The sequence below is a fragment of the Equus przewalskii genome, chromosome 10 (genome assembly GCF_037783145.1).
Source record: "Equus przewalskii isolate Varuska chromosome 10, EquPr2, whole genome shotgun sequence".
In the NCBI taxonomy this organism is placed as follows: Eukaryota; Metazoa; Chordata; class Mammalia; order Perissodactyla; family Equidae; genus Equus; species Equus przewalskii.
The window spans coordinates 22,148,544-22,199,170 of NC_091840.1; the positions used below are offsets into that span (position 1 = coordinate 22,148,544).

Genomic DNA, 50,627 nt, shown 5'->3' on the forward strand with positions numbered 1-50,627 from the left:
CTCTTCCAAGCCGACAAGGTCCACAGGTGAGAAGAGGCCATCCATCCCAGCATTTTATTCCTCTATCCCAAGCCCTCCCGAAACCTCCCTAACATCCTTTTTTTTGAGGAAGATTAGCCCTGAGCTAACATCTGCTGCCAATTCTCCTCTTTTTGCTGAGGAAGACTGGCCCTGAGCTAACATCCGTGCCCATCTTCCTCTATTTTATATGTGGGATGCCTACCACAGCATGGCTTGCCAAGCGGTGCCATGTCCGCACCCAGGATCCGAACCAGCAAATCCCAGGCCGCCAAAGCGGAATGTGCAAACTTAACTGCTGCACCACTGGGCAGGCCCCTCCTAACACCCTTTTTAACTTCTTTCTGGGGACCGCTCTTTATCACTGAGCCTTTTAGCCATCCTTTCTCTGGTACTCCCACTGCCACAGCTAGAATGTGAGTTACTGGATTCTACAACTGAGCCTTTCTTTCCTCCTCTTTTCCTTATTTCTTTACTCTCTCCCTCACTCCTTGTCTTTAGTGCCTTCATCCCCACCCCACCCCCCATCCTTCCCTACACCCTTTCCTACAACAAATGCTGCTCACATGTAAGGCACTGTGTCCCACACATCCCAGCATGGTCTTCCACTGTCACATGATAGATGCTCAGTAATACTTGTTGGTTCACTGACCCTCTACCTCACCTCCCATGGTATCTCCTTCCTCTTGGGGAATCTTGCCCCAGGGCTAGAGAGCCTGTCATCCTGTGTCCTACCTCCTTTCCCAGTACAGGGCCAGAAAGGAGAGAAAGGCTCCAAGGGTGTCCCAGGTTCATCCCAGAGGCTTGGCGGGGCCTCCTGGAGCCCCAGGTCCATCTGGAAAGGTTATCTATACTCAGATGGATCTCCCTGAGAGAACAGGCTAGAGTGCCCCTCCCTCTTTCTCTTCTGCCTCCTCTTCCTCCCTGAAGCAACTCTCTCAATTATGTCTCTCAAACCTTACCTTGCACCATTAAAGATTAATTCCCTTGGCTTTGAGGAGGTAGTGTGTATACTAGAACATCAATAAGCTGGGAATTGTGTCATCTTGGACATGTCACTCCTTATATGTTAGTGAAGCCTATGAAAATATCTTTCTTTTCTCTAGATAAATGATTCCAGATGCCTCCCTAACTCTCTTCTCTCTTCTGTTTGCTCAAAATTTAAGTCATTGGCAATATACTGCCATTTTCCTCATTCCTTCATCTGTTCCACCTCTCTCAAAGTGCTCTGGGATAAGTGGATGCCCTCCTCACTATTGCCTCCAATACCACCATCACCGCCCCCCAACACACACCTTCTGCCTCCAGGTAGCCCCAAGTAAGAGAAGTAGGAGGGTGTCTATAGAGACACTCTGTGACTGCCCTGTCTCTACTTCCAGAGGACAGAGTTAACCTGGTTCCCATCTCCCTGCCAAGCTCAAGTGAGGCATGTGGATGAAGGAGCACCTCACCCATCAAACCCCCATCTCACCCCATCCTTAGAAGTGATCTAGGAAGAGCAGAACCTCTGAGAGAAGGGTAGGAAAAAGGGGACTTGTGAATGAGATTGCTTGAGATGCTGACTCTTTGTCCACTTTCCAGTTAGGAGCAGGGTGCGTTCACCCTAGAGAATTCTCCTCCAACCCCTTTCACCTCTTGGTGATGCAGCCTTACTCAGGAAAAGTCTCCCCTGGGACTCTTGCAGCTGACCCCTTCTGCCCCTTCTGGGTTTTCATTCCTACAGCTTCCTCACTAGATCTTTGAGTTCAAGGTGCAGATGCTCCAGGACAGCCCCAGTGTCCCCAAGGACAGCCTAGCCAACGTCAGAAATGGTTACTGAGCCTTCCACTGCATCCCCAGAGGATGGAGCAAACCTCTGGTACAGTGCGCCCCAGCTTCCAGGGGGCACAAGCAGAGGCATGTGTGGACCTTCCCCAAACTTTGAGGTTTGACTTTGCCCAGCCATCCCTCCAGAGTTCCCGTGCTCCTGCACAAAGTGGTCTGCCATTGGGTTGCTGCCCCCAGGTGGACAATGATAGTACTGATAGGACCATCTACAGAGGGCCTCCCGGGGAGTGAGCATTGCACTGGGTGATGAGGGTTCCAAAGGCGCAGGCAAATCCCTGTCTTCAGAAGAGCTTGTGGTCTAAAGAGGTAGACCTGCGGGTAAACACACCATGATCAGTGCTGTGTAATAGAGAGAAATGCACTGAATGCCAAGAAAACAGAGAGGAGCCCAGAGTGGTTAGGGAGAGCTTCAAAGGGAGGTGACATTTGGGGCTGGCCCCTTGGCCGAGTTGTTAAGTTCACGCACTCTGCTTTGGCGGCCCAGGGTTTCACTAGTTGGGGTCCTAAGCGCATAACTGCCACCGCTCATCAAGCCATGCTGAGGCGGCATCCCACATGCCACAACTAGAAGGACCCACAACTAAAATATATAACCATGTACTGGGGGGCTTTGGGGAGAAGAAGGAAAAATTTTTAAAAATTTGTTTTAGTTAAAAAAAATTTTTAAAAGGGAGATGACATTGGATCTGAGTCTTGAAAGAAAAGAAATTTGCAGCATTAAGGAAATTACCTAACCCCTCCAAGCCTCAGTTTCCTCAGTTTAGAGGGTTATTGTAAAGATTAGGGGGGATATTATGTAAAGTACTTATTACAGTGTCTAGTACATTATTGGCACTCAAAAAATTTATGTATAATTATTTACTTTAAGGAAATGGCTCTGATTGTAGGGGCTGGGAAGTCTGCAGTCTATAGGGCAGATCAGCAGGCTGTAGATTCTTGCATGATTTCTATGTTACAGTCCTGAGGTAGAATTCTTTCTTTCCTGGGAAACCTCCGTTTTTTGCTCTTAAGGCCTTCCTCTGATTGGATGACACCTACCGCCGTTATGGAGGATAATCCTTTTACTCAAAGCCAGCTGATTGTAGATGCTAATTACATCTACAAAATAATTTCACAGCAACATCTAGACTAGTGTTTGACCAAACAACTGGACACCATAGCCTAGCCAAGTTGATACAGAAAATTAACCATCAAAGAAGTCATTCCACGCAGAGGCTATTCCAGACAGGAACTATAATACATTTTCCCATTTGATTACACTTTTTGAAAAATCACTCTTTGTTAAACTAGTAAAATAAAAATGTTAAAGAAGATTAGGTTTGATTATGACAAACAATTTATAGCATGGTATATAGAAGTATGAACACCTAGGTAAAATCACCATAACATCTTAAAGTTAGAAGGCATCTCATAGCTCTTTGAATCCAACTCTCACTCTGGAGAGATCTCTCTTGCAATATACCTGGAAAATGGTCACCTCTAGATTCTTCTTGAACATTCTAGTGGTGGAAGAAGCCCCAATCTCCTAAGAATGTCCATTCTTGGACAGTTCTAATTGGAAATTTTTTCTTTACGTGGTACTTTCTTAGATCAGCACCTCTCTTATTAATAGTTCCTTCTTACCTATCAAAGACTAAACTTATTCTGGTTTTTTGCCCAATGTCAAATAGAATACTTGCTTATACTTGCCCTAAATGTTCATCTATTAGGTCAAAACTTCCTTCTTAGACATTCAGAGAGCTTCAAGACAGCTTGATTTCAAAAGCCCATGCAGGCTTTCTCCTATTGCAGCTTCTAGTTTGTCTAATAAGAAAAGGTCTACCTGCCTGCTCCAACTGACAGTCTTCCCTATACTTTGTAAAATTCCCGCCTTTATGCTCCTGTAGCTTCTTTCCTTTCATGATCAAGAGGGAAGAGAGAGAAATATGTAAGCAGCATTTAGCTGCAGGCCTTTGGGAAATATGATTTTCTTCAATCCCAAACAGAAGGGTAAAGCTTTCTATTTTCTTGAGGTGAATAACTTGCTCCTAGCTCCATTTCACCCCTTTCCAACCTGCCTGGTCTCTCAGATAATCTGTGAATGGGGCCCTGTAGACCTAAACCTGGCCCTGGTGGCTGTGAACATATCAGCAGAAGGGACAGCTGTCAGATTAGTCTCAGACAGAAGACAACTCAGAGATGTACTTTTTTATTCCTCTTCCTAGGTGGAGGATTCTGACACAGAGTTCCTCAATGATGACCTTCCATGCTCCAGAGTGATCAGGTAAACTGTACCAGGAGTGAGAATTCAGGTAGCCTGACCATCAAGATACTCAATTCAGCTTTGCCTCCCCTTCTTGGTTTGAGAAGCTGAGTGAGAAGAGAGGCCCAGCCCTGGCCTCTGCTGTCAAATGGGACGGCCTCCCTGACCCACTCCCTTTACCACTTTCACTCTGTGGGGTATAGAGGAAGGATGTGGGGAGCTGCATAGTCTCGGGGTGAGGGAACAGGGAGGGGTTCATGACAGTGTTTGCCCAGGTTGTGCTGACCAAGCCTCCAGCAGGCACAGAAGCCAAGACCAAATTCCAGTTCCAGCAGTTGCCATCAGCAGCCGCTGGTGCTAGAAAGGGGCAGCTGGGGAGTCTTGGGGTCCTGGCAGACATCTAAGTTCAGATCAGCCATGCCACTAGTCCAGGAGGTGGGGGAAGGGGTGTCACATAAGGAGTGGAAAGAATCAGAGACCATTCTCCCCCGTAGACACCATGGGCTTGAGCTCCTATGCAGCTCTGGGCTGAGCACTGTGGGGGAAGAGGAAGACAAAGATGCAGGCATACCCTGATTTAAACCAACTCAATGCACAAAAAATCACAGTTGGAATTACACTATTAGAACTAGAAGGGCTCTGAGAGTGATGTCAGCATCATGGCAGAGTGAGCTTTCTCAGTAATCTCTCCCCTCCACCATACAACAAAAAAGACATTCAGGGGCCAGGCCCATGGCCAAGCGGTTAAGTTCGTGCACTCTGCTTTGGTGGCCCAGGGTCTTGCTAGTTCAGATCCTGGGTGCAGACATGGCACCACTTGTTAGGCCACATTGAGGTGGCGTCCCACGTGCCACAACTAGAAGGATCCACAACTAGAATATACAACTACGTACTGGGGGAATTTGGAGAGAAAAAGCAGGAAAAAAAAAAAGAAGAAGATTGGCAATAGTTGTTAGCTCAGGTGCCAATCTTTAAAAAAAGAAAAAAAACAGACATTCATACTCCAACAGAGGACATCCAGACACAACACAAAAGATGTCTGAGAGACCCATGCAGCCATATAACAGAGGGCGGAGAGGTTGGAGCCCCTCTCAGAGGATGTGGAATGAAGTAACAGAAAACTTCGCTCCCTCCCCAAAAGACTGCAAACTGGGCCCATGGGCAGCCACTGAGAGGGAAGGAAGGGGGGAGGGGATGTTCATTCATGGGAATGTGAAAGATCCCCAGGGCTCTTGCAGGCCAGAGGGATACCCTCTACCAGGGTGAAAGCTATCACAGGGGGTGACCTCATCAAGCCAACACCCAGGAGAGCAGATAGTAAGAGCAGAGCAAGAAAACCCCAAGAGCAACCAGAAGAAAGAACCCCTCCCCCTCACCCGCCCAGTGCCAGCTCCAGTTCCTGGGATCTCAGCTGAAGGCAGCGGGCTCAGAATACACAGCTCTTGACCCCCACCCAGTGGTGACAGGCAGTTACTGTGACCAAATACTACCATGATGCGCAAAAACAGAGCCACATCCTATAGCAGTACCAAAAATTATATTAAATCTCCAGACCAGAGAGAAAATGACAAGTACCCAGAAATCAGTCTTGAGGACACAGAAATATGTGATCTAAATGACAGAGAATTCAAAATAGCTATCATCAAAAAACTCAATGAGTTAAAAGAGAATGTAGAGAAACAATTCAACAAGTTCAGGAGCTACTTCACAAAAGAGACTGAAACTATAAAGAAGAATCAATCAGAAATATTGGACATTAAAGACACAATGGAAGAGATAAAACAAAATGTGGATTCCCTGAATGCTCGAGCAGACATCATTGAGGAGCAAATTAGCATAATCGAGGATAGGCATGTTGAAATGCTCCAGATAGAGGAGGAAAGAGAACTAAGACTAAAAAGAAATGAAGAAAGTCTCTGAGAAATATCTGACTCAATTAGGAAATGCAACATAAGAATTATAGGTAGTCAAGAAGGAGAAGAGAAGGAGAATGGAGCAAAAAGCTTGTTCAAAGAAATAATAGCAGAGAATTTCCCAAACCTAGGGAAGGAGATGGAAATCCATGTGAAAGAGGTTACCAGATCTCCTAAATAGGTCAATGTAAAAAGACCTAACGCAAGGTATATAGTAGTGAAACTGGCAAAAGTGAATGACAAAGAAAAAAATACTAAGGGCAGCAAGGAAGAAGAAAATATCTACAAAGGAACCCCTATCATGCTTTCAGTGGATTTCTCTGCAAAAGCCTTACAGGCTAGGAGAGACTGGAATGACATATTCAAATCTTTGAAGGACAAAAACTTTCAGCCAAGAATACTCTATCCAGCAAAAATATCCTTCAGAGGGGCTGGCCCCGTGGCCGAGTGGTTGGGTTCGCGCGCTCCGCTGCAGGCGGCCCAGTGTTTCGTTGGTTCGAGTCCTGGGCGCGGACGTGGCACTGCTCATCGGACCACGCTGAGGCAGCGTCCCGCGTGCCACAACTAGAGGAACCCACACCGAAGGATACGCAACTGTGTACTGGGGGGCTTTGGGGAGAAAAAGGAAAAAAATAAAATCTTTAAAAAAAAAAAAAAAAAAAAAAAAAAAAAAAAAAAATATCCTTCAGATATGATGGAGAAATAAAAACTTTCCCAGATAAACAAGAGCTAAGGGAGTTCATAACCACAAGATCACCCCCACACACACACAAGAAATCCTCAAGAAGGCCCTCATACCTGAAAAAAAAAGTGGAGAAAAGGGTTACAAAACACAAAGTAATGAGACAAATAGGTAGACAAAATCAGAAAATCGTAGCTTTACATCAGAACAGTTTAGCAAATACTCAAATATAGCATTAAAGATAAAGAGAAGGAAAACACCAAAACCAAAGATAATCTTGTCATTTTAACCACAAACTCACAACACAAGATGGAATAAGAAGTGAGAAAAACAACTTAGGAGGGTAAGAGGAAAGGGACTGAATTGATTTAGTCTAAGGAAATAAGAGGCCATCAGAAAATGGACTATCTTATCTATGAGATTTTGAATACAAACCTCACGGTAACCACTAAACAAAAAAGCAGAACAGAGAGACAAATAATAAATAAGGATAAAACAAAGAAATACAACATTAAAAACTACATAAATCAAGTGGTAGACCAAAACACATGGGACGAGAAACAAAGGAAGTGCAGGAGAATCCGAAAATGGCAGCATTAAGCCCTCATATATCAATAATCACCCTAAATGTAAATGGATTGAATTCTCCAATAAAAAGACACAGAGTGATGAGATGGATTAAAGAACAAGACCCAACAACATGCTGCCTCTGGGAAACACATCTCAGTTCAAATGACAAACACAGGCTCAGAGGGAAGGGATGGAAAATGATACTCCAAGCTAATGGCAAACAAAAGAAAGCAGGTGTTTCAATGCTTATATCAGACAAAGCAGACTTCAAGAGAAGACAGGTAGGGGCTGTCCCTGTGGCCGAGTCATTAAGTTCACACGGTCTGCTTCGGCAGCCCGGGGTTTCACTGGTTTGGATCCTAGGCATGGACATGGCACCCTTTGTCAGGCCACAATGAGGCGGCATCCCACATACCACAACAAGAAGGATCTACAATTAAGATATACAACTATGTATTGGGACTTGGAGAGAAAAAGCAGAAAAAAAGAAGAACATTGGCAACAGTTGTTAGCTCAGGTGCCAATCTTTAAAACAAAAATAAGATAAGACAGGTAAAGAGAGACATAGAGGGGCAGTAACCAAAGGGACACTCCACTAAGAAGACAGAACACATAAATATCTATTCACCCAACACAGAAGCACCAAAGTACATAAAGCAACTATTAACAAACCTAAAAGAAGGTATTAATAATAAAACAATAACAGTAGGGGACCTCAACACTCCACTCACATCAATGGATAGATCATCCAGACAGAAAATCGACAAGGAAACAGTGGAATTAAATGAAAAGCTAGACCAGTAGGACTTAATAGACATATATAGAACACTTCATCCAAAAACAGCAGAATACATATTCTTCTCAAGTGTGCACAGAACATTCTCAAGGATAGACTGTATGTTGGGAAACAAGGTAAGTCTCAATAAATTTAAGAAGATTGAAATAATAACAAGCATCTTTTCTGATCACAATGCTATGAAGCTAGAAATTAATTACAAGAAAAAAGCTGAGAAAGGGATAAAGATGTGGAGACTAAACAACACGCCATTGAACAACCAATAGATCATTGAAGAAATTAAAGGGGAAATCAAAAAATATCTGGAGACAAAGGAAAATGAAAACACATCATACCAACTCATATCGGATGCAGCAAAAGCTGTATTAAGAGGGAAATTCATCACAATACAGGCAGACCTTAACAAACAAGAAAAATCCCAAATAAGCAATCTAAAATTACACCTAACTGAGTTAGAAAAAGAAGAACAAATAAAGCCCAAATTCAGCAGAAGAGAGAAATAATAAAAATCAGAGCAGAAATCAATGCTATTGAAACAAAAAAGGCAGTAGAAAGAATCAATGAAACAAAGAGCTGGTTCTTTGAGAAGATAAAGAAAATTGACAAACCCCTAGCCAGACTTACAGAGAAAAAAAGAGAGAAAGCTCAGATAAATAAAATTAGAAATGAAAGAGGAGAAATAACAACGGATACCGCAGAAATACAATGGATTATATGAGAATACTACGAAAAGCTATATGCTAACAAAATGGACAATCTAGAGGAAATGGATAAATTCTTAGATTCTTACAACCTCCCAAAGCTGAATCAAGAAAAAAATAGATAGTCTGGGGGCTGGCCCCGTGGCCAAGTGGTTAAGTTCACGTGCTCCGCTGTGGCGGCCCAGGGTTTCGCCGGTTCGGATCCTGGGCTCGGACATAGCACCACTCGTCAGGCCACATTGAGGTGGCGTCCCACATGCCATAACTATAAGGACCTGCAACTAAGATATAAACTATGTTTGGGGGGGATTTGGGGAGATAAAGCAGAAAAAAAAAAAGAAGAAGATTGGCAAGAGTTGTTAGCTCAGGTGCCAATCTTTAAGAAAAAAAAATCAGCTTCCTTCTAAAAAAAAAATAGTCTGAATAGACCAATCACAAGCAAAGAGATTGAAACAGTAATCAAAAGCATTCCAAAAAATAAAAGCCCAGGACCAGAGAGCTTCCCTGGAGAATTCTACCAAACTTTCAGGGAGGATTTAATACCTATCCTTCTGAAGTTATTCCAAAAAATTAGGGAAGATGGAATGCTTCCCAATACATTCTACAGGCCAACATCACTCTGATACCAAAGCCTGACAAGGACAACACAAAAAAGGAAAACTACAGGCCAATATTGCTGATGAACATAGATGCAAAAATCCTCAACAAAATATTGGCAACCCAAATACAGCAATACATCAAAAATGTCATACATCATGATAAAGTGGGATTTATACCAGGGACACAGGGATGGTTCAACATCTGCAAATCAATCACTGTGATACACCACATTAACAAAGTGAGGAATAAAAACCACATGATCATCTCAATAGATGCAGAGAAAGCATTTGACAAGATCCAACAGCCATTTATGATTTAAAAAAAAACACTCTTAACAAAATGGGGATAGAATGAAATTATCTCAACATAATAAAGGCCATATATGACAAACCCACAGCCAGCATCATACTCAATGGGGAAAAACTGAACGCCATCCCTCTAAGAACAAGAAATAGACAAGGATGCCCACTATCACCACTCTTATTCAACATAGTACTGGAGGTTTTGGCCAGAGCAATTAGGCAAGGGAAGGGAATAAAAGGAATCCAAATAGGGAGTGAAGAAGTGAAACTCTCACTGTTTGCAGACAACATGATCTTATATATAGAAAACCCTAAAGAATCCATTGGAAAACTATTAGAAATAATTAACAGCTACAGTAAAGTTGCAGGGTACAAAACTAAAAATAGAAATAACATATGACCCAGCTATCCCACTACTGGGTATCTACCCAAACAACTTGAAATCAATAATCCAAAGTAACGTATGTACCCCTATGTTCATTGCAGCACTATTCACAATAGCCTAGATGTGGAAATAATCGAACTGCCCATCAACTGATGATTGGATAAAGAAGACGACAATGGAATACTACTCAGCCATAAAAAAGACAAAATTATCCCATTTGCAACAAGATGGATGGACCTGGAAGGAATTATGCTAAGTGAAATAAGCCAGACTGAGAAAGACAAACACCCTATGATTTCACTCATATGTGGAATATAAACAAACACATGGTCAAAGAAAACAGTTCAGTGGTTGCCAGGGGAAGGGGGGTGGGGGGTGGGCATAGGGGGTGAAGGGGAGCACTTATGTGATGACAGACAAGAAATAATGTACAATTGAAATTTCACAATGACGTAAACTATTATGAACTCAATTTTTTTTTTTGAGGAAGATTAGCCCTGAGCTAATATCTGCTGCCAATCCTCCTCTTTTTCCTGAGGAAGACTGGCCCTGAGCTAACATCCGTGCCATCTTCCTCTCCGTTACACATGGGACGCCTACCACAGCATGGCTTTTGCCAAGCAGTGCCATGTCCGCACCCGAGATCCGAACCAGTGAACCCCGGGCTGCTGAGAAGCAGAACCTGTGCACTTAACCACTGTGCCACCAGGCTGGCCCTATGAACTCAATTTAAAAAATGCAAAAAAAAGCAGAACTAGAAGGGCTCTTAACAATTATTCGCCAGGGTATTTGAAAGAAAAATAATAAGTGATGAATCCTCATTTTCAAATGAAATCTTACACAAAACAGAAATCTTACACAGGATCTAAAAAGATGAACGTGGAGGCTGCTCTGGGTTAGGGAACCTGGGCCTCACTTCCTCTAACTGCCCTCTCCACCTCCACCATTACCTCTCTATGACTCAACGGAAAGCATTTTGCTGGGCTACCAAGACTTCAGTTTAGAGGTGGGGAAACTGAGACCTAGAGAGGAGATGAACTCAAGATCATGCAACCAGTAACAGTAGAGCTAGGCTAGGACTTCCCACCACAGCACACTGTCCTTCAATTCAGTGCAAAAATTGAGTTTTTCTATAGAGTCCTCACCCCTGGGTTCACTTAAACTGCAAGTTCCCCCAGTATATGGAAAATCTATCTCTATCCACAAAACATATTCTCACACTAACTTGTTCAGACAGGTCTGCCTTGCCTTCAGTGAGGTGGGGAAAAGAGATGTGGCTGAGAAGGGTACAGGGTATATAGGTGAAAAGCAACACTTAGAAAGTCACATACTGGGGCCAGTCCAGTGGCATAGTGGTTAAGTTGGCACACTGTGCTTTAGCAGCCTGAGGTTCACAAGTTCAGATCCCCTGCATGGACCTATGCAGGTGTCATGCTTATCAAGTCATGCTGTGGTAGGCGTCCCACATATAAAATAGAGGAAGATGGACACAGCTGTTAGCTCAGGGCTACTCTTCCTCAGCAAAAAGAGGAGGATTGGTGGCAGATGTTAGCTCAGGACTAATCTTCTTCACATACACCAGAAAAAAGTCACATACTGCCGAAAGGTAATAAACACAGAGAATTATCAAGATCCACAATTACTGAGAGAAATCTTTTGTGTTTATTTAAGCTAACTTTTTACATTATAAAAATAATATGTCTATAATTTTAAATTTTTCAAATAGAATAGAAGGGAAAATATGAATAATTTTCCTCCACCTCCAACTATTTACAGTTCCTTCCAGAAGTTTTCAATGCATCCATAAACATTTACCCAAATGCAATTATGCTCTCCATACCATTCTTCATCTCACTTTTTTTAAACTTAACAAGATATCTTAGTGATACTTCCATATCGGTACATCCAGATCAACTTCATTCTCTTTAATAGCTGCAAATCATTCCATTCCATTAGATTGCTGCCAATTCTTTTTTTTTTCTGAGGAATATTAGCCCTGAGCTAACTACTGCCAATCCTCCTCTTTTTGCTGAGGAAGACTGGCCCTGAGCTAACATCCATGCCCATCTTCCTCTACTTTATATGTGGGATGCCTGCCACAGCATGGCTTGCCAAGCGGTGCCATGTCCGCACCCGAGATCCCAACTGGTGAACCCCGGGCCACTGAAGCAGAACGTGGACACTTAACTGCTGCGCCACTGGGCCGGCCCCCAATTCTTTGCTAATAAAAAGCAGTGTTGCAATAAATAACCTTGTGTGTGTGTGTGTGTGTGTGTGTGTATATTTCTTTGCACAATTGTGGGAGTGTATCAGTATTCCTAGAAGTTAAATTGCTGAGTCAGAAAGTGTATACACTTTTCAAATTTTGATGGATACTGGACTGCCAGACTGCCGAGGGAAACCCCTGACTGGACTTGTTGGGGACGAATCTCTGGTCCTGAGCTGCTCCCCACTGGAACTTCCTTTGCTCTCCTCCCAGCTCTGTTTGGTGACCCTCAATGTCCCTTTGTCTGGGGCCACTAACGGTCTAAGGAGCAGACCTACAGTGCCACCAGCAGGGAGAGGCTGAGCTGTATAGGACATTTTGGGTTTTCCTTGCCTCCTCCAACCTGAGGCCGGTATCCCTAGTAAAGAGAACTGATCGAATCCTTCCAGCTGTTAACGTCAAGGTAAACAGGGCCTGTTGGCCAAGCCCTAACCACCCCAGTACCCTGACACTGGCCCAGCCTCATTCAGGAATTCCCAGTATGCTCCAGCCTAGCAGCTCCATCCCCCAAATCCAGAGCCACGCTTTCAGCCCAGCCCCCATCACTTAGTCCTCCCGCTAGAGAGAAGAAACACTGCCCCTTCAAGGGGAGCTCCCAGGTGGAGGATGGAGACACAGTTCCTTCAGGATCCCTTCCTCTGCCAGACGGGAGAGACAGGAAACACAACACTTATCAAAGGAACTCATCCGCATATGCAAATATACTCCAAACGACTTGAGGGAGCCTCAATAAAAGTGAGGAGCTGAGAAGACTCTTGGACCAGGGGAATTCTGAAGTGGTTTTGGAGGAAGAACTTGGAGAACTGATAGGGGAGTGGGAGGAGGGTCTTGAAAAGTAGAGGTAACAACTGCTAACATGTTTTGAGCATTTACTATTTGCCAAGCAATGCACTAAGCACTTTACATGTATTGTCTCACCCTATGCAGCGGTACTCTCATTATCCCCATTTTAGATGAAGAAACGGAGGCACAGAGAGACTCAGTGTCTTGCCCAAGGTCATACACCCAGCAAGTACTGTAGTCAGGAGTCTGACCCAAGTACTACTCACTTGGCCCCTACGGGTGGGGGTAGGGATGGGGACAAGGTCCCAATGTCCAGAGTAGCTAGTTTGCACCCCTGCAGAGTTGGTGGAAGGCGGAAGGGGGAGGGGATAATGAGGATGATGGCTGCCCCCTCTCCCCACCACAGCCCCTGGAACTGACTCCCAACCCCTTCTCGCCTTCCAGGACTAATGACTGGCAAGTGCCTGGAATTCCTTCTTTGTAAAAATGTTTCCCAGCCTCTCCCACCCCAGACTTCCTTCAGTGGCCCCCGACAAGTCCTGCAGGACCTCCTGTGACAGGATCTGGAAGGGAGAAGGAGCTGACAAACAGCTTGCGTCGGGAAGAGAGGCTCCGCCCCCCCAGTCGTCCCTCCCCCCAACCCCAACCCCCACACACACCAAGGCCATCCCGTGCTAGAGGGCTGGAAGATCGTCCAGGGTGCTTCCACATCTCATTTAGCCCTCTGTACCTTTGATAAAGGATAGTGACATGGGGAAACTGAGGCTCAGGGAGATTTCTGACTCAGGCATATGAGACTCCAAAGTCCTTTTGACTTCACAGTTCTGCATCTGCGTTTTGGAACAGAGACTCATACAGTCAGGATCAGGCTAAACTGCAGGGGACTTTTAAAGTTGGGTCCCAGAAAATGGGCTAGAGCTGCTTATTAAATTCCTGTTGCCTCATCTCCAGATGGGTCTTGCAGGGTAATTATCACATTTAAACGAGTAATGGTAGTTAGGATGAGTTGTATTAGTACGTCGGATTGTTAGCAAGAAAAACTATCTGAAACACTCTTGTAGTTCCTGCAGGCTAGGATGAGCTACAGAGTAGAAGCTGAGAGAGGCAGAGGCTGGACTGCCGTCGTTGGGGAATCATGCCCACCCTCCCCTACCACCTGGGGCCTCTGTGTTCCAGGAGGTAGAAGGTGGTATGGCTGGTCTCTGACTGTCAGGGTCATCCTCTGTCCTGGGGAACCTGCAGAGACTGACAGGCTGGCCCTGGAGCCCAGGGCCTGGTCAGCCTTCTGATGGGCAGCAGCTACTGGAAGGGCCTCCCCACAACTGCTCTGAGACCCTGGTGGTCCTGCGCATTGAGACTGCCTTCCCGTATCAACACGCGTGGTGAGCAGAGAGGAGCTGAAGACACTCAGGAATTACTGGAGGCCAGGCGACGAGAGGACCTGGACCACAGCAATGCCATGGCTTTCCCAACCATCCTAGCCCTGGGCTACTTCCATCCTTGACTTCCTGTCACAACACACCCCGTCCTCACTGGCCCTCCCTGGGGCTCTGCAGGCGGAGTGGGCATTGGATCTGCTCGTGGGATTTAACAATTGATTGCCCTCTGATTTCTTTTAGAAGAAAAAAAAGAATGAAGTCCACAAATTGTCAGGGCAGCGGAAGGAAAAATTCCTGCTTCCAGATTCCGATACTGTCAGCCTACTATTCTAAATGCCTTACATTTACTTCGTGTAATCCTCACACAACTCTGAGGTAAGGCTTATTTTTATTCCTTTTTTTTAAGCAGAGGAAAGGAAAGCACCGGGAAGCTGCCTCCATCGAAACCCCACGACTGGCACACGGCGAGGCCAGGATTAAAACCGAGGGAATAATAATTGGAAGGTGGTTCCGATGGTCAAATGTGCAGTTATTTTTTCTAGCATCTAGTAAGGGCAACATTTTTTTGTCTTTTCACCATTGTGGATTGACCAGGACAGAATAAACCCCCTCAAAATGTATATGCTAGAGTAATAAAAAAAAAACTTCCGTCTTTGGCATCTCCTTGTCAAATCTGAACCGCTGCTCTGGACCGCGGAATTCAGGGACTTGAACACAGGGGAGGGCAAAAGGAACGCGTAGTAGGGCATGCTATCGGGAGTCTGAGGAAAAAGTTCCAGTCCTAGAGTGGCCCCTAACCCATGCTCAGCTCCTGAGGCGGGGACTCTGAATCATTCCTTTTTATTGACCAGTTGCAGCCCAACGCCCCTCCACTGTGAGACCTGAATGCTGCTATTTTGCGCGGCTTCTCTAGACCCTTCTTTACACGAAAACTAAAAACCACAACTGTAGCGCTTTTGTTTCTCTGAAAATATGTAAATTCTCGGGGGGGGAGGGGAGGCTGAGGAAAAGGCCAGGACCTGTTCGCTTGACCAAATCGCCAGGAGGCCGGCACTCGGCTTCCTCAGGAAAATCGAGCTAGCGCTCCCGTTCCTCTCACGAAAAACCTCAGGCCAGAGGACGGTTTTTAGACTTCAGGGATCTGAAATTAGTTAGCTACTTCTGAGGAATAAGTAGCCTTCTTCCTCGTTTTACCCGAGCCTGCACCTCCGAAAACTCCTTCCCGCTTCCCCAGCAAGTCTCTTCAGAGCTTTCTGCCCTGAGAGAACAAACGAGCTCTCCTCATTGGCCGGATTCCCTGTCGGTCTCTCAGCTAGGACTCCGAGTGGTGCGTTTTGAAAACCATCTAGTCCCGCCTCCCCCGCCTCATTGGTTCATTCGACCGGGGCCAACTCAGCCGTTCATTGGTAGATATAAAAGACTAGCTACGATTGGTTCTTCGGGACACAACCGGTGAGAGCGAGTCAGGGATTGGCTTATCTGGTTTGGGCGGGCTAGAGGAAGGTTCAAATGGGACTGGAGGAACTCGCCTAACCGACGCGCGTCTGTGGAGAAGTCGCTTGCTCCGCGATCGTCTCGTGCGTCCCGCCGGTTTAGTCCCTCGCAGGGTTCTCGAGCCCCTTCACGACCGTCATCATGGACGTGTCACCGCTGCAGGTACAGCTCGCGGGAGAGGCGGGTCGTGGAGCGGTATCTCTGGCTGCCCGCGAGGGGTGAGGCTCCTGGGCTGTGGCCTGGCCGCGGCGGGCTGGGAGCCGGTATTCCGGGGCGACCCTGGTCTCCCGGGCTCGGCGTGATCGTGAGGGGGGTGAAACCCCCTTATGGTGCTGATAGTGAAGTATTCGCGGCTAAAGCGGCCTCGAGGGTGTTGTTTTCGTTTGACTGTTTCTAGGGACGGGCTTCGCCTGGTCCTGTAGTAAATGTGTGTTACCGTGGTCCGCGCGTGACTTGAAGCACCGCACACGGATGCTTCCCTCTCCTCCCCTCCGCTCGGAAACGGCGTTGAACGTCCCTGAGCTTGGGAGGGGCAGGGCACGGCACAGGGTTCCCATTAAGGAGCCGGCGTGTTGCTCAAAATCTGTCCTTCCTGTTCGGAACGTTAACACGGCCGGAGCATTGATCGATAGCCTCCCAAACGGCTGCTGAACAGGAATCTGTTACGTGTCTGGGACAGAGCAGGCGCTCAGTGAATGTTTGCGGAGTAGATGAAAGAACTGGGTGTATTTTGTTGCTAAACAAAACATTGGAGGAAAATATTTCCATGTCAGACAGACCTGGTGAGACCACACGTCTACTCACACTGCCACCCGGGAACCTGGCCTCAGTTGCCTTAAAATGCCGTATTTGCACAAAACGACGTAAACTTCACCAGCACCTACTAAAAGAGGACGATTTGTTATAGTGTGTATAAGCATATCATCATGGTAGACGTTTATCGTTTCTGATAAACCTATGGTTAAAAATCCCTTTTCTTCCTTTTTCTTAAATTGCTAGCCCATAAATGAAAATATGCAAATCAACAAAGCAAAGAAAAATGAAGATGCGAAGAAAAGACTCTCCGTTGAAAGAATCTATCAAAAGAAAACGCAGTTGGAACATATTTTGCTCCGCCCAGACACCTACATTGGTTCCGTGGAATTAGTGACCCAGGTAAAGCCAAGCTAATTACATGCAGTTAATTTTCCAGATTAATTTTCTATACTTCATGTACTTTGAGTGTCACTGGAAGTGGCTTAAGCTATCGTATCTATATTGTTGTATTTACTCCAGAAGACATTACAGTAATCATGATGATAAAACAGAGTCAATATAGGGTAAAAATAACTATGTTCCTTTGCCTTATTTCTAGCAAATGTGGGTTTACGATGAAGACGTTGGCATTAACTATAGGGAAGTCACTTTTGTTCCTGGTTTATACAAAATCTTTGATGAGATTCTAGGTGAGTAAATTCTTTCAGATAAAGATCTACTAGTCCAAATCCTTCATAAAAAGCATCATTCCTAGCAAACCCTCTGTAGCCAGAGCTGTGTCATTTCAAACAATACCTGGCAAAGGTGAGGCAGTTTACTGGAGTCAGGAAGTTGAATTGTTTTCTAGGAACAGTACTCTGAATAAAAATTGCTAAATTAACATCTCATTAATGCTACTCCTGTGCTGTTTGAGATTTTTTTCTTTCTATATCGTAGAGTTATAGAATGTTTTTTTAAATACTTCACTTACAAATGTGTTTTATTTTCAGTTAATGCTGCAGACAACAAACAAAGGGACCCAAAAATGTCTTGTATTAGAGTCACAATTGACCCGTGAGTCTCTTGGTCTTTTGTTGTTATAGCTCATTGTTACTGTTAGTTGCATTTACTTGATTTATAAGGAGGTTGGCTTTTTTTAAATGAAAGTTTGCAAAAGCACAGAAAGGCAGAATGCTAAAATGAATAATCGATGATACCTATCACCTAGATTCAACAGTTATCAACACTTTGCTATATTTGCCCCATCTATATTTTTTCTGAAGCATTTTAAAATAAATTACAGACATTATCACACTTCATCACTAAATACTTCAGTAAGCATCTCCAATAATTACTGTCAGTATTCTGGGGTCTAGAGCTTTAACTTTTTCTTCTGATGCTATTCAAATAGTAAACCAGCAGGTGGTGATAGAGAATAATTTGATCTAACATTTCTGGTTATAAATGCTGAGTGTCCTTTTGTGGGTGGCGAGCATCATTATTTCACCTTTGTATTAGCCTGATCAGTTATGACATAAACTATACTTTAGGTTCTTTTTGGGAAATGTAGGTGTTAATGATGTACTTGAATGCTCTTAAGGACTTGGTATCATTGTCTTTTAAAAAATATGGAGTTAGTTTTAATTAGTCTTTTTTTTTGGATAATACTAAGTACTATTTGAAATAAGAACCATAGTGTGTATCCAGATAAAATATATTATCTTCTGAAAATTAACTTCAATTAAGAGATAAATAGTCCAAATAAATTTTTAGCATTTTATTGGCAAGGAGGGCAGTTTACAGTTGATAATGTCTTTGCCTTTCATATTTGTTTTGCAATGTGCTTTGTTGGATGGAAAAGCTAAGGGAGCTGGGATAGTACAGATGATCCTCTTAAAAGTGGTATAATAATACTGTTTCCAAATTTTGTCCTTTTCTTTCCATTGGGCATAAATCATTTCCCTCTGTTCCCTAACGTTTTAAAATTTCGTGTTTTTTCAGCATTATCAGTGTCTGCCCAGGTGTTGGAAAAGATTTAAATTTTTTTCCTCTTGGCTCCTATTTTAGGAGTGTCAGGAACTAAGCATGATAGGAAAGGTATTTCTTGCTGAATTTCAGAAGGTATATATGAAAACGAGTCATAAAGAAATTGAGACTTGTGAATTTATGTATTTTAGAAATGATGATATTAAAATATTAAGCACAAGTTTAACTTTTGTTTTACAATAAAAATGTCAATCTTTTCTTAGGGAAAACAATTTAATTAGCATATGGAATAATGGAAAAGGTATTCCTGTTGTTGAACACAAAGTTGAGAAGATGTATGTCCCAGCTCTCATCTTTGGACAGCTCCTAACTTCTAGTAACTATGATGATGATGAAAAGAAAGTAACAGGTAGAGTATTGAGAAAAATAAAGGAAATATTTGTTGCTGAAAAAATGCATTTTTTCAATGACTATGTGTGGCATAAAGTTTAAAAATATGAGAGTAAATCTATAATTGAATACCTTTGCCAGTGATTAAGAAATAAAGCTGTTAATGAGATAATAACAATTAAGTAGTATTTTTTATTTATTTGCCCAGGTGGTCGAAATGGCTATGGAGCCAAATTGTGTAACATATTTAGTACCAAATTTACTGTGGAAACAGCCAGTAGAGAATACAAGAAAATGTTCAAACAGGCAAGTAACTTGGTATCTTGTGCCTTGATTATAAATTATATTATAGCAATTTATAATCGCGTTAATGGTTGGTTTAATTTAACATAATTTGTAAGCTAATAAATTATGGAAAGTTATTCTTGAACATATATTATGTTATTTTTTAGGATTTATAAATTTGTATTATTTAGTTGTAGTTTGTGAGATGACTTAAATTTTTCGTCTTTCCTATTCTTTACTTCTCTAGACATGGATGGATAATATGGGGAGAGCTGGTGAGATGGAACTCAAGCCCTTTAACGGAGAAGATTATACGTGTATTACCTTCCACCCTGATTTGTCTAAGTTTAAAATGCAAAGCCTAGACAAAGATATTGTTGCACTAATGGTTAGACGAGCATATGATATTGCTGGATCCACTAAAGATGTCAAAGTCTTTCTTAACGGAAATAAGCTGCCAGTAAGTATTTTCCTGAGTGTTAAGGATAATGAGGGACTTGTGAACACTGTCAAAAGCACAATTGATTTGTTTCCCTCCATATGTTTTTCCTACCACTTCTCAGATATGTTTCTGATAAGAAAACAGTATTCCATATTTTTCAGTCAGCTCATTTTAAACTTACTGAAGGAAATTTCTTTCTCAAAAAAACATCTAAATTCGTTTGTGACCTTTAATGACCATTCTCTTATGCCCATCAGTGAACACTATTTCATTAGTTTTGAAAAGTCCTCATAGCCCGTTATTGAATCTACTTTTTATAACTTTTTTTTATACCATTATTTTTAATTCCTGTACAGGTAAAAGGATTCCGTAGCTATGTGGACATGTATTTGAAGGATAAGGTAGATGAAACTGGCAATCCATTGAAAATTATACATGAACAAGTAAACCACAGGTGGGAAGTGTGTTTAACAATGAGTGAAAAAGGCTTTCAGCAAATTAGCTTTGTCAACAGCATTGCTACTTCAAAGGTAATTTTACTGCCAAATTATTAATCATGATTTATCTTTACATATAAGTGTTCTTACTGTTTTTAATATGTAAGATGAATTTGAGTATTTGGCTACTTTGTTATAAAGGAAGGTAAGTTAGATTTTTTTATGCTGAGGAAGATTCGCCCTGAGCTAACATGTATGTCAGTGTTCCTCTGTTATTTGTGTGTCACTGCTGCAGCATGGCTGCCAGCGAGTGGGACCTGAGCCTGGGCCGCTGAAGCAAAGCATGCTGAATTTAACCACTAGGCCACAGGACCAGCCCTAGATTTTTTTTTTAAATGTTTGATTATTATAATTTTAAGGATTCTGAGCTTTGCAATTTGGTATTTTTCCTCATTTAGGGTGGCAGGCATGTTGATTACGTAGCTGATCAGATTGTCACTAAGCTTGTCGATGTTGTGAAGAAGAAGAACAAGGGTGGTGTTGCAGTAAAAGCACATCAGGTATGGTGTTTTAGAACAGTTTTCTTTTTCTAAAGTCAAGGAAGAAGAGAAAGGCTATAAGTAAAGCATGAGTAAGTTTTTAGTGATTTAATACCAACTTTTACTGCAGGTGAAAAATCACATGTGGATTTTTGTGAATGCCTTAATTGAAAACCCAACCTTTGACTCTCAGACAAAAGAAAACATGACTTTACAAGCCAAGAACTTTGGATCAACATGCCAATTAAGTGAAAAATTCATCAAAGCTGTGAGTACTTAGAGGGTAATAAAAAATAGAAGTACCTTACTTTATTTTCCATTGCCCTTCTTGGTTCTGCAGAAACAAAGATTCCTCCCACATGCACTGCTCCAAGTCTTCTCACTCTGAAAAGGAAATTAAAAAAACAGCTTTTATCTCACTGGTCTTACCCAGGGCCTTAATTACCATCTATATGCCTATATTTCCCCATTACATATCACCGTTCAGTTTAGATCAGTTCTGAATTCAGCCCATTTAACTGCATTGAATGCAAGCATTGAATGCCTAAGGTTGCTCTCAGTTGACACATCCACAACTGAATTAATTATCTCCATGCTTAATGATCTCCACACAAGGAGCCCCCCACTTCCCCAGAATAAAACTATTTCCTGTCTTAGTAAAAGGCCCCGGTCAACCACTAGACTGCATAAACAAGAAAGCTGGGAGCCTTCTTTTCATCCTCCTTACTCTCTAATCCAACCAGTAAGAATCACCTCTTGAATACCCTGGTAGCCTCCTACTATCATCTCTTTTCTGTGTTACTATAATAGGTTCTTAAACGTTCTTACTGTTTCAGTCCTTTTTTTTGCAATGCTCTTAAGTAATCTTTTTGTGTTAAAGCACACATTTTTGTCTTCACTCTTGACGTCTTTCAGTGACTTCTTCTCTTAGAAAAAGTCCAAGTTCCTTATTTGGCCTGTAAGACAGTGCCATGTCCAACCTCATCTCAGTGCCATTTTTTCCTATGTGTAAGTTTCAGTCCTACTTGCTTTAAATTACTCAAAAGCATAGTACTCTTCCCCTCCTTAGAGCTTTTTCACATGCTAATCCCTCTGCTTGAAATGCTTTTCACCTGGCTAACTACTTTAGGTCCTAAATGTCATTTCCTCAGGAAAGCCTTTACTTTCTACCCCTCTTCCCAACTAAGTTGATTCCAATATAGTACTGGGCATATATTATTATATATAGCACACTTTCCACTTATCCATAACATCACACTTGTAATTTCTTGTTTCTGTCTTCCATGTTGTATCTTAAATTCCATGAGGACAAGGACCATGTCTAATTTGTTTTAACCATTAGATCTCCAACATGTGTCTCAGTGCCTGGCACAATATAAGTACATAGTCAGTAAATATTGAATAAATGAACCCAAAGGAACCAACTCCCTCAGTAGTGATAACCTGAGACAGAAAGATGTGCCACCCTCTATCCAGAAATTATTGTTCCACCTCTTTTCAATCTTTGAAATATTTTTATTTTTATAGGAGCTGATTTGTATTCTGGATTTCCAATAGAACTCTTCTTTCCTAACATGAGTCTTCTCCTTTTCAGGCAATTGGCTGTGGTATCGTAGAAAGCATACTAAACTGGGTGAAGTTTAAGGCCCAAGTACAGTTAAACAAGAAGTGTTCAGCTGTAAAACATAACAGAATCAAGGGAATTCCCAAACTTGATGATGCCAATGATGCAGGTACTACACATTTAATAATGTTCCAAACTTTAAATCTTGTAGTTAATGTTTTATTCCTTAACAGCATACCACTGATATTTTTCCCTTGACACTTAATATGCAACAGAATTTGTTTTAACTTTGTTAAAAATCAACCAATTCCTTGTTATAGAACATTTAGGTTATTTCCAACTTTTGGCTGTTATAAATAATGTTGAAATGATTATTTTGGAGTATAAAACAAGGATATTTATGCAGTGATCTTTTACCTAAAGTACAGAAGGAAAAAGTTTTCCTTGACCCTCTTATATCCCTGGCTAGATCTGAGAATTAAATTGAGAAAGACAAACGGGAGAAAAGCATACAAATTTATTTAATGTAAGTTTTATGTGATACTGGAACCTTCATAAGGAAATGAAGATACAAAGAAATGGTTAAACCTGAGTGGTTTTATGCCAGGTTTGATGAAGAATGGAAAGTTGTGGAAAGATATGTTAAGGCAAAGGTTGGGCCAGCCCAGTGGTGCAGCGGTTAAGTTCTCACATTCCGCATTGGTGGCCCAGGGTTCCCTAGTTCGGATCCCAGGTGCAGACATGGCACCGCTTGGCAAGTCATGCTGTGGTAGACATCCCACATATAAAGCAGAGGAAGATGGGCACGGATGTTAGCTCAGGGCCGGTCATCCTCAGCAAAAAAGAGGAGGATTGGTGACAGATGTTAGCTCAGGGCTAATCTTCCTCAAAAAAAAAGAAAAAAAGGCAAAGGTTATGAGCTAAGTACAGTAAATGCGGGGAAACTTAGCAAGGCCTGTTCATTCAGATTCTTTTTGGTGTCCCTCTGTTTTGGAGATAAGAATGTTCCTTTCCTCTGGGTATAGGTAAGGCACCTCTCACGTAAGGGTCTTATGGCCTGCTTCACGAGAGAAAGTTTAGGGAGGAGGTCAGAGAGATTCCTGCTTCTATCATTTTCTCAAACTTCAGTTTAAAATAGTCAATAGGCCAAGGTGCCGTATTTTGGGGTACCATGTCCTGAACTCCATCACCAAGAAATATGTTTAATAGATGATCAAATGAATCTTTAGCAGCAATATAATTATTAGCTCCATTTTATTCCTAAACCAATGTGTTAGGAATTGTAAATTATTTGTGTTTCATCACATGTCTGAGTTAGTATATTTGAGAGTGAACTAAAACTAATATTAATTTGTGTGTTTTTATTTTAGGGGGCCGAAACTCAACTGAGTGTACACTTATTCTGACTGAGGGAGACTCAGCTAAAACTTTGGCTGTTTCAGGCCTTGGTGTGGTTGGAAGAGACAAATATGGGGTTTTCCCTCTTAGAGGAAAAATACTCAATGTTCGAGAAGCTTCTCATAAACAGGTAGAATATAAAAACCATCTTTAGAATGTAAATCTAGTTTTGTAATGCAGGACTTCATGCCTATTTTTCGTTCCCTCACTGGGCATTTTGAAATATATCTTGGACAGCTTGTTCTTGTTATTTTAGGAAATTGGATACGTTATATCATAACTTAACAGATCTTTCTGCCTTATAAATTAGCCTAATACAGAAGCTCAAGAAAATCCAAGCAACATATACTGTTGTATTTCGTTGTTCTTTTCAAATTTGTAAACAAAACATTACTTTTTTGGTGGATGTTCATTTCAGATAATGGAAAATGCCGAAATTAACAATATCATCAAGATTGTGGGTCTTCAATACAAGAAAAACTATGAAGATGAAGATTCATTGAAGACTCTTCGTTATGGGAAGATAATGATTATGACAGATCAGGTCAGATTTGTTGTCAAATACTTTATAGATTGTTAAAGTAAATTAAACGTGTCTTATTGTTTCATTGCTTTCCTGCCATGAGAGGAAATTATTTAACTTAAGAGTTTTATTCATTATCTCTAGTCCATATTTAATCAGATATTTTACTTATATAATGTATATTGCATATACAGGTTAAGTCAGTCTGAATTTGAAAAGCCTTTTCTTTTAATCCCCATAGAAAGTTTTTTGAGAAATTACCTGTGTCAATCATAATTTTTTTAGTTTCTAAAAGAATTTTTAGTGTTTTGGCTTTCCAAATATTTCTAGGACCAAGATGGTTCCCACATCAAAGGCTTGCTGATTAATTTTATCCATCACAATTGGCCCTCTCTTCTGCGACATCGTTTTCTGGAGGAATTTATCACTCCCATTGTAAAGGTATGCTATTTTCTAACATACCATAATGGGTATTTTAACATCCTACTCCTCGGGGCCGGCCCCATGGCCGAGTGGTTAAGATAATGTGGTCCGCTTTGGCAGCCCAGGGTTTCACCAGGTTCGGATCCTGAGCGGGGACATGGCACAGTGAGGTGGCGTCCCACATGCCACAACTAGAAGGACCCACAACTAAAATATACAACTATATACTGGGGGGATTTGGGGAGAAAAAAGAAAAAAAAAAAAAAGACCCTACTCCTCAACCATGGGTACACATATAATAACCCCAGTGATGAATGGTGGTATGCAGGAGATCCAGCAGTATGCAAAGCAACTGCAATGTTTCCTTTACCACAGGTGTCTAAAAACAAGCAAGAAATGGCATTCTATAGCCTCCCTGAATTTGAAGAATGGAAGAGTTCTACTCCAAATCATAAAAAATGGAAAGTCAAGTATTACAAAGGTTTGTAATGAAACTCATGTAGAACTTCTCATTTTGTTATATATCATTGTACAAGGTTATATGGAGTAACTTGGTGTTTTTGATTTTGTAGGTTTGGGCACCAGCACATCAAAAGAAGCTAAAGAATATTTTGCAGATATGAAAAGACATCGTATCCAATTCAAATATTCTGGTCCTGAAGATGATGCTGCAATCAGCCTGGTGAGTTTGAGTTGTATTTTACACATACATACTAGTTTTAGAAGTCAATGCTTTAGCTAGTCAGTTGAAACATTTAAATTTTCATATAATAGAATGTTTTACAGAATAGAATGTTTTCAGTAAACATATACCAGAGAAAGGAACCAGATGTTTCAGAAAATTGAGTTTTTGTTGTTTGCTTATTTTTTATAGAAGAGATATTTTGCAACCTATTAGTACCAGTGACATCTTTTTCATCTTCTAATTTGTAGGCCTTTAGCAAAAAACAGATAGATGATCGAAAGGAATGGTTAACTCATTTCATGGAGGATAGAAGGCAACGAAAGTTACTTGGCCTTCCTGAGGTAAAAATTTTACATATATGCCACAAAATATATTATTTGCTGACCTTTTAGAATTGATGTTGTAGCAAATTAAAGTCACTGAATAGTTATTTCAGTAAAAAGTTTAACAATAGATAACTACATAAATATTCTTATTCTTATTTAGACTGCTACATAAATGTATTGGACCTGAAAGAAATTACAAAGGCAATGTACTTTTTTTCTAATTATGCAGCAATTTAGACTTGCTTTATCTTTAAAACATGTAAAATACTTCCGCATAATTCTGTATTTTTGAGGGATTTACAATAGAAATTATACTGTTAAGAGGATTCTTTGTTTTATTTTTGTGTTAAGCGTTGTTAAGACCAGTAATATTTTTTATTTTAAACTAGATGATGTAATATTCTCTTTGGTCCCTCAGGATTACTTATATGGGCAAACTACCACATATCTGACATACAATGACTTCATAAACAAGGAACTTATCCTGTTCTCAAATTCTGATAATGAGAGATCTATCCCATCTATGGTGGATGGTGAGTTCTAATTTATTAGCCTGTTTTTATCATAAGATGGAAATTAATGCCAAGAAATTATTACATTGAGGATACTCATATTTGTACTTCTTTCATTCTGAAGGTTTGAAACCAGGTCAGAGAAAGGTTTTGTTTACATGTTTCAAACGGAATGACAAGCGAGAGGTGAAGGTTGCCCAGTTAGCTGGGTCAGTAGCTGAGATGTCCTCTTATCATCATGGTGAGGTAAACACACAATCTATGATGTTCCCAGAAAGTATTATAGCAGAAATACCTGCAAAGTCATAATCATGGATACATATTATTTAAAGCCTGCAGATTAGATAATGAACCTTTTTTCTCCCCTCCCCACCCCCCAGATGTCGCTAATGATGACCATTATCAATTTGGCTCAGAATTTTGTGGGTAGCAATAATTTGAACCTCTTGCAGCCTATTGGTCAGTTTGGTACCAGGCTGCATGGTGGCAAGGATTCTGCTAGTCCTCGATACATCTTCACAATGCTCAGGTGGGTATGCTTTAAATTTTTAGTGAATACTTGCCATTTCCAATTTTGAACTATTGTGAGATTTAGTTGACCAAAAATAGAAAAATTCAATTAATCAGAAAATGTGTATTTGATACAGATGCTTAGATTATTAATTTTCAAGCTCATTAAAGTTTAATTATGCTATTCTTTGCAATGAGCAGAAAATCAAAATTCTATTTCAGTTTGATGCCCGAGCCTTTCTGTCCCTTAGAAGTATTGTTTCCTTGCCAAACTATAAATGTTTTGCTTCCATTTCTTATATTTTCTTTTCTTTCTTCATGTAGAGCAGTGATTCTCAACCAGAGTAGATTTTGCCCCCCAGGGAACGTGGGGCAATGTCTGGAGACATTTTTGATTATCGTGACTAGGGGAGCTGTGCTACCGGCATCTAGTGGGCAGAAGCCAGGGATATTGCTAAATGCTCTACAATGCACAGGACAGCCTGCTCACAACAAAGAACTGTCTGACCTACAATGTCAACAGTGCTGAAGTTGAGAAACCCTGCTGTAGAGTCTGTTAGAGTAAAGAAGAACTTGATTCTTCCTAAACACCACAGTTGAAATTTTACTTTGTTTACTAGTCTATGGGAAGTACATTATGAATAGTCAATTTTCAGCTGTTATCTTATTCACCCTCAGCAGCACTGGATACAATTTAATCACTCCATCCTTGAAACTCTTTGTGTTTGCCCTCCAAGACACGAGGCTGTTGGTTTTCCTCCTTATTAGTCTTCTTTGCTGGATCCTTCTCATCTTCCCAACCTTTAAATACTGGCCTACCCCAGGACTCCTTCATCAGATCTCTTTCCACTAGCTATATTTACTTCCCATCCATGGATAATATCTCATACATCCAGTCTCAGAGCTTCAGCCCTGACCTCTAAATTTTATGCCCAACTACCCTCTCATTATTTATCACTTGGATGTCTAATAAATATCTCAAACATAAGTTCAAAACCAAATCCTTAGTCTTCCTGTCTCAGTAAATGGAATGCTATCCTTCTAATTCTCAGGCTAAAAATCTTAGAATCACCCTTGACTCCTTTTCTCCATACTTGCATCCAATTCATCAACAAATCCTATAGACTCCTTATTAGAAAACTACTAAGCCATCTCATTCATCTAAACTATTATATTCTACCATCCTTCTTTCTTACTGCAGCCAGTTTTTTTAAATAGGTCACTCTGATTCAGAACCTTGGAACTTCTTCATTTCAGAGTAAAATCTGAAGCCCTATTTTAGCTAACTAGACTCTACATGGTCTGTGTCCCCACTCCCCATGTCTTTTGATTCCATCTCTTACTATCTCTGCTCCAAACACACCTTGCCTCTTTGCCTGTACACAAACATGTCAAGCACATTCCCTCTTCAGGGCCTTTTACTTGTGGGTCCTTCTACTTGAAATTCTCTTTCTCCAGATAACCACGTGGCTCATTCTCTCAGTTTCTTCCCTGCTCAAATGTAATCCTATCAGAAAGTGCTTACCATTCTTTAGCATCCCCTCAATCACTCTTACCTACTTTATTTTTCTTCTTAGCATTTACCCCACCACCTGACAAAATGTATGTTTGTTGGCTACCTCTCTGTACTTCCATGTGAGCTCCTTCAAGGCTGAAACTTTATGTCTGCAGTCCCTGGCACATAGAAACTGCTCAAATATTGTTAAATCAGTGTTAATCAGCAAGTAAGGCCAAGGTAATGTTCATGTATATGTATGAGATAACACATGTCCTTTCCATCAAAGTTAAGTGTTTTTTGTAAAATAACATTCTTTGTTTTTTTAGCCCGTTGGCTCGGTTGCTATTTCCACCAAAAGATGATCACACATTAAAGTTTTTATATGATGACAACCAACGTGTTGAGCCTGAATGGTACATTCCTATTATACCCATGGTGCTGGTAAATGGCGCGGAAGGAATCGGTACTGGATGGTCCTGCAAAATCCCTAACTTTGATGTTCGTGAAATTGTGAATAACATCAGACGTTTGATGGATGGAGAAGAACCTTTGCCAATGGTAACCATTCTATATTAGGAACCTTAGTTTTCCTCTGGTTTCAATTCAGTAGACTATGGTTAAAGAAGACACAAATATAAGTTTATTTCATGCTTTAATGTTAGTTAGGTTTTTTGTTAAATAGTCTTGTGATTTCTGTTTTTAGTATCACATTTAGAAAATATATTCTTTTTTAAAACACCAATTTAGCTTCCGAGTTATAAGAACTTCAAGGGAACTATTGAAGAGCTGGCTCCAAATCAATATGTGATTAGTGGTGAAGTGGCTATTCTTAATTCCACAACCATTGAAATCTCAGAGCTTCCCATCAGAACGTGGACCCAGGTAAATAATTGTAGATTTATTTTTTTATTTTTATGATTTTAATACTTTTTGTGTTAATGCTTATTGATATTCAGGACCCTATGTTTTAGAAACTTACAAAAGGATTATTTCTTTCTTCATTCAGACTTATAAAGAACAGGTTCTAGAACCCATGTTGAATGGCACTGAGAAGACACCCCCTCTCATAACAGATTATAGGGAATACCATACAGATACCACTGTAAAGTTTGTTGTGAAGATGACTGAAGAAAAACTGGCAGAAGCAGAAAGAGTTGGACTACACAAAGTCTTCAAACTCCAGACTAGTCTCACATGCAACTCTATGGTATGTCTGGTTTTATGAGAGATACATATGTTTCCATTTATATTAAAGATTAGTATCGATTTTAAAAGGATATCTTAGGCTACTTTTATATTTTCAAAGAATAGGGTCACTTCTCTAAAATCATTAAAGATTAGCCAATTTATCTCTTGTTGGTTTTAATCTTGTTTTTCCTTTTCAGGTGCTCTTTGACCACGTAGGCTGTTTAAAGAAGTACGACACAGTGTTGGATATTCTAAGAGACTTCTTTGAACTCAGGCTTAAATATTATGGATTAAGAAAAGAATGGCTTCTAGGAATGCTTGGCGCTGAATCTGCTAAACTGAACAATCAGGCTCGCTTTATCTTAGAGAAAATAGATGGCAAAATAATCATTGGTATGTTTTTGGAATAATAACTGCCTGTACTAAAACCATAATCATGCCAAACTTCCTTTAAACATTTTTGGTGAGAGTAATGGTGGGGAGAGAGGGCAAAATCCATTTAGTTCTTCTGGTTACATATACAAGCATTTCTTTCAAATGCCTAATTTAGGCATTTATAGTTTGAAAGAGATAGCTTTTCCTAGATTGAGCATCTTGAGAAATCAAGATTTAGTTAACATTTAGACCGGAAGAGAATAGGGAGCTAGAAGAGGTCCCTGTGTAAACTGATCAAGAGAAGAGATAATAAGTCTGATAGGGAAAGAAAAGGCAGGAAGGAAGATTATAAATGGTTTATATTATAAGTAAATTGTATACTCAACACTGAAAGAATCATGTCCTAGGGGATTTTTTTTAAAGAGGTTCTAGAAGCAACAAAGTCAAAGTTTAAGTGACCAGGAAGAAAACAGTTTTGACTAAAACTGGAGTATAAGGAAGGTTAAAAGAAATAGCTCAACTCTGGCCAGGGCTAACTAGGAAAGCCAGATAGCTAATGGGTTATACAATAGCAAGTCCCAAAACATGACAACACAAGTTACTGGTGATCACAAGATAATTTTCTGATAGTACACAAAAATGTTTAACTTAGTGGTTACATGTTCATTTTCATAAATATTTTTTTAAATAACTATATATATACATATATATACATACAATAAACTACTACTCAGCCATTAAAAAAGATGAAATCTTGCCATTTGCAACAACATGGATGGACCCTGAGGGTATTATGCTAAGTGAAATAAGTCAGATGGAGAAAGACAGTTACCTTATGACTTCACTCATGTGGAAGATAGATAAACACACACATAGATAGCGACAATAGATTGGTGGTTACCAGAGGGGAAGGGGATAGGGGGAGGGCAAAAGGGGTAAAGGGGCACATATGTATGGTGACGGATGGCACCTAGACTTTTGGTGGTGAACACAATGCAATCTAAACAGAAGTCAAAATATAATGATATACACCTGAAATTTATATAATATTAAAATCAATGTGACCTCAATAGCAATAGCATATCAATCCCCCAGTTTCACAGATATTATTGCTTAAGGCCAAGCTAAAATGAGTGATATTGGACATGACTCAAAAGAAAAATATAAAGATTGTATTCAGTTGACTGGAATTTAGAAAATACTAAGGACTATCCAGTCTTCTTGAGGAATAAATATAGAGGGCCTAAAAATAAAACCTATGTCAAGTTAACTAATGAAAGGTGGTACTTTAAACCTCATTCTGTCTATAGCTAGTAACTCTCAATATCCCTCATAGTCTAATAAATTGAATGCAGTAGACACTGGAAAAAAGAAAGGGAACAAGTGCATCATAGAGAACCGTAGTCAAGGAAAATTGAGGTTTGGATGGGTGGCACTAAAAACTTGCCCAATCAAGTGTTGAAATTAAAAAACCAGGGGGTATAATTGAAGTAGATGTTATCAGACAAAGATTTTGACTGTTTTCTATTTTATGATTAGATCACAACTTCATATGTGATTTGACTGCCCCCTTGTGGTAATTTACATTTGTCAATGGTTTAGGGACTTGTCCATATACCAAGATGTACAAATCTATGCCAGATAAAGATAGTTTAATTTCCACTTTTAATCTTTTGATTTAATATGGTAAAACCTTATTCCTTTCCTAAAATATTGCTCAAAACTATTTGTTTATATTTTTTAAAATAGAAAATAAGCCTAAGAAAGAATTGATTAAAGTTCTGATTCAGAGGGGATATGATTCGGATCCTGTGAAGGCTTGGAAAGAAGCCCAGCAAAAGGTAATTTCTTGGGTAACATTTTTCTATATTATTAAAGACTGTATAATCTAATGTCTGTGTTTCACGTTTCCTATTAAAGCTGCATTTCAATTCCTCATTTAGGTTCCAGATGAAGAAGAAAATGAAGAGAGTGACAGTGAAAAGGAAACTGAAAAGAGTGGTTCTGTAACAGATTCTGGACCAACCTTCAACTACCTTCTTGATATGCCTCTTTGGTATCTAACTAAGGAAAAGAAAGATGAATTGTGCAAACTAAGAAATGAAAAAGTGAGTTGATGATAGGATGGTACATGTTGCTTAAGTTATGTCCTAATGATAAAAGCAAAAACTTAATTGTGTGCTTGCTGCATGAAAATGCTGTTTGGTGCACATGAAGTAACTTAATTTTCTGATTATTTTCTGAAGGAGCAAGAGCTGGAAACATTAAAGAGAAAGAGTCCATCAGATTTGTGGAAAGAAGACTTGGCTGCTTTTATTGAAGAATTGGAGGTGTGTAGTTTATAATGCCCGTGTTAGAATTTTTATTAATGAAATAATGTATTCTAGCAATATATCTCTTTGTGAAGAAGTTTCACAATTGGAAATAGAAAGAATATAGGAGGCATAATGAAACATTCCAAGATAACACATAAAAGAACGGATTATTAAATGCTATTAGAATAAAGTAAATGATGCCAGGATATATACTACCCAGAAGTTTTTGAACAAAGAGAGGAAAGGGCGCAGGAGTTGATTTTCATAAAAGGAAGGACCTCCTGGGACTAAGAAGATAAAGAGAATTTAAATGTGGAAGACTAACCCAATCCCCCAAGTCAACTTAAAAGGACAGAGAGCTAGCTAATCAGTAGTTTCAGGAGATCCTTTGTTACCTAAATCTCCCTAATAATGTTTGTCTTCCAACATTATTTTAACATAAGAAAAACATCTCATTTCGTAAATTAAGCTAAAAGACTTAGCATGCAAATTTATATTACATTTCAGTATGGATGTCCAGCTTGCAATCAGTTGATTAGATAAGTGTACATTACTGATATCACATCCTTTCTCATTTCTTATTTGAGTTTACAAATATACATATATATATGTATATGTTTTATCCTCAACCCAATTTCCCCTTCTTATTCTCAGAAAGATCAAGTGGTAGAATCAAGTAGAACCTAATCTTCTGTCTCCATACTTAGCTTTTCAAGGTGTGCCTTAATTATATCTTCACTGTTGTGGTGGTATATACCTAGTTATGGAACAGGTTATCACAAATTTATCTTAAGATGTAACAAATTGAAATCAATTTAACTGTTGCGTTTTAGTCTATCCCTATAAAGTAACACAGATGTTGTAATGTCTTTGTTAGCTTATAAACTTCCTTTCTTATATTCCTTTTGTAGGCTGTTGAGGCCAAAGAAAAACAAGATGAACAAGTAGGACTTCCTGGGAAAGGGGGGAAAGCAAAGGGGAAAAAAACACAAAGGGCTGAAGTTCTGCCTTCTCCAAGTGGAAAAAGAGTCATCCCCCGAGTGACCATAGAGATGAAAGCAGAGGCAGAAAAGAAATTTAAAAAGAAAATTAAGGTGAAACTCTTGAAAATGTTATACATAAAATACTTTAAGCATATTTCCACTTAAAATTGGGCAAATTATATTACAAAATTTCTAGTTCCATAGTTGGAATTTGTCCCCTATCTAATCATAACCATCTTATGAGCCTGATTTTTTAGTGTTTAAGTAGCTTGAAAAAATCATTCTTTTACCTTTATTCAGAGCTCCAACCAAAACTCAAAGGAAAAAAAAACACTCTTTGACCAGATATGTATTTGACCTTATATTATTCCAAATAATAAGTTGGCAGAATTTGACCATTTTTGTCTTGCTATCTTTTAGAGTGAAAATACTGAAGGAAGCCCTCAAGAGGACGGTACAGAGGTAGAAGGCCTAAAACAAAGATTAGAGAAGAAACAGAAAAGACAACCAGGTATACCATTTACGGAAAATGGTATAGAGTCGAGATTAAATTGTGTCTGTTACCTAGAATGTTCCACATAGATAATAAGTTCTTTTATTTTTTTCCCAAAGAATTTTTTTTTTTCCTTTTTGCTCCCCAAAGCTCCCCGGTACATAGTTGTATATTCTTAGTTGTGGGTCCTTCTAGTTGTGGCATATGGGATGCTGCCTCAGCATGGCCTGATGAGCGGTGCCATGTCCACACCCAGGATTCGAACTGGCGAAACCCTGGGCCACCGCAGCGGAGTGCATGGACCTAACCACTCAGCCACGGGGCTGGACCCAGGTGATAAGTTCTTATTAAGTAACATGAAGGAGGACTATGTCTGAAGTATGCCTGAACCTCCATAATATTGCCTGGGATTTGATTTATTTTAAAAAAGATCATTTTTTTAATGAAATAGTCTGTTAATTTGACAACTTGAATTCCTCAGTTGGGATCTAAAGAAAACAGTATATTAGATCCTACTTTTTTTTTTAATTTCTTCATTAAGATATTCACATGCTAAATTTACTCATTTAAGTGTACCATTCAATGGTTTTAGTATGCTCAGAGTTTTAGAACAATATCTCACTGCAAAAACAAATATTGTTTCCATTATGGTCATTCCACATTTCCCCCCCAACTCCTCCTAACCCTGAGGCAACAACTAATCTACTTTCTGTCCCTAGATTTGCCTGTTCTGGACATTTTGTATGAATGGAATCACATAATACATGGTCATTTTATGACTGGCTTCTTTCACTTAACACAATGTTTTCAAGAGTCATCCATGTAATAACATCTATCAATATTTCATTTATTTTTATTGCCAAATAGTATTTCATTGTATGGATATACTACATTTTATTTATCCATTTATCAGTAAGTGGACATTTGGGTCTACCTTTTGGCTATTGTGAATAGTGATGCTATGAACATTCATGTACAAGTTTCTATTTGGTCTTATGTTTTTATTGGGTAGATACCTAGGAGTGGAATTGCTGGGTCATATAATTATTTTATGTATAAGTTTTGGAGAATTACCACGCTGTTTTTGAAAGCAGCTGCACCTTTTACATTCCCACCAACAACATATGAGGGTTCTAGTTTCTCCACATCTTTACCAACACTTGCTAATTGTCTTCATTTTGATCTAGCCATCCTAGTGGATATAAAGTGGTATCTCATTGTAGTTTTGGTTTGCATCTCCCTGTTGGCTAATGATGTTCAGCATCTTTGCATGCGCTTATTGGCCATTTATATTTCTTTGGAGAAATCTATTCAGATCCTTTACCCATTTTTAAGTTGAGTTATTTGTCTTTTTTATTGTTGTAAGAATTCTTTATATATTCTAGATGTCACTTATCAGATAGATGATGTGCAAATATTTTCTCCCATTCTATGGGTTTTCACTTTCTTGAGGATGTCCTTTGGCGCGCAAGTTTTTAATTTTGATGAAATCAAATTTATCCATTATCTTTCTTTTGTTGCTCATGCTTTTGATGTCATATCTAATCTTTTGGGATTTACCCCTATGTTTTCTTCTAAGAGTTTTATAGTTTTAAGTATTACATTTAGGTCTGTGATTCCTTTTGAATTAATTTTTTATAAATGGTGTAAGGAAGGATACCAAGTTCATTCTTTTGCATGTGGATATCCAGTTGTCCCAGCACAATATATTGAATTGTCTTCACCCTTGTCAAAAATCAAGTGACCATAAATATTAAGGTTTATTTATGGATTCTCAGTTCTGCTCCATTGATTTATATGTCTATCCTTAAGTGTCTATTCTTGATAATGTGTGCTCAGTTCTGTGGGGATACAAAGGTGACTAAAACAAATGGAAATATCTTAGCATTAAAAAGAAGTAAGAAAAGTGTGTTGTGTGTGCCATGCTGTGCAAAATTCTATATTGGCCTTAGAATGCAGCACGCCTTTAACTTTAAACTTAGCTAGCAATCATTTAGCATGTAAAACCGATGAATCAGTTAAGTATTTTGAGCATGTATGTTCCCATCACTAGCAAATATTGTGAGGGCACGAGAAGTGGGAGAGCATGGGCATTTACCTTCAAGAGGTTTATCAAGAAAGAAAGGTAAAGCAGTATATACAGGCCATGTACGGATTTAGAGAAAGGGGAGGTCAGTGTGGGCACATGTAGACTATAGAGGCTTTGTGAAAGAGGTCAAACCTGGGCTAGAGCCTTGAAGATTGAGTAAGATTTAGGTATCCCTAGATTGGGAGAAGAAAAATGAGCATATAATATGTATGAGACAATGAAAAGGCCCTCTTAATAGAGTGGGAGGTTTTATATTGGGAAATAGAAGAAAATATAGTTAAGCCAGATTATGGAAAATTAGAAAACCAGGTTGTTGGGGGAGGATATATAAGATTAAATGCAACTAGGGAATATGAAATGGGTATACTTAAGGAAAATTCATCTAACAAGAATATGAAGAAAGGACTATGTCAGGCCAATAAAGAGACTGCCATTGTAACCTTTGTGGGCCAAGAAGAGGGAAGTAAAGATCAAAGGATGGGTATGAGAGTCATTTGGGGAACAGAATTAACAAGACCTAGTGACTTTAAACCTCCTAACTCATCAGCCATTAAATGCCCCTCAAGGTTTGGTCCTAGCCATTCTTTTGTCTTTGAATTGTCTCCCTTGCCTTGATTTCAGCAATAACCTTCTGTTGATCTCTTTGCATCTATTCTTGCCTCTTTCCAATCTCCACACTGCGATCTGAGAGAACTTTTTAAAATGGAAATCTGGTCATATAGGTTCAAAACAAAATCCTTAAGAAGACCAGTCACCCTCCCCCTGGCTTATGCTTTCCAGCCATAATGGATTTCTTTCACTTTCCCAAAGGCACTATGTTTTCTCACAGGGCCTTTGTACATGCACTTTCCTGAATTGGAATGTTTCATCACCCACCTCTTTTCAACTAGTTAACTCTTATTTAACCTTCAGATAGCTCTCAAGCATCTCTTTCTTAGAGAAGCCTCGTATTTATACACATGTAGATACATACCACATGCCCTACATAAACACATTGTATTTATTCATGGGATTAGATGATCAAGTTCCACAGGAGGAAGGACTGTATCCATTTCTGTTCACCATTGTATTCCCCGTACTAGCACAGAGCTCAATAATAAATATTTGAAGGATGGGTGGATGGATAGAGATGGAGAAAAATTGAGTCTAAAATTATCAAAAGTGGTTAATTTCTCTCTCCCTTCTAGATACCAAGACAAAGAAACAAATTACATTGCCATTTAAACCAGTCAAAGGAAAGAAGAGAAACCCTTGGTCTGATTCAGAATCAGATATGAGCAGTAATGAAAGTAATTTTGATGTCCCTCCACGAGAAACAGAGCCACGGAGAACAGCAAGTAAGGAAAACTGAAGAACATGCTAGATAGGCCGAAAGATTTGAATGGACCATACATTTCAGGGCACTTAATTCCAGAAATTGTTGTATCTTAGAGCAGTAATTATGTTAGATTTTTGAAAAACTAAAGCATCTTTTAGGATATTAAACTGAAGCTTAAATCTTCATGAAATGTTATATCAATCTGTGGACTAAATATTTCTCCTATTATCCTCTTTGATTCTTTTTATATGTATGTTTTTAATAGCAAAAACCAAATTCACAATGGATTTGGATTCAGATGAACCTTTCTCAGATTTTGATGAAAAAACTCAAGAGGAAGATTTTGTCCCATCAGATTCTAGTCTACCTAAAACTAAAAGTTCCCTAAAGTAAGTATCTTCTATAATATGGATTTTATGATTGCTTGTAATAGTCAGTAATATATTCTTCGTTGTTTGATACATTTAGAATTGGTTGTCAGGATGTTATTTTTTATTCTAGACATGCTAACAAAGAACTGAAGACACAGAAAAGTGCAGTGTCAGGTATGTGTTTAAAAATAGTGAGGAATCTGCTTTACTGGGGCACTCGGGTCCACCTGGGTTCTAATCTGGACTACACTATCCAAGTCCTGCCTTTGAAAATAAATGTAAGTTCTTGTTAGCATTACATTGATGTTGTACATTTAATATACTAAAAGTAATCATGTGCTTACTAGGTACTGTGCTAGGTGCTAGAGATAAAAAAAATAACTGTTTTCGCTGCTGGAAAACCTAGAAATTTTAACAAAGTTATAAGAGTGTGTTTTAAATATTCCAGAAAAGTCGCAGACTTGGTGTTTAAATAGAAATTCATAGCAGCAACAAAGCAGTAAATGGATTTTCACATGTTGCTTATATGTACTATTTTCCTTTCCACTGAAGTAACAGACCTTGATGCTGATGATGCCAAGGACAGTGTACCACTTTCTCCAAGCTCTTCAGCTGCTGATTTCCCAGCTGAAACTGAAATTATAAATCCTATTTCTAAAAAGAAGGTGACGGTGAAAAAAATAGCAGCAAAAAGTAAGCCTAAATCTTTGAGATGGGTTAATATTGGGATTAACTAACTGGCTGACACAAACCAATTTGATTTTTTATTCCCAAAATTTACTATTGATAATTGAAATTAAATCTTTTCCAATTGAAAGCAAATCTTTAGATCTTTATAATCAAAACTGGTGGTCAAGGGGCCAGCCCAGTGGTGTAGTAGATAAGTTTGCACACTCTGCTTCAGCAGCCTGGGGTCTGTAGGTTTGGATCCCGGGCACAGACCTACACATTGTTCATCAAGCCGTGCTGTGGTGGAGTCCCACATTCAGTACGGAGGAGGACTGGCACAGATGTTAGCTCAGGGACAATCTTCGTCAGTCACACACACAAAAAAGATGGTCAAAAGTTTTGACATCAGTGTGTTTCTCAAAATGCCAGGCATTATCTGGCTCATTCCTATAACATGGATAGGATTTAGAAACAATTGCAAATATTTAATGTAAAACATATACCTATAAAAAAATTGTATGCCTAAGGATACTTTGGTTCTCTAGTGTATTTTCAGCTCCATTGGGCTGTCTTTTCCTATGTTAAATAAAAGCAGTCAACAGTTTGCCAAAAAAAGTTCACAGTGAGAACAGTTCATCTAAGAGTGGCCATGATAAATGCCTATGTTGACTTGCAGGTCAGTCTTCTACCTCCACTACCGGCACCAAAAAGCCTGCAACAAAAAGAGTCAAGAAAGATCCAGGTTTGAATTCTGATGTCTCTCAAAAGCCTGATATGCCCAAAACCAAAAATCCCCGCAAAAGGAAGCCATCCACTTCTGATGATTCTGACTCTAATTTTGAGAAAATGATTTCTAAAGCAGTCACAAACAAGGTGTGTATTTATCCTAGTCAGTCCGTTTGCTATAGGTTTTTTGAAACAATAGTCAAGCTTTGCTCTTAATAACTTAGCACTTTTTTAAGAAAATAAATTTAAATCCCATAACCCATTAGCTTTTACTATATGTTTAGTTGTAACAAAGTTAAATATGCCACTTACTTAGTCAATGCAAGTTGCCTTGAATCTATTTCTTACTGCTTATTAGAAGGTGGAAAACTCCTTGAATTGTAGTCTGTTGATATATGTTTTACATTGAAATTATGCTGTCAGGTTGACATTATGCAAATTACTTGGGCTTTTGTCTTTTAGAAATCCAAGGAGAATGATGACTTCCATCTGGACTTAGACTCAACTGTGGCTCCTCGTGCAAAATCCGGACGGGCAAGGAAACCTATAAAGTACCTCGAGGAATCAGATGAAGATGATCTGTTTTAAAATGTGAGGTGATTATTTTAATTAATGGTTCTATTGAGCCCAGGACCAGTTTTAAAGTTACCTAAAGCTCTTGATTTCCTCCTTTCTGAATTTACTTTGGGGGAAGGTAGTTTTAATCTGGAGCCATCAAAGTGAAGTACGTAGACCCCAAGTGTCCAATACTGTCTAAATAGTAACCATCTCGTGGGCCTTGTTTTCTTCTCTGCTTTGTCTGTTTTGTCTGTTTTCTTTTGTCTTTAAAATCTGTTTTTAAATTCTTCTGGACAGGTAGCTGTGTGGTTACTTCAGCATAATGTACTTTGTTTATTGGCCATTAAGCTAAAATTGGATCACTTTGATATAAAAGTGTCTGCTCTGCCTCCTTTCCTACTTTCAGTATCTATGAGATAAAGCATGATTCTCTGTTTTATCTTAGTTTTATAGGTAATTCTCCATCAAATAGAACTTTGTAGTTCTAGTACAAATACTTCCCACTCAGCCTTTTATGTGCTGATTTTTTGTTGAAGCAATGAGAAATTGCTCATATTCTTCATATCCTTTTGAATACCACCAGAGGCTGAAGAAAAACACCCTGACTGTGTCTGTACAACCTCAACACAGTCAATAGGATGAAGAAAATTAGACCATAAGTTATGTGACTATCTCAACTCTTGACTTGTCCCCTCTGGCTGCCTCTGAGTCTAAATCTCCCAAAGAACAAATTTCTAGGGAGCACTGGATCACAGAAGAGTTAGGGACAACATTTGCGCAAAGATCGTACATATTATATCAATACCATACTCAGCAGTGAGCTATTATATCCATTTTGGGAAATTGCCATAATTTTCAATTTGTAAACTTTGAGACCTTTCTGCAGTGTTACATGTGTGTGACTTGAGTATTGTTATCAATGTTTTTGTAAATATTTACTATGTGTTTCCATTTAGCTTAACTTCAACAATTTTGTACTTTAATAAAATGTTCAAAACATTGCAAGTCATTGATTGCCCCTTTTTTGCCCCTGCACTACACCCTTTTCCTTACTCTAAAATATATCCCTTTTCACTTCCTTTTGAGAGCTATTCCGATCATATTCTGATGTGCCTGGCAGCCACAGTGATAGGTCTAAGAGATAGGCATCATGACCTAATAGAGGCCCATCAGGGTTTTTTTTAATGATTCCCTACTTTAACAACTATTTTGATAACCTGGTCAACTGCTTGATGATATCAGTAAATTGGGGCCACTGGCTAATCTTTTAGAAGAAGAAATGTTAGATAAATCCAATCCCTTCCTCACATCTTACACCAAAATTAAGTTCAAATAGACTAAATATTTAAATGTCAAAAACAAAACTATTAAAAAAGGTACTAGAAGAAAAGTAATCGTGAGTTACAGACGGATATCCTAAACATATCCCCAAGGGTAATGTTGACAAAGGGAAAATGAGCCCTTTCATCAGAATCTGGACAAAAGGCCAAGCTCTTTGTCCCAGCAATTCTCACTTTTAAGAAGTTTAGTTCAAGAGAATTGGACATGTGCCAAAAGCTGTGGAAGCACACACAAATTTGAGTTCAAGTAACACAGGAAATAGCAATATCCTGATTATAATTTTGCAAAAGGTTACCATTGGAGGAAAGTGGGCAAAGTGTACGAGGGGTCTCTGTACTATTTCTTTCAACTACATGTGAATCTATAATTATCTTCCAAAAAAGCTGTATACAAAGATGCTTATTGAAGTTTCTGTAATAATAAAATTGAAAGTAACCTCAGTGTCCAACAATGGGCGACATTTGGTAAAACAATTAGTTTAAACAAATTGTAGTACAATGGGAATACCATGTGTCCATTAAGAATGATCATGTATATTATCTATTGATGTGAAAAGATGTTCATGACATGGAGTGAAGAAAGGTTACAGATCAAAGGTGAAATCCCTGTCTGGTAAGTAGGCATTTGTTTATAAAATAAATTGTGGGAGAAAAGCTACAAACCCTCTCTAGAAAGAAAAAAATAAGAAATGTTTCCCTTTTAAAAGGAAAAGTTTGCTCCTAATCAGTAAAATGTCTATTATCTAAAAAGACTTCAAGTGAATACATTCCTTGACTTTATTCATTATTCCTTAAGCCACTGACATTCTAGGAGATAAAAATTCTAGTGCTAATAACTTGGACATTTTAGACCCTTTATAGAGTGTAGTTAGTTCCTATAAATTTGAGACATTGCTTAAATGCATATTATATCAATTATAAATTACAAAAGAATGGTTACTGAGAAAATAAGGATTCAAAATTTGTATTAGCTGATAAATGACACGAACTTACTAAGCCTTTTTGTTTTTTGTTTTTTAAGATTTTATTTTTCCTTTTTCTCCCCAAACTGCCATGGTACACAGTTGTATATTTTTAGTTGTGGGTCCTTCTAGTTGTGGCATGTGGGATGCTGCCTCAGCGTGGCTTGATGAGCAGTGCCATGTCCGTGCCCAGGATCTGAACCAGCGAAACCCTGGTCTGCCAAAGCGGAGCGTGCAAACTTAACCACTCGGCTGGGGCCAGCCCCACCTTTTTGTTTTTTAAGGTACATTGCATCCCACTGTTCTTGCTGCAATGGAATTTTTTTTTTTTTTTTTTTAATTGGCACCTGAGCTAACAACTGTTGCCAATCTTTTTTTTTTTTTTTTTCTGCTTTACCTTCCCAACCACCCCCCACCCCCCCACCCCCGTACATAGTTGTATATCTTAGTTGCAGGTCCTTCCAGTTGTGGGATGTGGGACACCGCCTCAACGTGGCCTGACGAGCAGTGCCATGTCCACGCCCAGGATGCAAACCCTGGGCCGCCTCAGTGGAGCACATGAACTTAACCACTCGGCCACAGAGCCAGGCCCTGCAATGGAATTTTTTTAAGTGAATTCTGGACATTTTTTCTGAAACCCACAGAAAATTTTTTAATTCATTAACTTTTCTTCTAGAGTAATGGACGTCTGTTCTTGCCTGCCCAGTGTCCTTTTCCTTCGTAATTCCACTTTTGGAAAAGTATCCTAAAGACTGAAAACCAAAAAGCTTGTGTCCACAAGTGTTCATTGAGGGGAACAGCAGAAATGTCCTAAAATAGAAGAATTAGTTAAACTGGTACATCCTTACTTACCATGTATTACACAGCCATTAGAAGTCATGTTTTCCCCAAACAATAGCACAGGAAAGTCCTCATGTTGGGTAGAGGGGGAAAAAGATACAAAACTATCCCGTATAATTTGTCAAAACACATTGAATTATAATAAAGGTGCATTTTATTGTGTGTAAATTATACCACAATAGAGTAGGGAGGAAAAACTGTCTTTTAGACAGTATGAGGCTCGAATATAAACTAGTGCTTCTCAAACTTGTGCCTACAAATCCCTTCAGGATCTTGTTAAAATGCAGATTCTGATTCAATAGGTCTGAGGGGGGCCTGAGATTGTATTAAGCAGTTCCCAAGTGATGTCAATGCTGGTGGTTGGAGACCTTACTTGGAATAGCAAAGGTGTAACTACATGCCAGTTCATCTTGATGTGTGGTCTCTGGACCAGCAATATTACCATGACCTGAGGGCTTGTTAGAAATTCGGATTATCCGGCCCACCCAAAAACTACTGACCTAAAGCACTTGTTTTAACAAGCGCTCTGGTTAATGCTGACGCACACTAAAATTTGAGAACGAATCCTATGTGCATTGAAAGACCTATGGCAAATTGCAACAAAGTGCTAGCTGCTTTTCTCAGGATGATAAGATTTGGGTGATTTTTGTTTTCTTCTTTGCATTTTCCTATAGTTTACAAAAGTAGTAAATGTTACATGTTTTTCAAAATGAAAATAACTATAATTTTTTTCTGGTTATAAAAGTAATATATGGGTTCCAGTTCTAATATCATGCTGAACTGGTACCACTCCAGGAATCAATCTCAGGTGTTTTTCACTTGTGCTGTACGATTGCAAATCTGAACAGGATGTCTTCAGGATGTGTTGAAAAACTATAATGGTTAATTGTGTGTGTCAACTCCCCTGGGCCAAGGGATGCCCAGATAACTGGTAAAGTATGATTTCTAAATGTGCCTGTGAGGGTGTCTCCGGAAGAGACTAGCATTTGAATCAGTAGACTGAGTAAAGAAGCTCACCCTCCCCACTGCACGTGGGTATCGTCCAATCTGTTGAGGACCTGAATGGAACAAAAATGGAGAGGAAGGGCAAATTCCCTTTCTCTAAGCTGAGACATCTATCTCCTGCCCTCCAACATGGGCGCTCCTGGTTCTCAGGCCTGGGAACTCAGATTTACATCAATGACTCCCCTGGTTCTCAGATCTTCAGACTTAGACTGAGTTGCACCACCAGCTTTCTCTCCAGCTTGCAGACTGCAGATGGTGGTATTTCTCAGCCTCCATAATTATGTGAGCCAGTTCCTATAATAAATCTCTTCTTATATATATATCCATATATATCCTATTGGCTCTGTTTTTCTGGAGGACTCTGACTAATACAAACTCCAAAGTCCATTTTGGTACCTAAAGAACCCAGGATGACCTAGGGTAGTGGATCTGCCAGCCTCGGTTCTGAGCTGCAGATGAGACCACATGGAGCTCCTCCTTGCTTTACTCAGGAATCATTCACTTGATCCTCTTTCGTTAGAAAGACCGACTTTTGGGGTCGGCCCGGTGGTGCAGCAGTTAAGTTCGCACGTTCCCGCTTCTTGTCGGCCCGGGGTTCTCCGGTTCAGATCCCAGGTGCAGACATGGTACTGCTTGGCCAAAGCCGTGCTGTGGTAGGTGTCCCACATATAAAGTAGAGGAAGATGGGCATAGATGTTAGCTCAGAGCCAGTCTTCCTCAGCAAAAAGAGGAGGATTGGCAGCAGTTAGCTCAGGGCTAATCTTCCTCAAAAAAAAAAAGACCGACTTTTCCAATCTGATTCTACAGATATTAACAGAATACAGTCATGTCCATCACAACAAGAAGAGACTGATCTTGAATATGCTGTGTCTGCTGGAACAGCTAAAACTCTTTAATAAAGAGCAGTTCCTCACTGGCATAGTGTTTGCTGTTGAAGGCGTTGAAGTCCCTCGTCATAAGGTGGTTCTTGATGTGTAGTTCTTATTTCAGGCCACGCTGTGAGTGAACTAGTGATAGCAGACACGCTCACACCTAGGGAATGTTGGTGTCACTACACTGCCTAATAGACAAGAGAAACTTAGGCACACACAGTAACTTGGCAATAAATGACAGCACTGTATAACAGTTTTATGAAACAATGTGCTTTGTGTAAGTAGACGTGTTGCAACAATGTCAAAAACATATAATTAAAAAATAATCAATGCAGAGAATTGTTGAGTTTTGCAGATTGTGAGGAATTAAAGTGCCAAAAGATTGGTGGGCACAATTTCACTTCTGGGTACCACCAGAAAGCTTTCATGCTGCTGCCACCCGACCTACTGATTGATAGGTGTTTTCAGTAGTGACCACTTACCTGTGGAAAATGAAGGGACAGTTTGCAAAGCTGCTGAGCTGTGGCTAGAGCTCAACCCAGAATCACCTTCACAATATTTCTCAGCCATATCAAAGTGGATGCTCTTGAGATGACGAAAGAGAAGATGATGATTTCCATCAAAGCATCTTCCAAAGAGCCTTGCAGCCTTTACTTTTCTGTTTGTACAACCCCAGATACAAAAAGTTCACAAGCTATACAGCCCACCAGCTGATTTGCGTAAGGTTGGACAGTTGTAAGTCTTGATAATGACATCTCTAGAGCAGGCGGTCAATTTGCTCTGAAAAACACATAAAGGAATCAGTGAAAACAAGCCAACATCAAGCTACCTTCAAATCTGGAATTACTTTTACTGGTCCAATCACAGCAAGATTCCCAAAGACCCTGATGCTTTTTGTCCACATAAAGCCACATCTTTGGTTTGCTGTGAAGACTACAACTATAATCTGGAGGAGAGAGTGTAGGGAGAGAACTTAACCAGAGGCCTGCTGAAAGGTAGGACACTGAGGAGGGTGCGCAGACAAGGGTGAGCCCGTTTTCTTGTGCTCAGCAGTCATGGTCCACAGTGCAGTCATGTGATAATACCTTCTAGTAGAGTCACTTTCCAAGGTCTGGAACAGTGGCCATGAGGCAGACTAGCAGGGCCTTTAACTCGGGTTGCAGCTTTTGGTAATAATATTTTGTATAGTGCATAAAACTTTCTTCTGACACAGTAGATGGTTCTTCAGTACTTGTGGAAAATCACAATGTGAATAAATGTGGGAAATGGCCAATATTCCTGCTGAGTGATGCTCTGACCCGCCCCGCCCCCCCATGTTAGAGCTGTTGTAATCTCAGATTCTGTGTTTTTATGCAAGAAACCCACTTAAGAGAGAGAACTAAAGATGTCACCTACCAGTATGATGTGGAATTGACCAGAACATATACTGTGGTTACTGGGGAGAGATTTTCAATGCACCATAGGGAAACTCTTGATCCTGCCTTGAAGAATCTCCATGGAAACCATTTATGTATCTTTTCTTGCCGGAGGGAACAGAGGAGTTTGAAGTGGATGGAGAAATGGTTGCATTACCAACTGTTTGGCTGTAGAACTCAGGCAGTGCATACCCGGATTATGTGCTTTGTAACTGTCTTTGCTAAACAAGAGACATGAAGCAACAAGCATGAAAAGGCGAAAAGTGAGAACATAAACATACCTTTAATAAATTCCAAAGCAAAAAAGTTACCTATATGATGGAGAGCTCTAACAGACACCACATTAACTAAGCGATCAATAATGAGACAGAATGGCATACCACGCTCCCCAGGTGAAGCAACGGGAAACGTACATCATCCCCCAGGCAGTAGTCTCGTCAAAAGACTTACCCTACACCTAATCTTGAGCAAAGATTCACACATATTGAATTATAAAACAAATTCCTACTGAGAGGGGTGAGCTCGGGCACTCTGTCGACAAAGCAGAGGGGGTCAACCACAAGAAAAGAGTCAACCTGGTCCCAAACCTCAGTCTTGAATTTCTAACCCTTAATCTGTCTTGATGTTTTTCATTTAGAAATTCTCAGTCCACCTGACGGGATTAAACTGTTAGTTGGGTAGAGGACTCCACAACCCTGAAGGGAAAGATAGAAAGACAGAAATGATGAACTAATTAAACCCAAACTATTTATAATTTTGTGTTAAATTTAGAAATGTTTCATAATCATTCAGGATGATGTGTTTGTATTACATATTTTGAATGTCCCTAATGTTTAAGAGAATTTAACCGACAGGTTAGCCTTGCAATTTCTATTTAAATGTATAATTTATCTTTACATGTGATTTTAATTTAAAAGTTTTAAGAAATTCAAATAAATTTGTAAACACTACTGTAAAATTGAACTTGAACTGCTACATTTGTACATTTGGTTTATTAGGTTTACAGGAATTGTTTTAATAAATATGAAGATATTACTTGTTAGAGTTGTCAGTCAGTCCCATTAGGCACTGGAAACGTTTGGAAATTTAATTAATCAGGCTTGTAATTAGTGCTCATTGCTTAGGCAAATTAAACTTCTCAAAATTATGAGATAATTGAATATTAATTAAAGAACAAGTGAAAGTGATTATTCTTATTTTGATACTCAAATTATTAAATGTATAATAGAACAACAAAAGGTGTAGTTGAAGGTATAAAAGGAAAAAGTTTTTTCTTTTTTTTTTTTTGAGGAAGATCAGCCCTGAGCTAACTACTGCTAGTCCTCCTCTTTTTGCTGAGGAAGACTGGCCCTGAGCTAACATCCGTGCCCGTCTTCCTCTACTTTCTATGTGGGACGCCTACCACAGCATGGCTTACCAAGTGGTGCCATGTCCGCACCCGAGATCCGAACCGGCAAACCCTGGCGGCTGAGATGCGGAACGTGCGAACTTAACTGCTGCACCACCGGGCCAGCCCCAGTTTTTTTCATTTAAAGTCTTAATTGAATATAAATTCAAACCCAAGGATATTGATTTTGTGTACAAAAGCATCCTTCAGACATCAAACTCAAATGTATAGAAGCAAGCCAAATTACTCCACTTCATAAAGAATGATAAGGAGAGATGAGCAGCGTGGAGTGTGGGGGAACAAGAGGGTGAAGGAAGAGGAAGAGGAAAGAAGTTTCCCCAGAGAGCTGGAGAGAGAGAGATGTGTAACAATGACTTAGAGGAAGTCTTACTCTCTTTCATGACCTCCTCAAAAGAATTTCAGTACAGACCAACATTACTTTTTTCTTTTTAAATCAATTTTATTGAGGTATAATTTAGATACATAAAATGCACCCGCTCTAAGTGTACAGATTGATGACTTTTGACAAGTGTGTACTCCCGCATAAGCCACCATCATAATCAAGATGTAACACATTTCCATCAGCTCAAAAACTTCTTATGTGTCTCTTCAACCCCAGACAAACGCTAATCTGATTTCTACCATTACAGGTTAGTTTTACCTATTCTAGAACTTCATATAAATGGAATCATACAAATGTATGCTTCTGCGTCCGGCTTCTTTCATTTGGCATAATTTTTCTGAAATTCATCCATGTTGTTGCACGTATCAATTGTTCCTTCTTTTTTTAATTGCTGAGTATTATTCCATTGCATAGATTTGTTTATTCATCCATTCACCTGTTGATGGACACGTGGGTTGTTTCCAGTTGGGCCTATTGTAAATAAAGCTGTTATGAACGTCAGAGTGAAGGTCTTTTTTTTTTTTTTAAAGATTGGCACGTCAGCTAACAACTGTTGCCAATCTTTTTATTTTCTTTCTTTCTGCTTTTTCTCCCCAAATCCCCCCAGTACATAGTTGTATATTTTAGTTGTGGGACCTTCTAGTTGTGGCATGTGGGATGACGCCTCAACGTGGCCTGATGAGCGGTGCCATGTCCGCGCCCAGGATCCAAACCAGCAAAACCCTGGGCCACCGTAGCAGAGCGCACGAACTTAACCACTCAGCCACGGGGCCGGCGCTGCAAGTCTTTTTTATAGACATATCTTTTTATTTCTCTTGAGTAAATACCTAGAAGTGGAATCGTTGGGTCATTTGTTAAGTATGTGTTTACCTTTATAAGAAACTGCCAAACTTCTTCAAAGCAGTTGTATCAGTGTACACTACTCCCCCTTACATTTTCTCTTAGTACTTTCTCAAGTCAGATTTGTTTCTTTGGAGTAAGACAGTATCTTCACTGGCCTCAAGGTGGCCCCAATACATCCTGGTAAGTGCAAAAAGATATTCCAGTAAATGTTATTTTGGCTGGAGGAAAGGAAGCCCAATCCACAGGTGACTGTCTTCTGCCTCTAGTAACTTTCCACAACTTTCCAGGGCCTGGCCAAGGGCAGCCCTTGGACCCAGGAGTGTTACTTTTAGGGAGGGAGTTACGTTGATCTGCCCATCAACTGATCTTGAGTTAACCTGATCCCACTTCAGTCCCTGGGGTTATGGAGAGAAAAGGGCCCCAGGCTGCAGGCAGTGATCGTGGTTGCTTGTACCTCTCGGCCCTCACAAACGTAGGCCATTCAGAGCTGCATGGAGGGAGAAAGGGACTTTGAAAGCTGCCTCTTGATAACTAACTCAAACCCTTACCCTTCCTCTCACCCGCAATCCCAAAGCAGTTTCTCTCATCTACGAGTTCACTCTGGGCTTTCAAGGAAAAGAAGGGAGGGACTCCCAAGCCCTCTGGTCACTCAGATGAGGCTGCCTGCAGAGCCCAGCCACTTTCAGGCCCAGTTATTGTCCTACTGAGCAAAGATCTCTATAGACAACCTAGAAATGGGTGAGATGGGGAAAAGAGACCAGGTGGGGACCTCCAGCTGGCAGTAATGACTCTTCTGCCCAAGGACGAGAAAGAGGGGATGGGGCTAGGCAGAGGGCATGAAAGAAGACCCAGAGATGCAGTGGTTTGGAAGGACCTGGGGACAGGGTGACTAGACTGGGGAGGCTTCTTGAGGAAGAAGTTGTGCCGAAGTGGCTGGTGGGAGCAGACTTGGGGAGAACTCTCTGACTCTCCATCTCAGCATGAAAGACCAAAGCCAGATGCAGATCTGTGAGAGCGAGGGCTGAATTCTCCTGTCTTGGGTGCAAGGCCACGTAGAATAAAGACTACATTTCCCAGCCTTCCTTGTGGAGGGTCATCCTGGCCAATGATATGTGAACAGGTCAGTCACGTGGCAGCTTCCTGGGATTTTTATAAGAGACGGATGTCCTTGCACCTATTTCTCCCACCTTCATCCCTTTCTCCCTCTGCTGCCTGGAGTCCGAATGACTCTGTGGATCACGGAGGAGGAGGGCCACACCCAGGAAGGAACCTGCCCCGCTGAGGACTCTGGAGCACACAGCTGCCCCACCAGCGCTGAACGGCCCACTGCTCTCCACCTTTTATGTGAGAAAGAAACAAGCTTCTCTTGTTTAAGCCACTGTTTAATATTTGTGCTGTTACAGCCAAACCTAATCTTAAATAATCACGGAGCTGAAGGAGGAGGTAAGGCCTGACAGGGAAGCAGGTTCCAGTGGTGACAAAACCGCAGAGGTTGAAGGCCAGGGGAGAGGGGAGAGGAGCTGGGTGGCCAGTGAACCAAAGGTCATCTAGTTTGGAGGGTTTTCAGGCCTGGGGAAGAGTTTGAAGGGTCAGGTACTGTGTGGCAAGGCGGGGGACTAGGAGAAGCAACAAGGAGAACCAACCAGGCCCACCGCCGCCCACCCCCGACCCTCCCACTCAGGCCGAGCTGGGGGCAGGAGATTTCACCATTAACCCATTCCGGAGTTTTCATTTCTACCCAGGACTAGACATTCTGATTATTGATCTCAGTCCAGATTGGCCACTTAAGTGATCACAAGCCCTAGAGGAGATCAGAGGGAGCAACTGAGGCATGGGACCCACCAGAGATCTCATCACCTTGGGGCAGAGAGGATCTGAACCCTCCCCCCTTCACTCATTCATCCACCCCACAAATGTTTACTGAGCATCTACTACAAGCCAGGAACTGCTCTGGCAGAGACAGGACAGTGAACACAGCACCAAAAGTGCCTGCCCTCGGGGAGCTTACAGGCTAATGGAGGAGACACACGCTACACAGGAAAATAAGATAAATATAAACGATGTTACATAGTGATCAGTGCAAAGGAAATAAGGCTGAGAAAGGGGATAGGAAGTAGGGGTTAAATTCCACTTAGGGCTGCTAGGGAAGGCCTCACGAAAAGGCCACATTTATGTCAAGACTTTTAGAAATGTTAGAGGGCACAGGAGAGAGAAAATACAGCCGTGTGTTGACGATGTCGTTGGTATTAACCTACGGGTACAAA

The 50,627-nt window shown here is 40.1% G+C and overlaps 1 protein-coding gene across 3 annotated transcripts; it reads left to right on the forward strand.

The window, feature by feature from the left end:
* Positions 1-15,904: 15,904 nt before the first annotated feature.
* TOP2A (DNA topoisomerase II alpha) lies at positions 15,905-40,297 on the forward strand. Of its 3 annotated transcripts, none has more exons than XM_008518925.2 (35): positions 15,905-16,120; positions 16,958-17,113; positions 17,313-17,403; positions 17,704-17,767; positions 18,943-19,088; positions 19,278-19,375; positions 19,602-19,814; positions 20,153-20,326; positions 20,692-20,793; positions 20,903-21,040; positions 22,367-22,505; positions 23,707-23,864; positions 24,153-24,278; positions 24,588-24,698; positions 25,056-25,161; positions 25,253-25,362; positions 25,614-25,706; positions 26,110-26,224; positions 26,328-26,449; positions 26,584-26,732; positions 28,538-28,769; positions 28,959-29,093; positions 29,218-29,418; positions 29,597-29,792; positions 31,524-31,615; positions 31,718-31,882; positions 32,021-32,104; positions 33,001-33,183; positions 33,493-33,583; positions 36,842-36,991; positions 37,238-37,361; positions 37,474-37,517; positions 37,896-38,036; positions 38,689-38,885; positions 39,201-40,297. In XM_008518925.2, the coding sequence occupies exons 1-35, from the start codon at positions 16,100-16,102 to the stop codon at positions 39,324-39,326; spliced, it is 4,593 nt and encodes a 1,530-aa protein (XP_008517147.2). In that variant the 5' UTR covers positions 15,905-16,099; the 3' UTR covers positions 39,327-40,297. The 3 variants fall into 3 exon arrangements, with proteins under 3 accessions (XP_008517147.2, XP_070416571.1, XP_070416570.1); XM_070560470.1 differs by having other exon boundaries at positions 16,074-16,176; XM_070560469.1 differs by lacking the exon at positions 15,905-16,120 and adding an exon at positions 16,172-16,328.
* The last annotated feature ends 10,330 nt before the right edge of the window (positions 40,298-50,627 follow it).

Coding starts and splice junctions, on each gene's coding strand:
- TOP2A (XM_008518925.2), top strand. CDS start 16,100: ATGGACGTGTCACCGCTGCAG. Junction 19,089..19,277: donor TGATGAAAAGAAAGTAACAG/GTAGAGTATTGA, acceptor TTATTTGCCCAG/GTGGTCGAAATGGCTATGGA. Junction 20,327..20,691: donor ACAGCATTGCTACTTCAAAG/GTAATTTTACTG, acceptor TTCCTCATTTAG/GGTGGCAGGCATGTTGATTA.